We start from the raw sequence: 72,089 nt of genomic DNA, 5'->3' as shown, positions 1-72,089 counted from the left end.
CTGTGTATCTCAGCCAGCCTCTTGGATTGGCATGGCAAAGCTTGGGTGAGTACATTGCTGACATGTGCATCATAGCTTTGGAGTGTTTTCTGAAGTTCCTCAGCATGGGCTTTCTTCTGCTTTTTCCTCAAACCTAAGTGGAGGAGCTCTGTGGTATGACTGCGTCACTCAAGATAGGTCAGGTTCAACCATGGTGACAATTTTTCAGTGGTTTGAACAACAAAGGCTCATTTCTCTGCCATACTACACACCCTTCACAGGTTCACTAGGAGCTCTCTTTCCCATCACCCTACTCTTTAACCCAGGTTAACAGAGCAGCCACTATTGGAGACATTGTCCATTACTATGGTGGAGGAGAAAGGAGAGTGTGAAGAACACTGGACTTGAAGTTCCTGTCTGGATAGGGCACATGTCACCTTCACTCACATTCCTTTGGCCAAAGCAAGTCAAAGGACCACCATTATCTTCAAAGAGTGGAGGAAATATAATCCAGGCTTGTGCCCCCGCAAAAGAACTGGAAGAACGTGGTGGACCTCATTAATGACTTCCTCACTGAGCTCAGAGCCTTTGTCCTTATCCTTCTTGGCTCATGTTAGCCTCTTAGCTTTTATCCTTTGCTGCTCTTCTTGACTTGGAGCCCTACATTAGCTTGCTTGGACTTTCATAACTAAATATCACAGACTGGCTGACTCCACCTACAGACGTTTATCTTCTCATAGTTTTGGAGGTTGGAAGTCCAAGATCAAGGTGTTAGCAGGATTGGCATCTGAAGAGACCTCTCTCTTTGGGTTACCTTTTCTTTGTGTGCTCACACAGCCTTTCCTTGGTACCTGTGCACAGAGAGAGACAGAGAGGAATTGAGAGAGTCTAGAAGTTCAAGATCAAGGATTCAGTCTCTTCTGAGGTGTCTGTCCTTAATTTACACATGACTACCTTCTCTCTGTACCTTTACTTGGTCTTCCCTCTGTGTCTGCACGTGTCTGTTGTCTCTCTCTGTGAGTCCAGACTCCCCTTCTTATAAGGACACCAATCATATTGAATGAAGGCTCACCCTAATGACCTCATCTTACTTTAATCAGCCCTTTAAAGGCCCTATTTCCAAATACACCTACATTCCAAGCTACTGGGGGTTAGAACTTCAACATATGAATTTGGGGGACACAATTCAGCCCTAAACCATCCCTCACTCAGACTCATTATTCGTCCTACCCAGGTGGGGATCTGCTTTCCCCTCTCTGGTCCATGTTCTGTACAGGAGCTGTGAGATTGTTGTTGCACAGCGTGTAGGAGAACACCTACCAGCACCATTTGGTCTAGGCTGGTACTCACTGCCTGTAGGGCCAGCAAAGCACACAGGTCTCCATTCTCCCAGCATATTGAGAAGCCGATGGAACTCAGGTGGCTGGACACACTGGCTTCCCTTTTTACGAAGCAAGTGTGAGAGCAGTCTTGCATGAGAGGAATAAACATTGTGGCTTATGCATTAAGTAGTATGGGCTTTTGCACCAGATGTTTATAAGAGTGCTAGGAAATGCCAAGAACCTAGTAACTGGAATTGCTTGGAGAGAGGGAGAGCCCTGGTCCAACTAGACTAGACTATCCTCACTGCTTACTCCATAGCAATCAGTTAGAAACACACATCTAATTCCATTCTGCCACCCAAAACATGCCAATGGTTTCACATTGCTCATAAAAATCTCTAACCATGACCTTGACCAAAGGAAGGCCTTAATCATGATCTTCAAGGCCCTGCAAGGACTGGCCCCATCCACCTCTCCAGTCTCCTCCTGAATGTCTCGCCCCTTGCTCATCATGGTCCAGGCACATACTGCGCCCCTTCAATTTCCTTGAACACCTTGCATTTTCCTGCCTTGATGCCATCATGCACAGTGGTGCCTGGGCCTCGAATGCTCTTCATATTGCCAGTTCTTAGGCTTTCACTGTCACTTCCCTGTTGATTTTTAAACACTCTATTTATTAGATTCACAACACTAAGCACTATTATAATAATAATTATAGCTACACTCACACGTGCAGACACTTGCATGTTATATGATTTTTCTCTCCAATACTTGGTTCTCCACTATATTCCAGCATACAGTGGAACACCTGGCCCACGTGCTAAGCAATAAATAAGATAGGATTTGTGTGATATTTGAGATCTATGGAATCTTTTTTTTAACACCATAAAATGCCAGGCAAACATCAGTTGTTATTATTTCTATTAATCATCTGTGCCATACTTGCTTAAGACCATTTCCAGAATAGGAGGAGTCATGAGAAGAGGGGAAAACAGAAAGGTGAGGCCAATGTTATAGATTCTCTGCTGATGCAACCACTTGCTAAGTCCTGACTCTTCCCTGTGGATAGGTCAATGAGGTCGTGTTGCCTGATAGCTAAGACACTATGGCCACACAGCTTCCTCATGACCCAACTGAAGCCAGTGGCCAATCACCGCTGGCACTTGCCAGACAATGATGGCTGAAGGGAATCCACAGCTTTAGCAAGGGGCTGGAAGGAGAGGGAAGGAACAAAGATGTGTAGAGTGCCTGCCGGGTGTCATTACTTCATCCAATCCTCAGGCACAGGAGCTACGTATTATGTTGCCCATTTTACTGATGAGGATACCAAACAATGTTAAGCACTCTTACATTAGAACACTCGCCCAGGATGTGGTGGAGTTAAGACCTGACCCAGGTCTATAGAATGCGAAAGCCCATATTCTCCCCAGCACTTTCTGATGCCCACAATACCCACAATACCTAGTGACACTTTGGTTTAGAAAGCATGTTCACATACGTTGTCCAAATTCATTCTCAACATGGTCATTTCCCTAAGGGCCAGGGAAGGATCAAATCTCCGTGTCTACCCTCACTCCTGCCACCTGAGTGCTCAGAGGGTCATGATCCCCCTCCAGCCTGCAGCATCTCAGATGGCCCAGATCCCAGGAGTGGGGGCCTCATTTTCCCACCCACATCACCCTAACTGTGGTCTGGTTCCACCTCCACCCATTGAGGGTTTTCTCAAATGACCACTCAGAAGCCTCAGATCTTTCTCCAAGAGCCTTGCAAGATGCCTCTACTGGGAGAATGTTTGATGTCGGCTCAGTTGCATAACGTTGAAGGGAGCTTCTCTGTGGCAGATTCCCAACTGCCCTTAGACCACCCCCAGGTGCCACACCACACATTAGCCAGGTCCCCCAGACTTTTAGAGAAACAGGTGCTTCAGGTACTTCTTGAGATCAGTAAGGTTTCTTCATCTCAGACTCATGGCCAAGTTAGAGTCAGTCTGCTACCCAGAGAGAGAATGGAAAGGAGGGAAGGAGACCACAGTTCACTAGATTTCTTTTTTTTTTTAAGGTTTTATTTACTATTTGAGAAAGAGAGAGATAGCAAAAGAGAGAGCATGGGCAGGGGCAGAGGGAGAAGCAGGCTCCCCACTGAGCTGGGAGCCTAATGAGGGGCTCGATCCCAGCACCCTGGGATCATGAGCTCAGCCGAAGGCAGATGCTTAACTGACTGAGCCACCCAGGCGCCCCAGGAGATTTCTTTACTAGACTGAAGGAGGGCAAGTGCTTAAGAAGCAGAGCTGACATCTGCTTGCTGGATATTTGGAGGACATTCACTCATCTGCAGGGAGCTGTGCCAATGGCTTCCCCTTTTAGGTCAACACTGGCACAGAAATAATCATCTTTATTAAGGTTCATGAGAGTTCAGTGTTATCAAGCTATGGTCACAAAAAGTTTCTGGCAGTCACCCTGTCTTCTTCCTTTTTTCACTAGCAGTTTATTTTGTTTTCACAATATTCTCTCCTGGTGAAATCTTCAACTGCACTTGTAGACATAAATCAACTAGATAATTGAGGTTTAACAAAACAGGCTTTGGACCTTGCCAAATCAATCAATAACTGAGCCTCAAGGTGTACTTTGGAATCATTTGTCTGGGTCATTCTAGCAAAAACAACAAAATCCAAGCAGATTTCAAGAAAGTTAATAAAGAACTTGAAGTGGGTATATTCATGCAACACAGAGCCAAGCAAAACAAAAAATGAAATGAAATAAAGGCACGAGAACCCCAGCCCTAGCGAAAAAAACCATCTCAGGCTTCTGGTGGGTTGCTCCCCTATCCTTCCCACATCATTGTAATATCTACATTGTTTCAGACCCTCTTGGACTTGGCTCCCATTCCCTGCCATAAACTTGGTCTTTCTACTAGAAGACAAAATTTACTGTTCCCACCATCGGCCCTTGATGCTCCTTCAATGTAACTTTTACACATCCTCTGATTTTCCAAACCTTGGTATTTTCAGTAACTACCCCATCTGAACTAACTCCCTTCAAACCAAGAATCTCTGTGGATCACCTCTTCCATCCATGTGCCCTGATCAGATCACTGTGAAGCCACATTCCAGCCTTTTGGTTTACCACTTACCCATGATATGGAATGAATAAACCTGCTTAAAATATTATATAGACCTTAGATGCCAGAAGCTATGTGAGTGACCTATGGGGCACGGAAAGATCATGGTATATTCAAATCTAGTTCTTGGAACCTGATTCTCAGTCAAGAAGTACCTCTATTTATTCCCACTCAAGGCCCGCTGTAATTTCTGGACACTGGAATGGAAAACTCAGACTTTGCTAAGATATATGCATAACCTAAAGACCACAGAACATTTTGCCCCAAGCCAACCATGGCTGAATTAACCACATTGCCTCCCAAGAAAGCCCTAAGACAACCTCACACAGAACACATTTGAAAGCCTGGCACCACCATTCCGTGCCCCCTCTGCCTCAAGCCTGACCCAAGGCATTTTGCCAAGTGGTGTTCGAAGAGACATTCCATAAGCAGGATCATTTTGCATGGTCAACTCTGAGAAGGAAAGTTGGAAACTGTAGGAGCCACTTAGAAAAGCAGATCTAATTGGGAGACCTGAAATGTGGCCAGGTCAACTGGCTTCATACGCCATCCCTAAGGCTCAAGGATTTTGGCTTCACTCTCATCCAACTGGCATCAGCTCATAGAATACAGGCCACTTACCAGCATATCAAGGAACAGATTTACTCTCCCTGCCCCTTAAGAGGAACAGCTGCACCTGAACAAACTTGCAAGGTTAGGTTCTCATGCAGTTTCTGAAAACCTACCTCAGCCCCCACGCCTAACAAAGGCCAAAGATGAATCTAACCCAAGTTTTCTGGCCTCTGGCCCACTGCCCCATGTGACAACTCTTTGCACCTAGTTGACTAAACCTCATCAGTTAGCTGTCCCAACAGGGCCTGCTTCAGGACAGGAAAGAGAAGTTCTCACATATCTCTCATTGCATCTATGCTGGTTCCTTTTGCACCTGGGATCTCCTTGGGGGCCTCTTAATCGAAGTCTGACTAAGCCTGACCTTGCCTTGGTTTACGAGGGTAATGAAATCACAGCCCCAGGTGGGACGGCTGCAGGTGCACTTGCTCGACCATTCGGAGGCTTGTTATTTCTGTAATTTGTCACATGCTGTCTCCTGCTCGGGGTTGTACTTTACAACCTAATGAATGCGTTCTCTTATTAAGACAAATCTTGTCCATGCCAATCCAATTAAATCTATAAAATTAGCCTGGAAATTTTAGAGAAGTGGGCTGTGATATAGCTGTTTTTCTTTTCTTTTCTTTCTTTCTTTTTCTTTTTTTTTCCTATTGTAAGTTATTGGGCCAAGACTCATTGTGATTTGGGAAGCAAAAAAGGTGGTGGAAAGAACAACTAGTTAGATCTCAGAAGACCTACGTTTTAGTCCAGTTCTGCCATGTGATCTTGAGCAAATTCCTTGTCCTCATGGGTGTTGGTCCCTTGACAATAAAATTAATGGTTTGGGCACTTTTGTCGGGATAATACCTTTTCATTTATTTAGTTACCTGACTGCATTCCAGACATCTGTGTAAAAACTCTGCTGGTTGGATGCAATGTTGTCAATTGTGCAAATACAATCACTAGACTTCGGTGATTCACCCAAGACCAGACAGTGAAGATGGGGATATGGCTCCAAAACCCATTCATATACTTCCCAAATTGATAATCTATTCTCTTTATAGACTGAATCTTAGGGGGAATATCTGGAAGTAGCTGAGTTCATATCACATCACAAGACTGACTTCTATCAGTAGCTCAGTTACTAACTCAGAGGTCCTAGACCAGTTTATCATCTCATTGCCAACAACCATCCCAGCTAATCTTTCATTCTTACTCAGTTCTCAGAGAATTCAGGTTAACTCTTCTAAAACACAGACACAAGAAAAACTAAAATAGAGCAAATTTTGTTATCCTTTTATCTAAAGGGAGAGGTGAAAAATAATTCATTTCTCCGGACACAATAGGTAAATGCTGGTCCCAAACAAGAACCTCACACTATTGTTTATTGTATCCACCAAGCACTAGGCTTCACCAATTGAAGCAATTTATTCAATGAAAACTGTGATCATAAATAGATTGAGGTGGGAATGTGAATGGGTGCAGCCATGGTGGAGGATCATCAAAAAATTAAACATAGAACTACCATATGACCCAATAACCCCACTTCTGGGAATACATCCAAAGATTACAAAAACACTAATCCAAAAAGATACTTGCACTCCCACTTTCATAACAGCATTATTTACAATAGCTAACACATGGAAACAACCGAAGTGCCATCAATGGATATATGGATAAAAAAGTTATGAGAGATATATGTCTCACAAATTTTTTATATATATAGATATCTATATCTATATAATATTTATCACTATATATCTCACAACTTTTTTATCCATATATATGTATCTATATCTAATATATATATTTATATATTATTATTCAACCATAAAAATATAGGTCATCCTACCACTTTTGACAACATGGATAGACCTTGAAGGCATTATGCTAAGTGAAATAAGTCAGACAGAGGACAAATAATGTGTGATTCCACTTACATGGGGAATGTGAGACAAACAACCAAACTCATAGAAAAAGAGATCAGACTAGTAGTTACCAGATATAGATGGTGGGGGGACAGGGAATTGGAGAAAGGGGGTCAAAAGAAAATAATTTCCAACTATAAGATAAATCAGTACTAGGGCTGTAACATGTTACATGATGACTATAGGATAGGATATATAGGGAGGTTGTTGAGAGAGCAAATCCTAGGGGTTCTCATCAGGAGAATTTTTTTTCCTTTACTCTTCTTTCTTTCCTTTTTATTTTATCAACATGAGAAGATGGATGTTGGTTGAACCTGTTGTGGTAATCATTTCACAATATATATGTAAATCAAACCACCGTGCTGTATATCTTAAACTTATTCAGTGATGTGTGTCAATTATCTCTCAATAAAACTAGAAAAAAAACCCAATTGTTGATTAATTGAATCAAGAAGGTATATACTCTGAGCAAAAGACAGCCATGATTTTTTTAATATTTGCAGTTACATAGGAAATTATTCTTTCCTAATATATAAAATATAAATTCTTTAGTGTACATATAGTGCCACAGATTACTTTCCTTTCAAAAACTACGACCTATGATCACTTTCTTTTGTAAAATGTGGGTGGATAAATCTGATAAAGATAATCTTCCTATGGGACTTTAGATAATCAATATCTTGTATAAAGTCTGCATATCTGAATTAATAAACTGAAATACCAATAAAATGTCAACAAAGTCTCACCATGTACATAATAAAACCTTGCTAAATTGGGATATACTACTTTGGTCTCTGTGCAAATTAAACAGGACTGAAAAGGCATTTAGCTTTGTTTTACAGTTTGCTAACCAAAGGTGTAATATAAACAAAATTTCAGAGGGAAATGTTTAACCAACTTAAGAGACCTATTTTCAAGTATTATAATAGATTTCATTTACATAAAAATAATTAAATCCTGATTAAGAAAGAATCTTCTTTATTCATTAAATCAAGGGTGCATTGTTAGAATTTAGGATTATTATTACTGTATTTTTGTAAAGGCTTAAAACTGTATTTCTTTTGAATATCCTATAATTCTGATTATTCACTAATTTACATAGAGAACCTTCCAGGTCATCCAAAATAGTGATGTGGAATGATAATAGGTGGACCATATTTTGCAAAACTAATTTGACAATGAAAAATGTACTAATTGAAATTATTAGACTGTGCTGTTTCAGACTATTTCTGTTGACTTTTTCACCAAGGTAAACATACTTTCTAATGTTGAATAATATATTTATTCATTTACAAGTTGACACTCATCATTAATATTTTGATTTTAGGCATGAATTTTCACTCTTTAGATTTTCTTAAAATAACTCAGATGTGCTTATAAGGTAAGAAGGAGGGGCGCCTGGGTGGCTCAGTAGGTTAGGCATCTGCCTTCAGCTCAGGTCATGATTCCAGGGTCCTGGGATTGAGCCCTGTGTTGGGCTCCCTATTCAGGGAGGAGTCTGCTTCTCCCTCTCCCTCTGCCTGCCCCCCCCAACACACACACTCGTGCTCTCTCTCTCTCTCTCTCTCAAATAAATAAATAAAATAATTTTCTTAAAAAAGAAGGAAGAAAGGAAAAAAGGGAGGGAAAGAAGAGAGAGATGGAGGGAAGAAGGGAGTGAGGAAAGAAGAAAACAAAAGGAAAAAGAAAGAGTCAGCACATGGTGAACTTAGCCTATATTCTTAATGAAAAGTACATTTTCCTGGTGGGTTCCCAATAGCAAATTAAAATTCAATTCAATATCTAATAAAATTATGGAAGTCTTTGCTAATGTAGAGACAAAATCTTTCATTTTCAGAGAGATAAAACATGAATATTTCAGTAATTATTTGTTCAAGAATTTAATTCAAACAGTAAGTTATCATTACTTGGAGAAAAAGAAAACTATTCTTGGTAAGGCACTTGTCTTCTTACATAAAAAATTAATAAATAAAAAGAAAAACATCAAAATTTATTTCTTTACTATGGTGAAAAAATAAAACAGAGAAAAATGCACCAAAAAAAAAAAAAAATTCAGATCAGTGATATATAAAACCAGCACCCAGATCAAGAAATAGAATGTTACCAGCACCACAGAAGCCCCCCATATACCAGATCCCAATAAATGCCCAATTTGTATGTTCCCCAATGGTAACTAATATCTTTATCTTTTTTTTAAGTAACACTTGTGTTTCTTTATAGTTTACCACCCAAAGCATATTGTTGTTTGTTTTATGAACTTCATCTTAATGGCCTCATATAGTAGGAGCCTAGGTAGCTCAGTCGGTTGAGAATCTGCCCTCGGCTCAGGTCATGATCCCAGGGTCCTGGGATCGAGTCCCATGTAGGGCTCCCTGCGGAGCCCTCTCCCTCTGCCCCTCCCCCCACTCGTTCTCTCTCTCTCTCTCAAATAAGTAAATAAAATCTTTTTAAAAATGGGCTCATATAATATATATTCTTCTGTACTTAACTTCTTTAATAAAAATTATATTTATGTTTTTTATTCTTATTGTATGAAGCTGTATTTTGTTTATTTTCATTACTCTGTAATATTACGTTTTATGCATATATGGTATGTATAGAATTATACCAAGATTTACCACCCTACTGTTGATGAACATTGATTGGAGTCATTTGCACATTTGGGCTTTTATAATAATATTGCAATAAACATTTTTTTATGTGTCTCCTGTGTACCTAGGCATGCGTTTATATTCTAGAATGTATCTTGGAGTAGAATTGCTGAATTAGAGGATTTGCCTATCCTAACTCTAATAAATAGCGGTACAGTGTTTTCCAAAATGGTTATACCAACCTAACTCCTCCCAGCAATACATGAGAGTTCCACTTGCTCCATGTCCTTTCTAATACTTGGTTGTTATCTGCCTTCTACATGTTCACTGTTCTAGTGGCTGGGTAATGGTATCCTACGCTTTTAATGAGTGTTTTCCTGATAACTAATGATATTAGGAAGCTTTGCACACATTTACTGGCCATTCGGAAGTCTACAGTCCATCTGGAATTAATTTTTGTATATGCCCTAAGATAGGGATCACATTTCATTTCCTCCAGTATGGACATCTGATTACTTTGACAACATTCATTGAAAAGACCATCCTTTCTCCACTGTCCTGAAGTGCCATTTTTATCATGAATCATTTGCCATATACATATGGGTCTCCTTTTTATACCATTAATGATGTTGTCCGAACACTGATCTTTGTGCCTATATATTAATCTCTTAATTACCATATATTGCAATAATCCTCCCATTCATTTTTCTTCTTAAAGTGTGTTTTAGCCCTTTGAAAGAACTGGCTTGTCAAGTTACACTGAAAAACAAAACAAAATAAAACCTAGTAAGATTTTGAGTGTGATTGCCTTGATCTAGGATCAATGATCCACACAATTTAGGGACTATTAGAAGCTGAGCTATTGTGAAGACCTGGCAAATTCCAGTTCATCACTCTTTAAATTCTCTCCAAAGTGTCTCATTGTTGTGCAGAAATCCTGAACATCATGTTTGGGGTTTATTCCAACATATTTAATCTTTTAATACATATAGATTATGTCTTGTAATAATTATTTTTCATTTTCTGTTTGTTGCTATAATATAGAAATGTAATTTCTGTATTGACCTTCCATTTAGCAAATGCACTAAACTCATTATTAATCTTATTAAATCCTATCACTTGTCCCAGCAAGGTTGTCAAAACGCTAAGGAGCCTCCTAGCTGCTGTTCTGAGAGGGGTCTCAAATGATGAGCTCAGCTCTCTGGGCTTCAGCCCCTGAGGCTCTGGCCCTCACTGTCCTGTCAACTCCTTCAAGCAAACATTTTTTTAAAGAATTATGCAGCTTTTTTTCTTGCCCTCAGTAAAATGTTTGGCTTGAATTACCTAATCCTCCATTACTAAAATTAACCTCAAAATTTCTTTATTTGATAAAACATAATTCAAATGTAAATGCAGAAAGATTCTCCCCATTAAACTATTCTTAGAGTTAAAACTCTCCCTTAGGTCTAAAAACTTTATTAAATTAGGAGATGGGGTAGGGAAGAATGAAGAATATTGTCAAAACATTCTTTTAAAAGTAATTTCTATGACATTTGTAATTGGTTAAAAGGAAAAATCCCTTTATAAATAAAAGAAAATTATTTTTCCTCTTTTGTGACAAAGGCATTATTTTAATTAATAAAAACAAAACTATTGTGCTCATGAAAACAGTAAAAGTCAATCAATGAGTGACCATTTATTCTTATTTAAAGCTGCTATGCATATATTTAGGTGTAGGTGCCAATGATTCGATAGCTATGTTTTTGGTTTTGGTTTTGATTTTGGTTTGTTTGTCTATTTACCACCTTAGGCATGGAATTTGGCCTGCTTTTATTTCTTAAAAATATTTGTTTTTATTGCTTATAGTTACACCAAATGACACATTGCTATTATATTAACAGCAGAATAGTCCAATAATATGCATAAACACACTCAAGAGATTAAGAGGAATCCTGCCATATTTATTTTCCTTCATGGCTTGGGTCATTTAATTCAGATTTTCAATACCAAAAGGGCAATTCAATTTATGTGAATATTTCTGAGAAAGACAGTAATTACATAGCCAGATTTTACTGGAGAAAATTTGTAGAAAATTCAATATTACTAGCTTTATCTAGATACATCTTGAAATGTTCAAAACACAGCTGGACCCTTTAGATAAAGCAAAGGGAATAAACAGCTGTTTTTAAGGGACACTTCTTTATAAAGAAAATAAGAAATTTTCAAAAATCGTATTTTTGCCCTGTCCTACTATTATAGAATGTGCCAAAGCTCTGAAATTAATTTTCAAAAGAGTCATAAAATAAACATTGACAAATAGGAATCCAGTGGGCCTTTTTTTTAAGCCAAAGAAATGTTAATCAATGGCTTTAAGTGAAAGGAGCTGAAGAAATAAATATAAATTGCATTAGTAATAAATAAATAAATAAATAATAAATGTATTAGGAATAAATAAATAAATAAAGCAGGATCAATAATTAGGAGAAGGTAGAGGTATACAAGGACCGGGAATCCTGATGTGTCTGAAGAATGGCTATAGCCGGGAGTTGAACAAGACACCCAGCTAAAGGAAGTTTCAGGCAGGTAATGGGATCACTGAATCAGAGCTCACATGATGACCTGTGCCAAGATATGACAAGGGGTGGAGGATATAACCCTGGTGTTAAGGAGGTCAAAATAATGAGAGATCACGGTGTGACTTATCCACGTGGAAACTGAAATCCCCCAGAATCATGGCAGGGATGTGGGGAGAGAGAAATATTTGGAGTCAGGTGCCAAAATCTTTGATAAACAAGGAAGGACAACAACAGAGCCAGAAAACAAACAAAAACAGTAAAGCTAGGAAGAGGGTATAGCCTAAGCCCCAAGAAAGAGGGAGTTAAGGTTTCATCTGCATTTTTCCATAAAGGTGAAGAGTGATGGTCTAGAGGGGAAAGATATTTTCCCAATAAAATAAAACAAGTATCTCAAATCTAGACAATACTTCTCAAAGTGAGTACTACTCGAGGAAGTGCTATCTGGTCAAAAACAGTTTCTTCAACAGTAAGATGGTAGAAAAGACCCTTATTTAAACCACCTACTGACTTTAAAGAAAGCTACAAAATCTACCCAAAGACCAACAGCAACCAGGTCAATTGGACCAGGTTACCTCTTGTGTCAGCAATAATGCAAAAGAACAAATTTGTTGTCACCTCACATATTTGCTAAATTAGGTTTGCACATGTCTGTTAGAGTCAGAGATCTATAAGCAGAAGTTTTATCTATGGAAACAGGCTGTGTATCCAGATGGGCCCTCACAGGGCAGAACTGCCTTGGCAACATCACCCTTCTTTCAGCAATATTTATTAAATACTCATCACATGCCTGGCACTGGGCTAGGCTTCGGGGATCCAAATGTGTTGACATCTAGTGGTGTTGGGGGTAGTTCTTCACTTTGCTGGAAGTCAATATTTCCAGTACTTTTTCGGTCTCTCAGTAGGATATACCAACTTACCATGTAGTAATAAAAGGAAGGTTAATGAGCACAGAAGCAGAACAAAAAGAAGTGGGAGTAGTAAGGAGTCTTTCCTCTAACGCAGAAGTCAGCAAACTACGCCTCACCTGTCTTTGTACCAGCAATAAGATAAATGGATTCGCCTTCCAAAAAGAGTTGCTTGTTTCTGCCTCTTGGCCTGAGAAGCCTAAAATGCTTACTACTATCTTGATCTTATAGAATAATTTTACCTACCCCTGATCTACACCATAGCAAAACCTGATGAAATATACATGTTCCATCCCTCTTGATTTCAGTGTCCTGAACTTGGACAAGATTATATAAGGGTGTCAATAAATTCTGGATTTGGTGATTTCCTTCACTAGTGTACCAGAAACAAATTTTTGCTCCTTACCTGTCACCTAGTTATTCTTCAGCTATAATAATGTCATGAGCTGCCATTTTTCTTTGGCAATTTAGCCTTCATTATATTTCCAGGCCAACTCCATCAGGTTTTTTGAACTTATATATATATCCTGTTCTTTCAGAGGACTTCTGTAGATTCTGCCTCTCATGGATCACGAATACTATAGTCTAACTTAGGGATTGATGAATATTTTGTGTAAAGAGCTAAATAGTAAATATTTTTGGCTTTTCAGGCTTGACGATGTCTTTTGAAACCATTCAACTCTGCCCAAACTACTGAACTCTGTCACTGCAATGTGAAAGCAGATATAGAAAATTTGAAAATGAATGGGACAAGTGTGTTTCAGTAAAACTTTATTTATAGAGATAAGAGGTGAGTTGGATTAGGCCTGTGGGCCATAGTTTGTCAAACCCTGGTCTAATTTGTTCTTTTATATTGCAACTCAAATTTTATAAATATCTATTTATTTTCATTTGCTATTATATCCACTTTCAAAATGAAGGAAGGGTCTTACCTCTGAATAAACTATGTATTAGATAATCCAATCAATCAGCCAATATAATTTTGGGGAGAAAAACAACCCATCAAATTGGCAGATGTAAGTTGAACCCCAGAACTGCTTTGGAATTTGGAATTTGGAATTTTTCCAGTGACTACGGTAGCTTTAAATTTAATCCCAAAGAGTTAGGATGTTCAGTTATAGCTTTCAAGCAAGCAACTCCTCATACCGGTATTTCCTGCTAGACTCTGACTGTATCCGTCTTGAAAGGAAGTCCTTGAGACTAGTTCATGTGTTTGGCTTTTGGCTATTGTCTTTGAGTAGTGCTTCACCTTGCAAATCTGAGGATGCTACCTTTTACCTGGAAACCAGGGCTGGTCAGAATGTCCCTGAATGCTCTTCCTTTTGGGTAACAATTCTAAATGTTTAAACAAATGGGTCACCCGACTAAAAATGAGGTCAATAAAATCTTCTGAGGCACATTCCTTTTTGATGAATGAACTAAGGTGAAAACCATTTCAGAGTCTACTTCAGCAGAATAATGAATTCTGTGTTTCCAATCATTAAAGTTGAAATTATAACAGATAGCATTCTGCCCCACTGTTGATGAGATTTAACTCTTCAGAGGTCATAATAGATACACCCTATTAAATAATGCAAGCCAGACAACACTGACTTAATAGAAGTGAAATGTCGCTTTGGGTTTGAATTGATTTTCTTACTTGAGGACCTTTTAGGCTTGCAAATCAGAATTGCCTTGTATTAGCACGTCTGAAGGAGGTTGGCTTTCCCAGGGTTAGCTTAAAAAATGCAGATTGATGGGAAAGGTTTGTGTTGGGTCAGTATGGAATAGCCTTCTCCCGGGGGCTTGAATTATTCATGAGCATCCATGTGTTTTGTGTTTCTTGCTTAACACTGTGGAAGGTGGGGGCAGGAGGAGAATGTAACCAGCTGCACACAGAGATTCCTTCTTGAATAAGGTTAGCAGTTAGAGAAGGCTGGGGGTGGACAAGGGTGGAGCCTGGATCTAATTTTACAGGAATTTGAACCAATAAACCTTGAAACGAAACAACTGGCCAACAGCTGAGGATATCCAAGTTTTATGTTACCTATGGTCCACTTTTGACAAGCTGTGTGCTCTTCAAGCAAAGGCGAAAAAAAGCCATAAAACCCACTGCCTCTCTTCAGATTGTGCCTATAGTATAGCTATATGGGGCTGCCTCTGACTCTGCAGTGGGCTGGCTGCTGTAGATGGATATGTGCACAACTGGCATATGGACTTAAAACTCAAAAGATCTCCCCTTCCTCTTAGGTCTGTAGCTCTGAGTATGTCACCTAGTATTTCTGAGCACAGAAGCTGAACAAAAAGAAGTATGTCAGGTTCTACTTCTATAAAATGAAGCACTTCTGGCTTCTGAAGTGGTTTTCAAGTTTGGGGAGATACAGAGAAGAGGCTGAGCTTTCCACTTTTTCCAACCTGGTAGAATTGGTCTAGGTATTTTCCCTGATCCCATTCCCCCAAATATCAAGGCTGAGAAGTCAGGAAAAAGGCAAAGCTCACCCTTCCTTCAACTCCCCCCTCAACACTCCTTTTCCCAGCCCCTCCTCCTTCCACTCATGGTTTCCCAACTTTAGGTCTTAATCCAATTTCTCAGCTGACAAACTGGAAGTGTGCTTGTCTTCAGAGGAGACCCAGAGTGAACCAAAATGAAAAGGCTCTATTTTCAGGGGCCACCTCCTGACTTGAGAGGAATCCTGAGCATGTACACTATTTTTGAGAGCAGTGAGAGAAGGAGGGAATGAAGAGTGGTAAAAAATGAAGAGAAGGAAAGATTCTTAGATTAATGCTATCGTGTCGGACCTGGAGGGCTACCGCTAAAACTCGGGTTTTAATATGGAAGCAAAACCGGACACATAGGCTAACACCATCTGAGGGCCTGAAGCAAAGTTCCAGTACCTGTTGTTTCCTCACCAAATAAATGCTTGTAAGGAACCAGATGGAGCCCCTATAGCTAATAGTCACCTTATTAGCAGAGAAATGTATTCTTGTGTCAAGGAGGAGTTGTCCTTTGTCATCTGGGCTTTTATTTTGTTCTAAGCCCTGGACAATAACACAGTTATATATATGTTTTTCTGACAAAAACAAAAGATGCTACCTTTTACCACTTCTTACAGAGACGTGGTCCAAGAAAAATATCCATGGAAAAACCCTGCTTTGGCCTCAAAAATCTGTGACCTTAATGCTAAATGCAAAAAGGTGATTTTAAAACCAGAAAAGAAATGTCCAGAGTTCAATTCATTTTTTTTTCTTGCTGTTAATTAAGGAAGGCAATGAGTACAGTGACCTTAAAAGTGTAACATTCCTTGAAGCAGGGCAAGAAATAATGACTGCCCTCAAGATAGCCACTGAACGGACAGAGTATGCATTGATTATGCACGCAATTACCCAAAAGTTTGTTATTTTACAAAATTGAATTCTTTCCTGCTGAAGTCCAATGCTGAGTAATTAAATACAGACAGTACTTAATTTTGTCACAGAACAAATAGCAGAGGTTATGGAAAGTGTTACGACTCCATAGTCATTAATATTCCACTGGTGTTGGAATAGATTAGCAAGTGAAGAACACAGCAGGTTAGGATTATATGAATCTATTCAAACCCCACATAATGAATGTGAGGAGTGATTTGAATGTTTAATATCAGTCACTCAGCAGAAAAAGACAAATTCTCATGCTCATTCCCAAGGCTTTTTGAAAGGGCTGTTTATTTCGTAAATTTTCACTCACCCATTATAATCAGACCTACTGAAATAAATTGCTAATGATTGTCAAGCTAAATGAACTCAGTTTTTTTTATCTCTAGAAATTTCTAAACTTCCCAAGCTGTCACAAGAATTCATATTCTGTAGTTCTTTCAAAGACAAGGATTCTGAGCAGTCTGCCGCCAGGGGAGGGGGGTTGGGGGGGGGCTCAGATGTGCTTCCATTTTGTCCTAGTGGTGCCGACAATCTTCCATCCCTCTTGAAATCAATAACCAGATGTGTTTACTTTCACTTTCTAGTGGAGATGACTGAAGTGCCCAACCATTTTTGTTGCTCTTACACTGACTTTTTTAGGTAAAAGTAATCAAAGGAGGAGTTACACACAAATTAAAGGATGAAAGAGAAATTTCCCGATTCTAAGATGAAAGGGCAATATCTATCTGAGACCCTCGATGGTGGGGGCAGGGAATCAAACAATAAAAGGTGGGGAAAGAGATCAGCAGAAAATAGCAAGTTTAATCATGAGCTCTTGTGGAGAGGGAGAAAGGGAAATGGAATGTTAAAGAATCCAAGGACCAATGGGAGGAAGCTGCAACTATATGAAGACCCCATAGCATCTCACCTGCAATGTCAGGAGAGTCTTTCAAAGAATATGGTGGCGCCATACAAGGAACTCTATTCCTTATAAAGCCTCCCGTCTGCCACCAAGGGTTCCTAGCAGTTTCGAGGGGATGTCTGCCATGTGCTCAGGTCCATGTCCATCAGCATCCGTGGAACATCTCTGCTAGGTACCCTGCTACTGCCATCCGTTGAACACTACCAATGGTTGAATCTGCTACACTTGACCATGCTGCCACTGCTAAGAAATCCCTGCCATCTTCCTCCACATGTTCTAGAATTCCATCGGAGGTAGCTACAACTTCTGTCACCTCCCTCCCAATACCACTCCAGCGCATCAGACCCTTATGGTGCCTACACTGGGTAGAGGTCTAGGGGAAAATCGTTACCTTTCCCCTTCATATTCTGATATGACAATATTGGCTTACCTTGACTCACACATTTTTGGTGAAATAGCGTTGTCATTTTTTATTTTGAATGTTGTTGTTCTTCTTGTGGCTGAGCTGGACTCTAACTGAAGTGTTATTCATCACTCAGAACTAATATCATTCTGTTCCTCCCCTCCAACTATATGGTAGTGCCTGACTCCGACCTTCCTTGAAATAAGTTCCTAACTAGGAGACTCTCATGCAAACAGATTCCTGATGGACCTGCCTCACAAGCCCAACCGACCTGCCCAGCCAGACTCAGATGTAGAGACAATGTAGACCCAACCAGAGATCCCACTACAAATACCAGGAAAACATCCCCACATCCATTTGGCATGTTTACCTTTAAAAAACATATGTTCACATTATTCTTTCTTAATCCTCTTCCTTTAAAAAATAGCACAGAGTTGCAATCATGGGGACATTCTTCTTCTACCAACCTAGCCTCTTAGAATATTTCTGGACACCTGAGCAAATAGAATTGAGTGTCAAAGCAAGAATTAATCGGCAACCTTGGGCTTTTAAAATGCAGCTCATAGTCAGTTGTTAGATCATCATTCTATTGCTACTGAAGGAGATTTCTCTTTTTTTTTTCCTGCAGGGTATTAACATTAAAATCCTCATCCAATCTGGCCATAAAATGGCTAACAGCAAAGAGAGAAAAACTCTGAACTCCTGAGACATATTGTTGTTACCCTATCACCATACACATCCCACTGCATTATAATTTCTTTTTGACTCATCTTGGCTCCCCACCAGCTCAAGGCTCATGTCTGTCTCACTGATATGGTATCCTCAACACCTACCCAAACCTGACACACAGGATAGTCACAGTAAATATTTTGAATGACTTTAATATCTTCTGAGTTAGAGTTATAAGAATCTTATCTATTTTGTTTTGTCTCTACCCTCTTCCTTCTGTCCAAAACTTAGAAAAAAGTGGGTGTTAAATAAATAATTGATAATTGAATTTTGTTTTATTTCTCTGGATAAGACACAAGTTACGAAGGAAAAAAATGGCTTACTTTTCCATTGGATTGACAATATAAAGGTACTCATCACCTTACATAGGGAGCTACAGTTCCTCAACAAGATATACTTTCAGAATTTGAGAACAAGAAGATTAGTTACCAGAACTTCAATATTTAATATTAAGTCTGAAATATAAAATGCACAAGTTTTGCCATAATCAAAAAGATTGATAGTTACTGAGTATGTTAAGCTAGGACCAGGTTGTTGCTCAACACTTTATTGACAAAAATCAAAGTGATACACTAATCTAATTATGGGGTGCTTTCAGAAAAATATGACCGATTAGGATAAAGCTATAAAATTCATCAAGAAAAAAAAATCATCAAAGAGGAAATGTCCTTTGCAAATTAGCAGGATGGCTAACTTGCCAGGTGAATGTTCTGTCCACAGTATGAATCAGTCTCTGGAATCCAATTCCCCTGAGTAGCTTCTGCAAAGTGTATAGGTCACCAATGAAGGTGCCACTCCACCATGATTCCCAGAAACAGTGGTTGGCCCCTCCTCATATCTTTGCACAGTCAAAACTGTTGTCTACTCTTAGCAATGCCTGGTGCCTTTCTGTATCTCAAGAGTAAGACCTGAGGCCACATTCATCTCTGACACTTCAATTTCTTCATTAAAGAGTACTACTGGCACTCAAATTCTCCCCCTTATAACCCACATTTATGACACTGCATTAAATCTGTCCTCAGAAATTCTCTTCCTTGGCTCCATTAGTCAAGTGTGACTCTCTAATTCTGATTTCTTCCAATATTGAAATGAACGTCCTATCAGAGCAGCCTCTGCAAATGTCTCGCCCATATCTGTCAAACCTACCATTTCATTTGTCTTGGTGAGTTCTGAATCCCAGTTTTGAAATCTCTGGGGCTGCAGGTGCTGCTGCCTAGGGCCATCAGGGAACTGACATCCTACGGGAACACCCAAAACCCATGACTCACAGTTGGTGTATAAATTCCCCAGCCTGCTTGTCCTTAGACTGGGTTAATTTCACACCTTGTATTCTACACCACTTTCCAGACTTTGTTTTCAGAGTCGAATACTAGTTGCCCACTGTGGCAGCTGGCTTACGAGGGCACACGCCCCTCCCTGTGTCACTACCCAATGCTGCACAGCCCAGATGGACTACTTGTACTGAAATCTGCTCTCAGGGCTTCTAGGGAAATCCGAACGAAGACACACATAGGTATTAAAGTAAATTGAAAGTATTGCTTCAGGTATTTGGGTCTCTTTATGTTTTCTCTCTTCTTTTAAACATCCAGAGAATAGATGGATGAAGTATCAATATCTTGGCAGGTGTCTGCATGAATTGGATGTTATTACTTGGCTGCCTTCCCTGCAGAGTAAACAGCTCCATATGCCAGTGTGTAAAACTTTATAACCCTGTGGCTGTCTCATGCACACAGCAAAGTGTTCTGTATATATTCACATCACAGTGTGCTGCACAATTCAAGAAGCCCTCAGAAGAGCCATGGTTTGTGACTCACACAGCAAAGGTAGTCCTTAGAGTTCCCAAATAGTTGGGAAGACATACAAAGCAAAGAGAAATGTCCAGAAGTTAAAGGTAATGAAAGAAAACATCCTTTAATTTTGTGAAAATAACAATCCCGGGACCCTAAGTCATAGTTGATTTATAATTTATGCTTACAGAATTTATATATTTAGTCGAGATGGTATAGATCTGCATTGTCCAATATAGTACCACCCAAATACTAGCCACCTGTGGAGTTTGAGCCCTTGTACTATAACTGGTTTGAAATAAGATGAATTACAGCTAAATACGCATCTGGTTTTAAAGACTCAGTATGATAGGGACGCCTGAGTGGCTCAGTCAGTTAAGTGTTTGCCTTCGGCTTAGGTCATGATCCCAAGGTCCTGGGGATTGAGTCCCGCATCAGGCTCCTTGCTCAGCTGGGAGCCTGCTTCTCCCTCTGCCTGCAGCTCCCCCTGCTTGTGTTCCTGGTCACGCTCTCTCTCTCTCTGACAAATAAAGAAAATCTTAAAAAAATAAAATAAATAAAAAATAAAGACTCAGTATGATAAAAAAGATATCTGATTAGTGATTTTTTACATTAATTACATGTTCAAAGTATAATATTTTGAAAATGTTGGGGTAAATAAAATATATTATTATAATTAGTTTCACCTATTTACTTTTACTTTTTAATGTGGCTACTAAATAGCTTATAATTACCTATGTGGCTCACATTCTATTTCTAGTATACCATACTGGTCCAAATGAGGCTGAGATAGGGGCGCCTGGGTGGCTCAGCGTTAAGCGTCTGCCTTCGGCTCAGGTCATGATCCCAGGGTCCTGGGATCGAGCCCCGCATCGGGCTCCCTGCTCAGCGGGAAGCCTGCGTCTCCCTCTCCCACTCCCCCTGCTTGTGTTCCCTCTCTTGCTGTGTCTCTCTCTGTCAAATAAATAAAATCTTTAAAAAAAAAAAAATGAGGCTGAGATAACAGATAAACTCTGAATCCTTGGTAGTAAATATTACAAGAATAGTCACCTTCTTATTCATGGTTCATATCCAAAAATGACACCACATAATGCACAAAGAGAAATGTCCAGAAGTTAAAGGTAATGAAAGAAAACATCCTTTAATTTTGTGAAAATAACAGTGGGGGGAAGGGGCTGTACTCCTCACAGTCTCTCAGGGACCCAGGCTGTTGGAGGGACTGTCCTTTTGCTCACAGACATAAAGATGAGATTTTTCTCTTTTGCCCAGAAGGGAGAGAGAGTTCTGGGGGATCTTGCCCTAGTACGAAATGTTTTGGACCAGAAGAGACATACATCACTCCACTCACAGCCCACTGTCAGAACTTGTCATAAGACGCCAACTGCAGAGGAGATCAGGGAAATGTCACCCTCTCATGAGCCAGAAGATGAGTCAGAGTGGATATGAAGAAACACCAGAAGGGTCTCCCACAACACACGTAGCTTGGTGATGTCTGAATTTCCAACATCGTTCACTCCAGTCTAGAGTACAGCAGCATGTAGATGGCAAGATGGATGGTGCTCTCGGTCACTTACACCTTGATGAGAACGACCTGTTGCATGGCCAGGTAAGGAAAAGAACTCGAGACTGAGGAACTGGGCACAGAACCGATACATTAGAAGTACAGAAAACAAACCTGCCTTGCTGTCTAATTTCTCCTAGCAGTGGCCTGTGCTTTGATGTATATCTCAGGTGAATAAAGTAAGATCAAATGTCACCTAAGGAAGGCCAGACAGCTGCTCAGAAAGAACATGCAAAATGAACTCACCAAGGTCCAGAATCTAATGATCAGGGAGGCTTTGTAGGAACACCGAGAGCAGGTCTTTCTCTCAGGAACAAGGTCATATTTTTTTAATGATTTTATTTATTTATTTGACAGAGAGAGAGAGAGCACAAGCAGGTGGAGTGGCAGGCAGAGGGAGAGGGAGAAACAGGCTTCCTGCCAAGCAGAGAGCCCGACAGAGGGCTCGATCCCAGGACCCCGGGATCATGACCTGAGCTGAAGGCAGATGCTTCACTGACTGAGCCACCCAGGCGCCCCAGAAACAAGGTCATATTTAAAGAGAGTTCCAGAGGCACATGGGTGGCTCAGTCAGTTGAGAGTCCAACTCTTGATTTGGCTCAGGTCATGATCTCAGGGTGGTGGGATCGTGCCCCAAATCGGGCTTTGTGCTCAGCACAGAGTCTGCTTGTCCCTCTCCCTCTGCTCTTCCCCCTGCTTGTGCTCACTCTCTCTCTCTCTCTCTCTAGTTCTAAAATAAATAAATAAAATCTTTAAAAGATACATCTTTAAAAATAAATACATAAAATAAACAGAATTCCAACATATTAATTTAAGATGGAAACACTGCCATTCTCAGATGATAAGACTCACAAACTCATTCCCTTATTATAAGGAGAAAATATGAAACGGAAAATCATTGTTAGTCAGTACATAGGAAACTCAAGCAGAGAACATCAGCTTCTCTCAACAATTGCTTCTCAGGTAAGGAGGCTTGAGGGAGCCCCACATTTTGTAGGAATAATGCGGCCAAAACAAGCATGATGCATCAGTCTGCTTAACCAAGAACAGCTATCTATCAGTGCAGACCTACAATGCTGCCCACGACCTGGTACTCTTTATTTTATGCTTCTGTGACTGTGAACCATGTATTTTCCATGAGCTTTCTCCAAACAGAGGAAGCACAAGTAATGAGATTTCAGATGGCTGAGTTTCTTTGGCATCCATTCCACACTACCTCTCTGAGATAACTTCCAGAAAGCCTTAATTACAGTTTTAGATGTTCCCACATCCTTTCAGCACATATTCACTCATAGTATTGCACATCTTCTCGCTTAGGATGTGCAGATTTTTGCAAGCGTAATTCTCAGACAGCTCCCTCATTCTCACATTTATTCATCCTCCAGAATACTTCTTTGTGGCCCCCATGAAATAAAATGCTATCTGATTTGGATTAGTGCAGCGACTTTATTTTCTACGGCAAATTATGCTTCATTGGGCATAAAGTTTTGCTACTCAAACTGGAAAAGGAGAGTTGAAAATTAGTCTCAATAATTCTAGGCGATAGGAAAGATCTAATCAAGCCAAAGATCAGCCTTTTACTTAATAATAATAATAAAGATGGCTTTGCCTTTCAAGGCTTTTATTCAAATGCTAATTCATTTTCATGGAATATAGAACAAATTTATCAAATGTTTCATCAGAAACATCTGTCATTCATACATCTACAAGCATTTAAAAACAAACAAAAAGAATTTAAATTAAAAAAAATTTAAAAACATGTATAGAGACAAATCTGCTACTAGGGAGAAACTTTCAACACGATACTGAGAGCAGGTCAGCATAATCCTCCATTGCATTGGCTCTGGGTATGTTTGGAAAGACAGTTATACAAAGGACAAGTAGGGTCAATACAATTTATGTTTATAGGTAAAACAGATGGTTAATTACACTGCATGGTTCCAAAAATGATAAATAGCCTTCCTAAAAACCAAATACACCCTTGGCTGAAGTACAACCATATCTGATATTCCATTCTTGTAATATTTGTGGAAGATTACAGTTGAAGGTATCTTAGGGGTCTAATTCCACATTCAACTTTTTGAGTTAAGCATTGCCTTTTATAGGCTTTCCAATCTAAAACTGCAAATGATACCAAGACCGGTAGCAAATCAAGACAATAGTTTTCTAATGTCAATTAGTGAACACCTAGGACCAAAAAAACTAAGTTGCATAAAGTTACTAATGCCTCAGGAAAGACACAGCCAATGCAATCCAGAAGGGGAAACAAGAACAATGAGGAGTCATGAAAAGGTTTTGGATAGGCTTTATAATTTTATTAAGTGTTTGTCCTAAGCAAAATATAACTACAGATAAGTTTTAAGACCCTTAAGAGAGAAGTTATACTTTTATACTTCTTTATGTTCCCCTTAGCCTCTCATAGTATGCTATAAAAATGGGAGAAAAAATAAAAATAAAGTTGTTCATTCAACAATTACCACCTTTTTATAGTGCCAACTATATGTTAGTTGCTGTACCAGTTTATAAATGTATATCACAAACAAAAAAGATTTTCTGCCTTCAAAGGGTTTATGGTCTATGAGAGATGATGGACTCTGAAAAACAAACTGAGGGTTCTAGAGGGGACGGGGTGGGAGGATGGGTTAGCCTGGTGATGGGTATTAAAGAGGGCACGTTCTGCATGCAGCACTGGGTGTTATACACAAACAATGAATCATGGAACACTACATCAAAAGCTAATGATGTAATGTATGGTGATTAACATAACAATAAAAAAAATTTTTAAAAAGGGTTTATGGTATAGGGTTTCCAAACAATAAAATATGGCATTAGAATTCACTATAGAGGGGCCTGGGTGGCTCAATTGGTTAAGCATCTGCCTTCAGCTTAGGTCATGATCCAGGAGTCCCAGGATCAAGCTCCACATCAGGCTCCCTGCTCAGCAGGGAGGCTGCTTCTCCCTCTGTCCCTTCTCCTGCTCATGCTGGCTCTCTCTGTCTCTCTCAAATAAATAAATGAAATCTTTAAAAAAAAAAAAAGAATTCACTGTAGATACAAGAGCAAAATACAAAAATCAGGTATATTTCTATACACTGGCAATAAATAATCTAAAAATAAAGAAAAAATTCGATTCACAATATTATCAAAAACAATAAAATACTTAGGAATAAATTTATCCAAAGAAGCATAGAATTCATACTCTGAAAATTATAAAACATCATTGGAAGAAGTTAAAGATCTAAATAAATAGAAAGATGCCCCATGTTCATGAATCAAATGACTTAGATTGACCAAATGACCAAGATGGCAATACTACTCAGATTTATCTACAAATTGGTGGCACCTGGGTGGCTCAGTCGTTAAGCATCTGCCTTCGGCTCAGGTCATGATCCCGGAGTCCTGGGATCGAGCCCCGCATCGGGCTCCCTGCTCTGCGGGAAGCCTGCTTCTCCCTCTCCCACTCCCCCTGCTTGTGTTCTCTCTCTCGCTGTGTATCTCTCTCTGTCAAATAAATAAACAAAATCTTTAAAAAAAAAAAAAAAAAGATTTATCTACAAATTCACCATAATCCCTATCACAGATGGCTTCTTTGCAAAAATTGACAAGCTAATACTAAAACTAACTCAGAAATTTAAAGTATACAAAATGGCCAAAACAATCTTGAAAAAGAAAAACAAAGTTGGAGGACTCACACTTCCTGATTTCAGAACTTACTACAAAGCCACAGGAATCAAGCAAGTATGGTGCTGGCACAAAGTAGACGTATAAATCAAAGGAACAGAACTGAAAGTCCATAAATAAAACCTCTCATTTATAGTCAATATATTTTTGACAAGTTTGGCTATTTAATGAGGTAAAGAAGAGCTAGATATCTACATGCGAAAGAATGGTGTTGAACCCCTAACTCACACCTCCCCCCATAGAAAAATTAATACAAAATGGATCATAGATATAAATGTCATACCTAAAAACATAGGACTCTTAGAAGAAAACATAGGAGCAAATCTTCATGATCTTGGCTTAGGTAACGAATTCTTAGAAAGGACACCAAAAGGCCAAGCAACCACAATAACTACATATATATTATAAATTATAAAATTTAGAATTTAAAGCATATAAAATCATATGTTTATATATATTTATGTATAACTATGTATGTTACATACTAACATAATATATATGAACATATATTTTATATGTAAAATAATGGATTTCATCCTATTTTTAAAAATTATACTTTAATGAACACCATGAGAAAGTAAAAATACAACCTACAAAATGGGAGAATATATGTAAGAATATATTTGCAAATTTTATATCTGATAAGGGATTTGTACCTAGAATATATAAAGAACTCCTACAACTCAACAACAGAAAGACAAATACTGTACTAAAAATGGGTAAAAATTTGAATAACCATTTCTCCAAACAAGATATACACATGGCCAATAAACATACAAAAAAGATGCTTAATGTCACTAGCCATTAAAGCAATGCAAATACAGGGATGCCTGGGTGGCTCAGTCGGTTAAATGTGTGACTTCAGCTCAAGGTCATGATCCAGGGTCCTGGGATCGAGCCCCAGGTCAGGCTCTGCACTGAGCAGAGAATCTGCTTGAGGATTTGATCTCTCCCTCTCCATCTGCCCCTCCCCCCCTCTCTCTTTCTAAAGTAAATAAATAAATCTTAAAAAAAATAAAGAAGCAGTCTGAGAGATTTCCAAAAGTGAACTTTCTACCATCCTCAGTGATGTGTTACCTTCCCAACATCAGTATATTACAATGTACATGGAGTATTGCCAGTCAAGGAAGGTCACCCAGCTTTAGAGCCCAGAGCTTCTGTTGAAGCTTCACTGTGTAGGCATGATTTACTGAATCATGGTCCACATGGTTGTAGTCAATTTCCAGGCCTTCTTCCTTGCCCAAAGTTTGGGCTGATGATATCAGGTAATTCAAAGCTCCAATCCTCTTCTCACTTGGTTGGTCCTTCTGGCATGACCAAGTGTCATCTCCTTAGCATAACTTAGCATCTCCCTTAGCATAAACTACCATATGTGATCCAAGTGACCTACCTTGATTAACAAAGATACTCTTACCCTTGGGGGAATTAAAAGAGATTCGAAATTACCTGCCAGAATTCCCAGGACAAAATTTAGACTTCTCTTTAGGAGAGGACAAATTTCTTACTACACAGAATAGCATCTCAATAAAGCTGCTGTTGAAAGAAAGAAAGAAAGAAAGAAAGAAAGAAAGAAAGAAAGAAAGAAAGAAAGAAAGAAAGAAAGAGAAAGAAAGAAAGAAAGAAAGAAAGAAAGAAAGAAAGAAAGAAAGAAAGAAAGAAAAGAGGCATTGAATTGCAATCCATGACAGATACAGCCTATAAAATGAATATAGAAATTTAATTCATATTAAATAATTTTAGCAAGATTCCTAAAACGGTAATATATGTATATTACTGCTAATAAAATAGCACCCAAATTAAGGAAATTTTAAATGACTGGCAATAAAAAAAATTACTGTGGAAGTGCTGTTATGGGATAAACAAAGACAACTGTGGAACAAGAGATGCGCGTGCAAGAGATGCGCGTGCTGCAGGAAGAATATCAAGAAAGGCTACTAGCAAAGCAATGGCTTCAGGAAGTTTCCATGGGGTCAAGTGGTAAATTGTCAACAATAATCACAGCAAAGTAATGGAATCCTTGAAGATGCTATAACCAGACTAGACCTCAAAGTCAAGAAATATAGTGGAAAATATAACTTACTTCTGGGGTCTGGAGTGATGAGCTAGAGCAGTGTAAATGTCCACACCTTCCAGAGGATTTGCCCCAGAGTCTAGGTAGGACCATCTCCTCAGCTAAAGATCAAGTGGCCCCAGATCGTCAAAGAAAAGAGAATGCAAAGGGCATAGCTCAGAGTTAACATGAAACCTACATTCACAATGAATCCCTTTGGAACAATTATCTGGCCCCAAAGGCATTGATTTTTTTAAAAAGATTTTATTTATTTATTTGAGAGAGAGAGGGTGCGGGAGAGGGACAAGCAGACTCTGCGCCAAGCAGAGAGCCCAACACGAGGCTCCATCTCACGACCCTGAGATCATGCCTGAGCCAAAATTAAGCATCAGAGGCTTAACCGACTAAGCCACCCATGCATCCCTCAAAGGCATTGATTTTAATCCTTGTTTCTCCTCACAAATAAGCTATGTGTGGAGAATCCTATGGACTGTGGCTCAGAGTAGACTTTTCTCAAGGACAGAACTCTGAAGACAGATTCCAGTTAGGAATTTGGGAGCCATGTCAACCTCAGGCATGGCCAGGAACCAAAAGGAGCTGAGGAACACCTGGGCCCAGTGGCATCAATACCTTTCACCTACTTCTAAATGGAATTCACATCTACTTGAGAAGTCTTGTTTGGTTTTACAAGTTAATATCCAGAGGCGAATTAGTTTCTAACAGAACCCTATTTTTAATGGAATGACAAAGCATGGGTTGTAATTTTTTCTAAAAATCTTATCTGAATAAATTTGTTATAATAAAATTCACTTACTGATTTATCATTTCACTCATCCAAAATATACCTTCAAACACCTACTGATCATGTATTTATCCATACAACAGGTATTTGTGTACTTACTAAGATCAAGCATCATTTTAGTCCCTAGTGATTCAGAAATAAACAAATCAAATAGAGCTTTGCATTCAGAGATCTTATATCTTAGAAGGAACACAGGTAATAAATACAGAAAAATACACATAAGAACATAGATATGTATGTAAGAAAGATAATTCATATAGTGGCAAGTGCACGAAAGAAAAAAAAGAAGGAAATAAGATTAAGAATGCATGCAGAGGAGCACATCTCTAGTTTTGATGTGTGAGATCAGAGAATGTCTTGCTAAGACAGTGACATTTGGATGACATTTTGCATGGAAGACAGCCAGACAAAATCTGGAGGAAGAGAGATTCAGGCAGAGAAAACTTCAAGTATAACAGGCCAGGAGTAGAAATATGTTGGGGATTTTGAAAAACAGAAAAGGAGATGGCATGGGAAATAGACATCAATCCACAAAGCACCTCATAGGCCACAGGGAGTGGGGTTGATTGGATCTAAAAGTTGTACCCTGGGCCATGTGGATGACACAGTCACTCTGTCTTCCCACCTGAGTTTTCCAGTCTGGACCATGAGGCACAAACACTAAACACATAGCCACAAAAGTAAAGATCAAACTACAGATTGGGACACACTGCAGAGAAAGACTTTGGCCCACTGTGGGGTTTTATAATCAGAGAGCCTGATTTAATGGGGGCCAGGGAGGGCTTCTTGGAGAAAATAACTTTTAAGGTGAAATTTGAAGGGGAGTTGTATAAGTATAGCCAGTTATATTAAATCTATTATTTTAAGCATATGTGAATAAATAAAGAGATGGAGAAAGAAATGAGACAGAGAGGGAGATGATAGATATATTCATAGGATTCATTCACTTTAATTAAAATTATAAAATAGTGACCCTAATGAGGCTTCTGATGAAAAGAATGACAAATTTTCAGTCAAACAGAATGTATCCCATCAGACATGAAAATTTTATTATCTTTGCAAAGACAGATTATTCACTATACAGGACTTCATAATATTTGAAATTAGGAACGTGGCATTAAAGTTCACGAATTGATTACTGTAATTACAGTTCATTTGATCTTGATTGCTTTTGTAGGGACTCCTGATTAAATCTGTCTGCCCTTGTGATTCCTACCGCGTGTTTCTCGCAAAGCTAAAAATTCCGGGGGATAATAATTCAGTGTTTCCCTTTCAACCCTTTCTTTCTTCCCACACCATATGGTGACAGTTGTTTCAATCATAAATATACATTTTTGAAAACTCTGACTTGTTACAGTCCTCTATGGTTTACAGAGATTTTCACTCACAGTATTCGGAGCTTGAAACAACTTGGGGAAGACAAGCATTAACTAACTCTCATTACAGATGAGGAGATTGAAGAGCACCAAGGTGAAGTGAACTAGCATAACCCATATAACCCCTTCTGTGTTATTTTCTCTTCTTCAAATTGCCAGAGAGCTCTAGAATGTGAGACCGGCATGAGTAGGTAGCCATCCATGCATTCTTCTTCACCAACTGGGAGATGCATGCTAGAGTTATTTCACTTCTTTAGCAAAGGACAGCAGAGAGGATATAATGAAGCAGAAAAACAGAGGACAAGTTCCCATTGAAATGCATCTTTTGTTCACATACACACACACACACACACACACACACACACACACACACACACACCCCTTTCTGAGCTCTCAGCCTACATCTTAGACCTAGGATCCTGATAGCAAAAGAATAGTCAGTATCTACTCCCTGAGGCAAGGAAAGAGGCGGGAGAGTGGGGAGACTTTATCTTCCACAGACATTAACCTCTGAAGAAGACTTCCGTAGATCTAGAGCCCCAGCCCTTTACAAAATGATTTGGCCAAGAGCATTCAGTTGGTTGAGTGGGCTTAACAGAATTCCCAGGAAACCAAGGCCACCAGTGAGGGGGTACTGGATGGGATCTGCTATTTTGGAACATTTGGCCATGGGAAGCTAAAGCCTGGGACTCCAGGAGGCTGGGAATGTAGGGACAAATCCAGAAAAGGTAACAGTGAACATTAATCGGGCACCAGAGACCTGTCAAAAGGGTTGGCATCTCGGAAGAGAAACTTCCATCCCAGACAAGACCATTGGATGAAAACTCAGTCCAAGGGAGACTGCTGACCTGGTAGAACACAGTGATTGGCTGAAAGAAGCACAGCCATTGGCTGACACTCAAAGATAAAGTGAAGGCCAAGGAACTCCCCCAAAGGACCAGCTCCAAGCCTTCTATCAATAGATGCTTGAGAGAGAGGGAGGAAATAAGAGTCCCCTTAAAATTCATGTGTTGAAGTCCTAAGCCCAGGACCTTAGAATGTGACTGTATTTGGAGGCAAGGCCTTTAAAGATGTGATTAAATCAAAATGAGGTCATAGGGGTGGGCCTTCATCCAATAGGCTGGTGTCTTTATAAGAAGAGGATATTTGGACACAGATAGATAGGAGGGAAGACCATGTGAAGACACATCAGGAGGATGGCCCTCTACAAGCCAAGGAGAGAGGCCTCAGGAGAAACCAGCCCTGCCCACACTTTGATATCTGACTCAAAGCCTCCAGAACTGTGAGAACAGAAATGTCTGTTGTCTCAGCTACCCAGTCCGTAGCACTTTGTAAAGCAGTCTCAGACAACTAATACGGGTATGTCTGTGTTTTCTTCTAAGCCCTCACTTCTCTGCGGGGAAGAGAGGATGTCATCATAACGCATCCAAGCCTGATGACATTGACAGGGAAAGTGAGGGAGTGAGGTCTGTGGGGAGGAGGGGATGTCAGCAGACCTACCTGGGGGGAGATAAGAAAGAGAGCTTCTGGAGAATGAGGAAGGGGATGCTATTTTCCTCTGTTCCTACAAATGAGCTTCCCAGTGAAAAAGGCCTTTCCCTCCTCCTCCACAACAGTACACACAGAGGACCACCCCACCTTCAGAGTGAAACATCTCCTTGGAATTGATGGAATAAAAGAGTCAGGGTGTTCGAGCCTTTACAAAAATCCTTGACACAGATTGAGAAGAATCTAGAAGAAAATCAAGATGTATGGGTGATTCTTTTCAATAGTTTCACTCTTGACATTCTGCTATCTTTTTTCTTTTGTATTCAGAATTGCAGCCACTGTGGTTATACAGTTCCCGACTTGCTTTGGTTATACTTTACTTTTTTTTTTATTTAAGATTTTATTCATTTCTGAGAGGTGGGGCAGGTGAAGAGAGAGCTTACCTGTGGAGTTCCCGGCTGCTCTCTTCTGCCCGATGTCCATCAGCTGGCTGTACCCTGAGACCCGTGAACTCCAGCACGCCCGCCCACCTGAGCTTTTGTGGGATGGGTTGTGGACATTTCAGGGTCTCCCGTGTTCCCCGGGAAGAGTGCACGTAAGGACCACACCCAGTCTCCAACTTCAGTGGGGTGTCCCCTGTCCCCTGGGACAGACAGTGCAGCACGTGTACGGGCCATAGGTCAGAGGTGCCTACTTATCCCCACCTGACAGCACTTCTCTGCTCTGGCTCCGTGAGAACCAAAGCTTGGAACATCAGCATCTGAGTCAGTGATGCACCTGTCACAGGACGTCAGCATTCAGAGAAAGCAGCAGAGATATGTCTTGCAAGAAGTTGCTGTCCCCAAGGTCCAAGAAGTTGCTGCCTGTGTTCTCCTCTAGGATTTTGATGTGAGACAGGAATCAATCATCTTTCTTTCCTGATTGTATTCGAGCCCTCCCTCTTTCTCGGAGATCGAAGAAAAGAATAGCAACAACTCTCTGAACAGAAAAGCGACCACTTTCTGGAAGGTAGGACATGCGGAGAAGTGAATCTGAGGCGATATTCGGGAGGATAGACGGCGGGGGAGGGGCCTCCGTCGGCCGCTTCTGGCAAGTGATAGAGCCGCGGAGCACAAAATCGGAACTTTTAGAAGTCAGCTCCGCTGAGGGACTCCACACAGGGTCCGGTGCCAGAGACAGAAACGCACGGTCACAGGCCGGGTGAGCACGGAGTGTGGCCGGAGACTGGGGAGACGGGAGTGACTGACTGCTTTTCTCTGGGGGCTCACTGAGGAGTGGGCCCCAAGTTCTCCGCTCCTCTGGGGTGGAGATTGGGAGGCCGCCATTTACACTCTCCGCCTCCAAGGCTGCACGGAAAGCTTGCAGGGAACAAAAGCTCCCGAGAGCAAACCCGAGCAGATTACTTAGCCCGGACCGGCAAGGGCGGGGCAATTCCGCCTCTAGCAAAGACATTTGGGAACCACAGCAACAGGCCCCTCCCCCGGAAGATCAGCGAGAACAGCCAGCCAAGACCAAGTTTACGATCAATGAGAACGGCAGAACTCCAGCGCTAGGGGAATACTGCATATAGAATTCATGGCTTTTTTACCATGATTCTTTAGTCTTTCAAAGTTAATTTTAACTCTTTTTTTTTTAATTTTTCTTTTTCCCTTTTTCAACCAACATCTTATCAATCCCTTTTTTAAAAAACATTTTTATTTTTCATTTTTAGAGTCATATTCTATCCCTTCACAGTAGTTACCCTTATTTTTGGCATATATATATATATATATATATATATAAGTTGTTCTCTCTTTAAAATTTTGAGATACAGTTTCTTCTAACAGATCAAAATATACCCTAAATCTCTAGTACATGGCTTTGTTCTAGTCTCCTGCCTGATCACATTCTCTCCCTTGTTTTTTTCTTTTTTTTTAAATCCTCCTCTTTCTTTTTTCAAACAACTTCTTAGCTTATCAATTCCTTTTATATAATTTTTTATAATTTTCATCTTTACAGTCATATTCCATCCCTTCAACGTATCAACCCTTATTTTTGTACATATATAACTTTTTCTTTCTTTAAAATTTTGGGAAGCACATTCTTCTAACAGACCAAAATACACCCAAAATCTAGTGTGTGGCACTGATCTATGCACCAGCCTGATCATATTTGATCATATTCTGTTTTTTTTGTTTTGATCTGTTTTTGTTTGTTTTTATCTTTTTCTTTTTTCTTTCTTTCCCTTTCTTTTCCCCTGGGTTCAGGTCTTTTCTGATTTGTTTAGAGTATATTTTCTGGGGACGTTGTTACCCTGTTAGCATTTTGTTCTCTCATTCATCTATTCTCCTCTGGACAAAATGACAAGGTGGAAAAAATCACCTCAACAAAAAGAACAAGAGGTAGTACCGACTGCCAGGGACCTACTCAATATGGACATTAGTATGATGTTGGACCTAGAGTTCAGAGTCATGATTTTAAAGATACTAGCTGGGCTTGAAAAAAGCATGGAAGTTATTAGAGAAACCCTTTCTGGAGAAATAAAAGAACTAAAATCTAACCAAGTCGAAATCAAAAAGGCTACTAATGAGGTGCAATCAAAAATGGGGGCGCTAACTGCTAGGATAAATGAGGCGGAAGAAAGAATCAGTGAGATAGAAGACCAAATGATGGAAAATAAAGAAGCTGAGAAAAAGAGAGATAAACAACTACTGGATCATGAGGGCAGAATTTGAGAGATAAGCGATACCATAAGATGAAACAACATTAGAATAATTGGGATCCCAGAAGAAGAAGAAAGAGGGAGAGGGGCAGAAGGTATAATGGAGCAAATTATAGCAGAGAACTTCGCTAATTTGGGGAAGGAAACAGGCATCAAAATCCAGGAGGCACAGAGAACCCCTCTCAAAATCAATAAAAATAGGTCAACACCCCGACATCTAATAGTAAAACTACGAGTCTCAGAGACAAAGAGAAAATCCTGAAAGCAGCTCGGGAGAAGAGATATGTAACCTACAATGGTAGAAACATTAGATTGGCAACAGACCTATCCACAGAGACCTGGCAGGCCAGAAAGGACTGGCAGGATATATTCAGAGCACTAAACGAGAAAAATATGCAGCCAAGAATACTATATCCAGCTAGGCTGTCATTGAAAATAGAAGGAGAGATAAAAAGCTTCCAGGACAAACAAAAACTAAACAAATTTGCAAACATGAAACCAGCCCTACAAGAAATATTGAAAGGGGTTCTCTAAGCAAAGAGAGAACCTAAAAGTAGCATAGACCAGAAAGGAACACAGACAATATACAGTAACAGTCACCTTACAGGCAATACAGTGGCACTAAATTCCTATCTTTCAATAGTTACCCTGAATGTAAATGGGCTAAATGCCCCAATCAAAAGACACAGGCTATCAGATTGGATAAAAAAACAAGACCCATCGATATGCTGTCTGCAAGAGACTCATTTTAGACCAAAAGACATCCCCAGATTGAAAATGAGGGGGTGGAAAACCATTTACCATGCTAATGGACACCAAAAGAAAGCTGGGGTGGCAATCCTTATATCAGACAAATTAGATTTCAAACCAAAGACTGTAATAAGAGATGAGGAAGGACACTATATCCTACTTAAAGGGTCTACCCAACAAGAAGATCTAACAATTGTAAATATCTATGCCCCTAATATGGGAGCAGCCAATTATATAAGGCAATTAATAACAAAAGCAAAGAAACACATTGACAACAATACAATAATAGTGGGGGACTTTAACACCCCCTCACTGAAATGGACAGATCGTCTAAGCAAAAGATCAACAAGGAAATAAAAACTTCAAATGATACACTGGACCAAATGGACTTCGCAGACATATTCAGAACATTCCATCCCAAAGCAACAGAATACACATTTTTCTCTAGTGCCCATGGAACATTCTCCAGAATAGATCCCATCCTAGGTCATAAATCAAGTCTCAACCAGTACCAAAAGATTAGGATCATTCCCTGCATATTTTCAGACCACAGTGCTTTGAAACTAGAACTCAATCACAAGAGGAAAGTCAGAAAGAACTCAAATACATGGAGGCTAAAGAGCATCCTACTAAAGAATGAATGGATCAACCAGGAAATTAAAAAAGAACCTAAAAAATTCATGGAAACCAATGAAAATGAAAACACAACTATTCAAAATCTTTGGGATGCAGCAAAGGCAGTCCTAAGAGGAAAGTATATAGCAATACAAGCCTTTCTCAAGAAACAAGAAAGGTCTCAAATACACAACCTAACCCTACACCTAAAGGAGCTGGAGAAAAAACAGCAAATAGAGCCTAAACCCAGCAGGAGAAGAGAAATAATAAAGATCAGAGCAGAAATCAATGAAATAGAAACCAAAAGAACAGTAGAACAGATCAACAAACTAGGAACTGGTTCTTTGAAAGAATTAACAAGATTGATAAACCCCTGGCCAGACTTATCAAAAAGAAAAGAGAAAGGACCCAAATCAACAAAATCATGAATGAAAGAGGAGAGATCACAACCAACACCAAAGAAATACAAACAATTATAAGAACATATTATGAGCAACTCTATGCCAGCAAATTAAATAACCTGGAAGAAATGGATGCATTCCTAGAGATGTATCAACTACCAAACCTGAACCAGGAAGAAATAGAAAACCTCAACAGACCTATAACCACTAAGGAAATTGAAGCAGTCATCAAAAATCTCCCAACAAACAAAAGCCCAGGGCCAGATGGCTTCCCAGGGGAATTCTACCAAACATTTAAAGAAGAATTAATACCTATTCTTCTGAAACTGTTCCAAAAAAATAGAAATGGAAGGAAAACTTCCAAACTCGTTTTAGGAGGCCACCATTACCTTGATCCCCAAACCAGACAAAGACCTCATCAAAAAGGAGAATTACAGACCAATATCCTTGATGAACATGAATGCAAAAATTCTCACCAAAATACTAGCCAATAGGATCCAACAGTACATTAAAAGGATTATTCACCACGACCAAGTGGGATTTATCCCTGGGCTGCAAGGTTGGTTCAACATCTGCAAATCAATCAACATAATACAATACATTAACAAAAGAAAGAACAAGAATCATATGATCCTCTCAATAGATGCAGAAAAAGCATTTGACAAAGTACAGCATCCTTTCTGGATCAAAACTCTTCAGAGTATAGGGATAGAGGGTACATACCTCAATATCATAAAAGCCATCTATGAAAAACCTACAGCGAATATCATTCTCAATGGGGAAAAACTGAGAGCTTTCCCCCTAAGGTCAGGAACGTGGCAGGGATGTCCACTATCACCACTGCTATTCAACATAGTATTAGAAGTCCTAGCCACAGTAATCAGAGAACAAAAAGAAATCAAAGGCATCCAAATCGGCAAAGAAGAAGTCAAGCTCTCACTCTTTGCAGATGATATGATACTTTATGTGGAAAACCCAAAAGACTCCACCCCAAAACTGCTAGAACTCATACAGGAATTCAGTCAAGTGGCAGGATATAAAATCAATGCACAGAAGTCAGTGGCATTCCTATACACCAACAACAAGACAGGAGAAAGAGAAATTAAGGAGTCGATCCCATTTACAGTTGCACCCAAAACCATAAGATACCTAGGCATAAATCTAACCAAAGACGCAAAGGATCTGTACTCAGAAAACTATAAAATACTCATGAAAGAAACTGAGGAAGACACAAAGAAATGGAAAAATGTTCCATGCTCATGGATTGGAAGAACAAATATTGTGAAGACGTCAATGCTACCTAGAGCAATCTACACATTCAATGCAATCCCCATCAAAATACCATCCACTTTTTTCAAAGAAATGGAACAAATAATCCTAAAATTTGTATGGAACCAGAAAAGACCCCCCATAGCCAGAGGAATGTTGAAAAAGAAAAGCAAAGCTGGCGGCATCACAATTCCGGACTTCCAGCTCTACTACAAAGCTGTCATCATCAAGACAGTATGGTACTGGCACAAAAACAGACACATAGATCAATGGAACAGAATAGAGAGCCCAGAAATGGACCCTCAACTCTATGGTCAACTAATCTTTGACAAAGCAGGAAAGAATGTCCAATGGAAAAAAGACAGTCTCTTCAACAAATGGTGTTGGGAAAATTGGACAGCCACATGCAGAAGAATGAAACTGGACCATTTCCTTACACCACACACAAAAATAGACTCAAAATGGTTGGAAGACCTCAATGTGAGACGGGAGTCCATCAAAATCCTAAAGGAGAACAGAGGCAGCAACCTCTTCGACCTCAGCCTCAGCAACTTCTTCCTAGAAACATTGCCAAAGGCAAGGGAAGCGAGGGCAAAAATGAACAATTGGGACTTCATCGAGATCAAAAGCTTTTCCACAGCAAAAGAAACAGTCAACAAAACCAAAAGACAACCGACAGAATGGGAGAAAACATTTGCAAATGACATATCAGATAAAGGACTAGTATCCAAAATCTATAAAGAACTTCTTAAACTCAACACCCAAAGAACAAAGAATCCAATCAAGAAATGGGCCGAAGACATGAACAGACATTTTTCCAAAGAAGACATCCAAATGGCCAACAGACACATGAAAAAGTGCTCAACATCGCTCAGCATCAGGGAAATCCAAATCAAAACCTCAATGAGATACCACCTCACACCAGTCAGAACGGCTAAAATTAACAAGTCAGGAAATGACAGATGTTGGCGGGGATGTGGAGAAAGGGGAACCCTCCTACACTGTTGGTGGGAATGCAAGCTGGTGCAACCACTCTGGAGAACAGTATGGGGGTTCCTCAAAAAGTTGAAAATAGAGCTACCATATGATCCAGCAATTGCACTACTGGGTATTTACCCCAAAGATACAAATGTAGGGATCCAAAGGGGTAAGTGCACCCCGATGTTTATAGCAGCAATGTCCACAATAGCCAAACTGTGGAAAGAGCCAAGATGTCCATGGACAGATGAATGGATAAAGAAGAGGTGGTATATATATACAATGGAATATTATGCAGCCATCAAAAGGAGAGTTCTTGCCATTTGCAATGACGTGGATGGAACTGGAGGGTGTAATCTGAGCGAAATAAGTCAATCAGAGAAAGACATGTATCATATGACCTCACTGATATGAAGAATTGTTAATCTCAGGGAACAAACTGAGGGTTGCTGGAGTGGGGGGGTGGGTGGGAGGGATGGGGTGGCTGGGTGATAGACATTGGGGAGGGTATGTGCTACGGTGAGCATTGTGAATTGTGCAGGACTGTTGAATCACAGATCTGTACCTCGGAAACAAAAAGTGCAATATATGTTAAAAAAAAAAAAGAAGAAGAAGATAGCAGGAGGGGAAGAATGAAGGGGGGGAAATCAGAGGGAGAGATGAACCATGAGAGACGATGGACTCTGAAAAACAGAGGGTTCTAGAGGGGAGGGGGTGGGAGGATGGGTTAACCTGGTGATGGGTATTAAAGAGAGCATGTTCTGCATGGAGCACTGGGTGTTATGCACAAACAATGAATTATGGAACACTATATCAAAAACTAATGATGTAATGTATGGTGATTAACGTAACAATAAAAAATTTAAACAAAAAAAGATTTTATTCATTTCTTTTATTTGAGAGATAGAGAGAATGAGAAGTAAAGGGAGAGGGACAAGCAGACTCCACGTTAAGCACAGAGCCTAACACAGGGCTCCATCCTAGGGCCCCGAGATCATGACTTGAGCCAAAACCAAGAGTCCAACGCTCAACTGACTGAGCCACTGAGGCCCCCGTATACTTTACTTTTTAAAAAAGCAAAGAAAGCATTCAAGTGAGACATGGTGAGTGCACGGCGCAGAACCCAGGCTGTGGTGCATTGCAGCAACACTAAAGTCAAAAACACCCCCATGCTCAGTGCTCCACTTGGAGCAAACATCAGGGTGAGTGGCCAGATGGGGTCCTTGTCTCCAAGTCTCCCTAAAGACATCCTCAGCCAAGCAGGCAGGCAGGCAGCCGCAGAGGGGTACTTCCCCTCTAGGAAGGTAGGAGTCCTTCTCATGCCCTTGACCAGATGATCTTAATCATTTTGAAACAGAAATCAGCAAGTTCTATCACTTGGAGATTTAATCATCTTTTCTCTACTCAAATCTGATAATGAATGATTTCAGGTTATTAATTTTTCATTCCAGAATGAGCACATGAAGGCTACCTAGTATGGAGTTCTATTGCCTTTGAAAAATTCCATTCATGCCTTGGGTCTGTGTTGTGAATGGACTGTACATTCTCCTGATCAACACACTGAATTGCACTGAATCTTACTGACAAGGGTTTAAGGTGAGGTCATACTAGTATGCACCTAAATCTGTTCACTGCAGTATTGCCAAGGCTATCCTGGCTTCAACCAGAGGCGAAGAGCGTGGGGCACTACAGAGCCTTTCTAACCAGAACCTGCTGCAAGTCCCTCATATCTAACATCTGTCCATCTGCCACTACTGTGGCATTTCCCCCTGCCTCTGCCTCAATTCAGGATTTGTCCTCTTTCACTTGGATGATACCATTAGCCTTCATCTTCCTCTTCCAGCTCATCTATGTGCATTTGACCACACCAAAATACCTTCACTTCTTTGGATGTACCTCCGTAGAGTTCTGTTTATTGTTTGCCCTTGGCCAGGAATGCACTCCTGTATTTGCTCCACTAGTCTGACTTCTACTCTTCCTTCAAGAAGCAGTCCAGGGGTGCCTGGGTGGCTCAGTCTGTTGAGCAACTGACTCTTGATTTTGGCTCAGGTCATGATCTCAGAGTCGTAGGATTGAACCCCATGTTGGGCTCCATGCTTACCCTGGAGTCTACTTGTCCCTTTCCTTCTGCTCCTCCCCCTGCTCTCTCTCTCTTTCTCTCTATCTCTCTTATTCACTCTCTCAAATAAATAAAATTAAAAAAAAAAAAAGAAACAGTCCAAAGGTCATGTTCCTTGAGAAACCATCCTACCTTCCCACAGGCATCACTGCCTCTTTTGGACTGGACTATTCCTTATACAGAATGATTCAAAAAAGAATTGGACACTTCTAAAAACATATTACTCAATAATTAGGTTATATATAAGAATATACAGTATACATGAACACCTGGATGGCTCAGCCAGTTAAGCATCTGCCTTCGGCTCAGGTCATGATTCCAAAGTCCTGGGATCAAGTCCTGCATTGGGATCTCTGCTCAGCAGGGAGTCTGCTTCTCCCTCTGCCCTTCACCCTGCTCATTCTCTCTCTCTCTCTCTCTCTCTTGCTCTCTCTGTCTCTCTCCCAAATAAATAAATAAAATTTTTTAAAAAAGAACATAGTACACACCAAATTTTGATTACCCTGATATTTGTCAATTTTCTTAATGATGATAGCACTCAGTTGCCTCAGGAGTGGTGTTAGATCAGACAAGAGGGTCCCCTGTTGTGTGGTCTGTTCCTTAGAGGGATCCACATATTACAAACACATCAAAAAATGTATTTATTAAAAAATACATATGCATGTCTGTCACTTTGGATCTGGTGTATAGTATTTGCATAGAAAGACTCACAACCCTAATTAGCTTGCTTATATGCCTATCACCATTTGGGCCCAGAAGAATGCTTTTCCACATCGCTTGCCCTGTGCCCAGACAAGAAGAACTGCATTCAAATTCTGTAGAGTTTTTGGGTTATGTCACTTCTTAAGTTAGAGATGGGCTGCTTTGGAGTGTAGAGAAGATTTGACAAGCAAGAAGCCTGGGTAAGAGGAAAGACAAAACAAAAACAACTTGTTTCATCTGTCTCCCCAGATAGAAATACAATGGGACCTGCGGTGCCTGAGTGGCTCAGTTGGTTAAACATCTGACTCTTGATTTTGGTTTGGGTCATGATCGCAGGGTCATGAGATTGAGCACAGCATTGGGCTCCACACTCAGTGGGGAGTCTGCTTGAGATTCTCTCTCCCTCTCCCTCTGTCCCTCCCCCCACAATCTATTTATCTCTTCCTCTCTCTCTCAAAATAAATAAATAAAATATTTTTTAAAAAGAAACACAATGAACCCTAATGAAATGAATGAAATGCATTCTCTTTTGCCAATAGTGTTGAGCATCCAATTTCTTGCTTCTTTTTGGTTTTAATTTTTTATTTCAGAGATTTTTATGAATTAATGCAGCATACACAATAACTGTGTAAATTTGCAGAGGAACATTTTGCACAATAAAACAGTTGTTTATGTAAACATCACTGGCTCTTCAAAACAACACTCAAACATACGACAATGAAGTTCAGTTGTTTGATACTTCGTTGACTTTGAGTCAAATAAAAACATACCTGTACACGTATTTTATCACAGTGAAGGCATATTTGTCAAATTTGTTAGTGTGATATACAACTTTCCCATAAGTTGATACATGAATTGTGGGATTTCACTTATTCTCTTGCCCTAAGTGTTTAGAGAAGACTCTACCTTGATTCACAGATACCCTGCACCACCAACTTCTTGTGGAGAAAGATCAGGATTCTCAAGTCTGGACCATTTGCTCTTCACCGCCCTGAGGACATGAACAAACACTTCATGATGCTGTTGATTATGGTATGCTATAAAAGACCTCTGATACGCTAGGAAAGACAAATTAGCGTTCCATATTAATGTGCATAATTTCATTATGAGCAGTGTGCAATGAGCGTTTATAATACTATACAAATAGGCAAGATTGCGTCCTTGGTTGTGACAACATGTTCACATAAAACCCGCTTCCAGAGTGGTAATCTTTGAGAGCGTTCAATTCTTCCCAAATCTCCTGTGTGTGGCTCTCACTAGTTCTTCTTGCAATTATGCATTTACATAGCTGGATTCACTCCTAGAAGACAGGAACCAGATCATACTCTTCTTGGACATGCAAAACCGATTGTGTGTGCCTGTTTTTAAAGGAATTTCTGACTATTTTCAACCCCACCCGACCAAAGAATGGAAACATTTGTCAAAGGAAGTTTCCTGAAGCTAATCAAGGCCTCTTCGGCAATCCAAAACTGCTCCCTATTTGTTTTCATGTTATGGTTGGTGCTCCATAAATGCACATGAAATGAAGAAAGCATGACTTAGGAGGAGCTCCTTACTCTTGCAGACACAGCGTTGCTACGAGTGATGTGTTTCCCACCTCGGCCTCGGTTACTCTTGATCATATCAAGGTCTTCTTTTTTAATAGCATCTTATCATTTCCATTTCTTTAGTTAAATGTTTACTTCTTTACTGTTTTTCTTTTTCAGTAGAATCTAAACTCCTCAGAAGTTGAGACCTATGCTCTTACTCACTATAGTATCTTCAGCATCTGGAAGACAGTAGGTGCTAAATATATGTGTGCTGCATAGTTGAATATGTAAACGTGCATCTATATTATCAACAACTGAGATTCTTAGGTGTTTTTTTTTCCCTCCCCCTAGTACTTTCTCCTTTATTCACACAACAGCAAAGTAGTATATACTTGTTTTCAAACAATCCAAAAGGATAGTTGAGAAGGACTCCTCAGTTAACCAATTCTTGATGGTGATTGAGGGACTGACATTTTTGGTTTTTTCACTTTTATTTCGGTCCTGAATCCCTCTGGATTCTAATGCACACTGTACACTTACAGGTGCTTCTGAAGCAGGTGCTGGAACAGCTCTTGGTGTGATACCATAAAGCCTCCTTTCCACCAAGATTACAAGGTTTTTTTTCACTCAGATTTCACTTGCTTGGGATAAATCTTGTAAACAATGAAATCTGACTTTCTGATCCTGGTGCCCAGAGCATTTGAAGAGCTATCAAAGGGACACGGCCAGTGTCTTGCGTACTACAGTAAGCCCTTGATAGCCGCCATTAATGGGTTGTATGATGGGGAAAGTCATCTAAAGATAAAAATAGGTAGGCTGGCAGGAATCAACTCAGTCGACTTAATTTCACACATGTACAGCCATTGATGCATCCGCAATGAGATTAGGCAATGCCTTTGTTGTTGACAAACTTATTAAAACTTTTCTAAAATAACGAATCTCTGGAGTTTGTGCCACTAAGTAGAAGAAGGAAGAACAAATATTAGTTGATTGTAAAGGAGCCCTCTTGTTTAAAAAAGCTCACCTATGGAGAAGACAAATGGCAGATAGAAGTGTGTCCAGAAGAAGGATTTACTGTTTTAAAATAGTTGGAGGTATAGATAAGCAAAACAGTCTGAAAGCTGTTGTCAGACCCTTTCTCTTTTCTGCCTTCACAGCTGTCTTATATTTGTCACAGACTCTCTATTAAACCGTAATATATTTTTCCTGAACAATGTTTAGGCTTTAGCAGATCACTTGGAGCATTTCTTTGAAATAAGCAAGGCCCACTTAGGCAGGAAGCACTGTATAAAAATAGCCCTGTTAGATACCACCTGTGATTCCAATGATATGTCAAAGCCAAGATGCAGAGAGACCAAGGTCAAAAACACCCTGTGACCACAAGCAGAATATACTCCTGCTTCTAGGCAAAACAAAAGGTCGGGGGAGCCCATGGTGGGTGAATCCGTCAGATTTCTGGGAACTGATGTCTTATCACAAGTTTGGTTGTACAGGAGATGGAAACAAAAGACAGGACTTATTGGGCGTATTTAAGATGCATCCCAAATGCAGTTCTCAGAATTCTGTTCAAGGAGAGAATGATTATATGGAACCAGGATGCATGGGGGATGGGAAAAGACAAGGGTTGAGGCTGAGAGCACTTCCATCTTGTCACAAGTGGGCAGGTGCACATCTAAGAGTTCACAGCCATTTCTGCACTGATACTGTGAAATGTGTGCTTTTCTCTGATATAGTAGAAGAAAAAGTAGGTCCTGAAAAGTATAGTAATTTTAGTGTTTTAATACTGGAATGCTTGAATAGGGTGTATTTGTGAATTTAATCCTAAGTGTTTGTTACATGCCCCTCATTAAGCCAAAGGAAATTGCAAGCAGATACAGCAGGGGTGTAGGGAAAGTTCTCCCATTTGTGACAGGCCTGCTTTTACCAATGCCTGAATTCCGAGTTAGCTGAGATTATCTCTGTGTCCAATGGGAAAGGTACTGTGAATTCTGAATGTTGCATTATCTTGCTTTATAACTGTGTTGCCTGATAACAGAAAGAGGGCTTTGGGCCATAATTAATAGCCATTCTTACAGATCTTTTAACTCTGCAATCTCCGAGGAGCTTACTTTCCATTAACATTTCCAGAAATAGCTTACTTTACATTATTAAAATGCTGCAAGAGATAGTTTCCAAATTATTCTTAAGCTAATTATTAAAAAGATGATTACTCAAAAAGCTTTCCCCACTTTAAATTGTATCTTTAGGTGCCTTGTAGTAAATATGAAGATAGAACCATAGCCATTGGAAGAATCTCTGCTTGTGATATAGCCAATTCCATTAACTCAATCTCTAGCGCGCTTTAAAATGTGTTTTCATTACAAGTTATGGTGCTAAATACCAGGGGAAAAGATATGCAAATCAGCAATATTAACTATGCCAGTTAAGACGAGCCAAACTAACCTAATGAAGGGGATATAGCTACTATAAAGCTATGTTTTGCTTTTTTTTAAAGGTTAATTAAGCTGCCTAATTATCCCAGACTGAGCATATTATTCTCCTGGAAAAGCAAGCATAATTAACTTAGAGAGTCTTCCCCCACAAGCAAACACAAGTAAATAGAAAAACTCCAATCCAAAGTGCTTTGCTTCCACTTAGTTTGAAATCCAAAAGGTGGCTCGATGTGCACGTAAATAGGAGCAGATGTACATGCACAAACACACACACACTCACACGCATCCATCTATCGTGATATGGAAGAGCTAACGGTAAATAAGTATCTATAACTTATTACCTGTATAAAATATGCTTCTCAAGAAGATGAAATGGAAAGTATTCTTAAGGAAGATTGTTATTAGATATTTGCTGCTTTGGGCTGCCTAGCAGTAATCCCCTTTTCTGTTGGTAATGTTGAATTTTCCTTCTGGAAAAGTTGAATTACCTGTTGCACCTACAGTGCAATTCAACCTCTCTCTTGCCCAATCTTATATCCCTCACTCCCTCACAGGTAATATTCCTTAGCAAACTATCCAATAAACCATCTGCACATAGATGTTCATTTCAAAGTCTCCGAGAAGACTTTCCCAGGGGATCCGATATATGACATTGTTGCCAGGATGGGTCCTAGGAAGCAGAAACTAAAATGGGGTTTTTGGAGTTATAGAGCTTGCCTGCTGGCTGGTAATAAGGGTAACATCGCTGGGGGTTGGGCTGGAACTAGTAGTGTCTCTGTTTGTTGTCACGAGATGACTGTTAAAACCTTCATTGCAGGTGAGCCAGGATAGAATGCAGGCAGAAGCAAATGTACTGGTGTCCATGGTAAATGTAAGGTTGGTACGGTATCACAGGTGTTTGAGGATTTCTGAGAGATAGCAATTATAAACACAATGAAATTTGATGATTATTGCTGGGGCTCTTGATGAACCTGAGAAAGACAAGAAAAAGCTGATGGTGATTACTAATTTAAGACAAAGAATGAAAGATAGAAGACCTCCTTGGCAGCATATAAAAAAATGCACCACTCCTGTAGCCAGGTGGCAGAAAAGGCTGAGGATCAGGCTCAAGAATTAACTATAATTACAGTGGAGCTCCAATGAGGGTTGAAATTCCTTTCATTCATAGTAACTGAAATTGACACATTCTGAGTATAGGTTTACCCTTCTGACTGCAGGGTCTAGTAGCTCCAATACATGATGATTTAAAAAATTTTTTGATCTACTGATTCAGGATCCTCCTCAACATTTCATGAGACCAAAGGTCTGACTTTACAGCAAAGGAGGTGAGGCAGGGATGCCTGGGTGGCTCAGTCAGTTAAGCGTTTGCCTTCGGCTCAGGTCATGATCCTAGGGTCCTGAGATCTAGTCCTGCATCAGGCTCCCTGCTCAGTGGGGAGCCTGCTTCTCCCTCTACCTGCCGCTCCTTCTGCTTGCTCTCTCTCTCTCTCTGACAAATAAATAAAATTTAAAAAAAAGGGGGGGGTGAAACAGTTGACATGAAATCATAGGATCCGTCCATCTTATACCACACCACTGAGAAACTGCAGGCATAATAGAGCCATGGGACAACCCTCTGAAGACACAACTGAGATGCTGGCTTGAAGATGATACACTCAAAGATGGGTACCACCCTCCAAGACCTCGTATACGCCCTACATCCATGGTATGGTTCTGTGCTCCAATAGGCAGAATATATAAGTCTGAGAACTAAGGAGTAAAAGTAGGAGCAAATCCACTTCCTTTCATTGCCAGTGAGCCACTTGAGGAGTTTTTCTCTCTCATCCACACAAATATAGCTCTTGAGTCTAGAAGATCTGATTCCCACAGGGAGGATGCTTCTACCAGGAGATACAGTGAGAGTCCCTTTCAACAGTAAGCTCTGGCTGCTGCCCTATCACTTCAGGTTCCTTGTGCTGAGAGACCAGATTACAAGGAAAGTTCATTATGCTAAAGGAATAATTGACCCTGATCTTCAGGAGGATGTTGGACTATTGTTACACAATGGAGGGAGGAGGAAGTATGCTGGAAACCTAGTTGATCCACTGGAGTTTTTAATGATCTCCTGTCCAACTGTAACGCTAAATGGGCAAGAGAAGCATTCATGGCCTGTGAAGAACATAGTGATCATGGCTCAGAACCCTCAGGGATGAGTGTCTGGGTCACCTCATCAGGGAGGCCATGATAGAGGAGATTCTAGAAGAGAACAAGGGGGGGGTCACAATGGACCATACAGGAGGAAGATGAGGAGCATTAGTTGTAGCCCCAAGCACCATCGTAGCCATGGGGGTTGTAATTTGTGCCATTAATGTTACTCTCAGAAATTTCCCCACAAAAGGAGATCAACCAGAATCCTAGAGAAGCTGTTCCCAGATAAGCTGAACTTACATACAGCAAATGGATCCAAGCAGTGGAGGTGGACTGTAGTTGTTGCTGGGGTGTAGCACCAGGATACCCTCATTAAGACGAGTTACACTTTCTCCCAGCTGCCAAGGTACATTTCCTAATGTCAGCTGAAGTGTGAATTCTCCAGGAATTACTCTCAGCCAATGAGAGCTTGCTCATTCAAAATTATGCCCCATCTCAAGTATAGACTTCACCCAACAACTACTTACTGTTGGGGTATAATATACAACTAGTTATTGTAGGGATCACTCCGGCTTCAGAGTGCCATCAACAATCACAAGACCATGCGAAGCAAGAACACCTTTCTGACATTTGCACATTTCATTCAACATGGTACTCTCCAAGTGAGGACTCCCTCTAAAGTATATGGGCTATCATAAAATAAATTTGATTTTCCCATATTTAATGAAATGATCTGCCACAGGATACATACCTTTAAGTGAGCTTCCATGTTCTATGAAGAAATATTTATAAGCTATGCCAATATAAGGCTAGAGCAATCTATTTCCCTGGAAGGGGGTTTTATAGAGGCCTTATCTTCATCTGTTTGTATCCATGCAAACTTTGGCAATTAAAGAAAAAAGAGGAGGAGAAGGGAGAAGAGGGAGAAGTGAGGGATAAAAGAGGAGGAGAAGAAGGAAAATATCAAGATCCTAAATTTAGCAGTATATAAGAAGGCTATTCAAAATGACCTGTTCTCATTTGCTATTAATATATCCCTTTCAACAATCTGTCATACAATCCCTCACACTCCACCCCTACAGTCCTTGGCTTCCTAATAAGTTACAAGGAGTAGATAAACACTGAAGTTAATTCTAATGCCCCAGGTTCTCCATTATCTACCTCTAATCAGGAGAACTATGTGACTCTTGTCCCTGCCTGTTAGGAGCCTGAAATAGTCTTATTGGTTAAGGGTCACTGCTTTCTAACTGTAAACACGACATTGGCTTTGGGTCCTGGGATGTTTGCAAAGATACAAATGTTAACACAGCTCAACAAGCCTAGAAAAGGATTTGAGGGAAGTCAGAGCAGTGGGGTGAACTCTGAGACTTGGTTTCTTCACCTGACAGAAGAGTTGATTCTACTGGGCTTTCTATCTGTTCCTTTCCAGAAGGACTTCATTCACCAAGGTGACATGGATCATCCCAGAGAGAGGTGTTCATTCCTCCTAGCCAGGGTACAAAAGCTCTGTTCCTTTCTAGTCTCTACCTTGAGCCAGCAAGGTGCCATTCTCAGCATTTTTGCCACCTCTCACATGGACCTGGAAGTATTAACAATTTTCGAAGGTCAACACTCAGCCCCTCTTCTTTCCTCGGCAGAGTGCCATTTTCAATTTGGGAGAATTTTCTCCTTCATGTGGAGCAGCTTGCTCTCTGCTTCTTGTCTCCTTCGAGACCACCTCCCTGGCCCTAATTCTTTGCCTCAGTAAACTAGGAACTACATCAGAAATTAAACAAATTGCAATGGCCATTTCCACTGCCAGAGGTCGGAAACTGCTCAAGGCCAAAGGTTACAGGGGCGTTTGAGGCCAAGAAAAAGCAATTTACTTCTCACAACATTTTATCAAGGAGACAAGTAGAGTCACCCCATTAAAACAAGTCACCTCTTACATTTCCCCTTATCAAGTAGATTCCCTGAGTGGGGAGAGTGAACAATGCCCTCCTGCTCAAATGAAGTGGACGCAGCCTTACTTTATACCAGCGGTTCCCACACAAATTAAAACACAAATCATGGCCCCACCCCCTGAGGTTCTGATGCACTCGCTTGGGGTGGGGTTTAAAGATTTGTGTTTCTAACAGGCTCCAGGTGATGCTGCCCCTGCTGGTCCAGGGCCCCCACTTTGGGGACTGCTAGTCCCTACCATACTGAGTCCCTGCCATGGGGGTTGGGACGGCAGGTGACCCCAACCCAATGGCTCATCAGTAAGTCTGCATGGGATAGAGATTTTGATTTAAATAGACCACAGAGGTGAAAATCAATGAGCCAATTTCAAAAGGAGGCACTGGTGGCAAAGAAAACCTTCAATTAGCACATCTGCAACAGAGATCTTTGTCTGAATATTCCTTTTTCCTTTTGGCTTCAATAATCTTATCAGCCAGGCACCGGAAGTCCAGCCAGTGAAAGGCTTGAAATTGTTTTTATTCACCCTGAAAACTAAATGCCGGTTCAGAGGAGAATTCAATTGATTTGCAAACAGTGTTTGCTCCTTTCCCTGTCACCCCACAGACAGCCAATTAATGACATTAAAGATTAATTAACGGGAAAGCTTTGCCCTACATGCCAAAGAGATGATTAAACTGGGACTTCTATGTTTCTTCCCAGAGAGGAAAATAACCCTCAATAATGAAAGGTTCAGAGGCAGCTTTTGTCCTGGGTACGGGGTCCATCCAGGGCTGGATGAGAAAGGTTGCTTAAAGAGCCAAGTGGGTGGGCTCCAGCTGCAGCTTAACCCCCCCGGGGGGCACCAACCTGTGTGCATCAGCATGTGAGCCAGCAAGTAACTCCACCTTACCAGGTGAGCAGGAGTCATAACATGGCCCCCCGTGTGCCTTCCCTCCAGATGGAGCAGCCGCAACCCCCACCTGGCTCTCCATTCCTGCCCCTTCCCAGCCCTCAGGATCACATCCATTTCCCTAGAACATCCTCTGAATCTAAAACCATCTTTTCTCACATGACCGTGCAGAGGCTGTTCATCCTTCTCTCAAAGAAGCAGGTAGCAAAGGTCAGGTTTGATCATTCTAAAAATGTGTAACTAAACAGAAATGATGCTGAGATCCGGAGAAGGGCACGAACTCACCAGAACACTCTGGAGCTCTACCAGTAGCCCACACTGGAGAGCATTTCCCTGTTCATAGTGTGTCTTTCATTTGCATTTTATCTCATTAAATACTCCCCACAGCGTTGAGAGGTGGCCTTTATTGTGTTTTTTCACACCTGAGGAAACTGAGCCAATGTGGTGTGCAGTGTCTAGAGCAAGGGGGTGTCAAAGGTCCCCCCCCCCACCAAGGATGCTGATGTATCCATAGCTGTGGGCTTCTCTCACCGACAAGGCTAAATAAGGGGCTTGGCTCTACCACCTAGAATGACTAAAGCAGTTAGTCGTGAAAATCTGACACCAAGAGAAAATATGAAATGACATAACTTCTAACTTTAAGCTGCCAACCAATTAAACAATACACATTATGCAAAGGCTCTTGCATTAGTAATGACACCATATGGTACAGCTCCAATCTAGGACACTTTTGAGAATGACAGGGGACAAACAGAACACTGGTCACCTCATGACTAGTAAACTGCTTTAAAAATGAATTCCTATGATTATCGACTTTCAGGTAGTAGTCGTGAGCATAGCTACTGTGGCTACCCTTGAGACACATAATGTAATAGTTAAAATGTATGATGCGTTTAGCCAAGATGGATTCCCAATATATTCTTGCCTAGAAAGGACCTTTTTTTTTTAATTATTGGGGAAAAAAAAAAGGAAAAGCTATATAATCATAAGGGAAGGAGACAATAATTCCATTTGAAGCACTGAAGAAAATTTTATGGAGGACGTGATGTTTAAGTTTAACTATGAAAGACCAGTAGGCAATCTATAGTAAGATAAAGAAAAAGAGCATTTTGAGGCTGAGGGAATTGCTTGCACAAATAATAAAGCGAGGCAATATTATGGAAGTAGAAAATGCCATGTTATGCATGGAGAACAGTGAGTAGTCCTGACTTTAAGGGCAATTTTTATGTTTTTTTGATTTAATTATTTTTCTCTCCAAGAGGAAATGAGCACAGATTACACGGTAAGTTTATTAACACACAATGTTATCTTCTTTAGCATGGGCAAGTCTCCCAAGAGGTTAAATATTTATGAAGTTGCATTTTCTTTCAGATAAAAGATAAAATTCGCTTTAAGTAATATTCAATATAAGAATTATAATGCTGATTAAAAAGACTCTTGGTTACCATGCTGGATAACATTTGATGTAATTATCACCAAAGTTCCCGAGTCAGCAGAAGACCCTGCGAATAAGTAAAAGCCTAGAATTGGAAATGGCTCAGACGTGATAACAACAGAGCTGGGAACAATGAAAGAGCAAATATATCTATTCAAATCAACAGATCACAATGCCTTTCTTGTGCAGTTAAGTGTTAAAGTTGCCATATTTAATTCCCTGCTCAAGTTCATGGGCCGGTAGATAGTCATGATGAGATAAGCAGCCTGGGTTTCAATGCCTTTGTGATTGCCTGATGTTAAGAAAGCATCCCAGAAGTGCTGACTTCACAGGAGCAAAAAAAGAACTTAGGAGAATCTTGTTCACTTAATATATTCACTTAATGCATAGTGAACGAATACAGAAATTAATGAATCAAACACAGGCAGAAGGAGATCGTAGATTGTGAGGCTCTGAGTAGCAAGAAGAGTGGAGATGATCACTGTAAAAGTAAGAGCGGAAATAATTCAATTTTGCAATAGCAAGAAGAGCAGTGAAACCATATACTATTCATTCATTCTACAAATTTTTCTTGTACACACTATGTGCCAAGAGGTTCCCGGGATCTAACAATAAATAAAGCTCCTGACCTCTTGGAAAAAGACAATAAAAATACATACATCAATCAATTTCAGCAGCGATAAATACTATGAGGAAAAACAGCAGGCTAGGAGTACAGAGTGGCAGCCGTGCTAATTTAGGTGAGAGAAAGTTTCTCTTATATTTCAATCATTTTCCAGTTTACAAAACACTTCCATAGACTTGGTTATTTCATTTAACTCTGACATCAGTCTGTAATTTAGATATGATTCCCACTTTTGCAGATGACAGGACCTAAAGAAATTGACTGAATCGCCCCACAAGGGGTGGTCATAGATAAGAAAGGTAACATTTGTTCACCTGGGCATCAAACACCTGTCAAATGTTATCTTCTATACTCCTTATTTGATGTTTGATGTTTCTGCTTCTCTTAAAAATCCCTACCGTAGGTTTGAAGTTGTTGTTCAAGGTAAAAAGTCAGTGAATGGCAGGCAGAGTTAAGCACAGTGTGGTGGAATCCAAATTCTGTTCCCACCCTACTGCATGGGGCTTTCTTCCTCATGGGTCAGGATCTTTAAAAAATAGATATATATATGCAGGTTGCCTATTCCTTCCCCAGGGGAGAAGAAGGATAGTATAAGTAGGTGGTTGGGGAGTAGAATAGAGCAGTGTTATATATTTGTAAATTCTTTATAACATGATAATCACCTTATTTTCATATTCTTCCTTTGTTGAGAACTACTAAATGTTCACTAAAAAATCAGGTTAGAGTCTAAATTCCCAGTACTATGAGTGTTTACATTTACCCAGTCTGGTTTCTATAATATAAATGATAAAGAGGTTTGTTCTTCTTGCTAAGTTCTATAATATCAGGGTCTCTTTCCTAATCACCATGGGTTCTTTGTATCTGTCTTCTTCATTGAAATGCCATTCCTACTGAAATAACTTTCCTGTCCTTCCTTTAAAAAAAAGACTTTATTTATTTGGGGCTGGGGGAGAGAAAGCAAATGAGGGGAGAAGAAAGGGAGGGAGAGGGACAAGCAGACTCTGTGCTGAGTATGGAGCCTGACCCAGGGCTTGATCCCAGGACCCTGAGATCATGACCGGAGCAGAAGCCAAGAATCAGAAGCTCAAGCAACTGAGCCATCCAGGTGCCCCGTCCTTCCTTTCTATAGGAAGGGATGATGGGGGTGGGGGAGGGGGGGGCGAGTAGGGGAAGACAACACACAAAAGAAAACCAAATATCCCTGCTACTCAGAATGAGTTGATACATCTGAATTACAAAATACACCAGATACACAAGATAACATGTCTAACAGAAACCACCAATGAAAATGAACGAATTCAAAGTGACACCAATGTTGTAAAACCATCTGCCAAAGAGTTTAAAATAAGTTAATTTTAGTTTGCTCCCAGAGACAAATGAAGGGATAATATCCATTAGCAAACAAATTACTAAACAAACACAGAGATTATATAAAGTCATTATCAATCTTTGAATAAAAGATACAGTAATTAAACTAAAAACCAAAACCAAAAACAAACAAAACAAGAACACCTCCGGAGACAAGACAACTACTAAAAAGGCCATAATCATGTCCAAAAGAACTCTTGTTCTGTTGTTGCCAAAGTGCTTCTGACAACTGCTAAATGTATCATTCAGCATGAGCCTTTGTTCTTTAACGACTACAAATTGAGGAGACAAACAACCTAACGGGAGAGTAAAAACCACAAGCAAACTGACAATTGAAAGAGAAAACCCAAATCATCAGTAAATATTTAAAAACTTGCTTAATCTCACTCTTCCAGAGGAAATGCAATTTGAAACACTAACAGGACCTTGTTTCCCACAAATCAGAGCAGAAAAGTTGAAACATCTAATAGAAACAGGTATTGGTGAGGATGTGACACTGGGAAGCGCCACTGTCTACAGGGACGTAGCAAGCTGATGGAGTGTCTATACCAGACTGATGGAGTATAAATTGGTGCATCTGTTTGGAGAGCACTTGGAAATATCTAGAAAAATTGAAGGTCCAGATACTTTTCAATCCAACATTTCCATTTCTAGATATCTACCCTGGAAAAAGCTCATGTAAACATAAGGAGAATTTTCAATACAGCATCAGTTATAATAACAAGCAAAAGTTTAAAGCACAGCAATTAGTTATTAGAAAGAAAAAAGATAAACAATAAATCATGCTATGTTTATTCATTACAGTATATATAGAAGTTAAAATTTAAATGAATGAAAGTTTTGTATATCAGCATGGATATATCTCAAAACATTATACGGAGATGAGCTAACAAGTCACAAAAGGGTATGCCCCACATGATACCACTTATAAAAACTTAAAAGCGTACAAAATAATATGATATGCCTTTATGGATACATACGTGAGTGGTAAAAATATCAACACCTATTTGAAGGAAGTTCAGGATCATGGATACCTCTGGAAAGGAGTAAAAAATAGGTTTAATATGGAAACATGAGATTTTAAGTGTCTCTGTGATATTTTATTTCTTCAAAACAACTGGTGGGAGACAAATAGAATAATGGAAGAAAAGAGAATTCCCCCAAACCAGAACAGCTTTAGATGGTCACCAGACTTAGGACAGAGGAGACGTTTCAGTGCTATGGGACTAGGGTTGTCTTTTCTCTACAAGATATGTACTGCATGAATTGATAGCTATATGGGACCAAGTGAATCTTGAACTCCACATGATACTAGAAACAACATCAACTCTAGATATATTGTAGGCCTAAATGTAAAACAAAAATAATAGAACTTTAAGAGGAAGACGTAGGAAAATATGCTTATGACCGTATGGTAGGTAAATATTCCTAAATATGATATCAAAAAAAACTCTAATCATAGAAAACATGACACATTGGACTAAGAATTTATGTTTATAACACGCTCTCATGAGAGTGAAAAGGCAAGCCACAGAAACAGTACTGGAATGTACCCATTTGCATATATCAAAATGCACGTGTGTATATACAAAGGACTCCTATCCAGAAAATAAAAAGAACTACAATAAAACAATTTTTTAAAAGACAGATGACCTCACAGAAGAAAAAGGGGGAGGACAATGAAACTTAACAGGTGATTCACAAACGACAATATCCAAGTGGCCAAAAAAAACAAAAGTAGAAAGGACTCATGTTTATTAATCATCAGGGAAACACCAACTAAAACCACAAGGCAATAGTATTTCATACACACCCAAATGGCTACAACAAAATAGAGACCGTACCAAGTGTTGCCGATGATGTGAGGGGGCAGGAACTTTCATACACTGCTGATGAGAATGCAAATCAGTTCACTTTGGAAACTCTTTAGTAGGATTGATTCAAGCTAACTCCTCCAGGACCTACGAATTCCACTCCTAGGTATATTCTTAGCCGTTCACTGAAAGACACATCCAGGAATATTCACGGCTACTTTATTCATGACAGCCCCAATGGAAGAAACCCAGATGTGCATCCACAGCAGGATGTTAGATCAATCTTACATATCTGTGCGGTTGCGTTGCATACAGCAATGAGAAGGCGCTACCCACAGGCCCTCAAGGACACACCGGGACAGAGATGAATCTCACAAACATAATGAGCAGAAGAAGTCACGTAGAAAACAGTTCCTCCTCTACGAGTCTAATTATACCAAGTTCAAACACTGGGAAAACTAATCTTTTGTGCCACAAGTCAGTCCAGGATGTAGCCAGGAAGCTGCTGGGAGGGGAGGGGCCCCAGTGAGTGCTACACTGGTCCTCTGAAAGGCTCTCTCTTGGTCTGGGTGTGGATTACACGGATGAGTTCACTTTGTGAAAATTTCACAAGTTGATTTCTTGTCAAAAAGTTTTCAAAGTCTTCAGAAAAGCAAAGACAAGGGTAAAGCTTGTGGAAACAAAAGAAGGAATGCAGGCTGGATCCCGTGAGGACCGAAACAAAGAGAAAGGGCCAGCAGCCTTGGGAAAAGGGCAGGAAACTTGTACCTTTCTCCTAGGCCCCGTCATCCACAGCCATGAGGATGCTGGCTCCAGCTCTTGGAGCGCCCGGCAGACGGAAAGAACACTTTAAGTTCATCATGAGAACTAAAAGATTTTAAGGTGCATGTGTCTCTAAAGTACACTCCATCTTTGTATCTGATGCGGGCAAAGTGTATACGGTGGAAGCTCTTCTCAGGCTCTTCACTAAGGCCTGTGGTTTTTTCTTTCTTCTTTTTTTTTTTAAAGATTTTTATTTATTTATTTGACAGAGAGAGAGAGAACAAGTAGGCAGAGAGGCAGGCAGAGGGAACGGGAGAAGCAGACTCCCCATTGAGCAGGGAGCCCGATGCGGGGCTCGATCCCAGGACCCTGGGATCGTGACCTGAGCCGAAGGCAGCGGCCCAACCGACTGAGCCACCCAGGTGCCCCAGGCCTGTGGTTTTTTCTATTGATATTGAAATGTGGCCTTGGCTCTGTTTGGCTCTTAAAGGAGCTGTTTTAATTTGCTCAGAGGCAAAATGGAACACTCTCCAGGCTGAGTTGTTAAAGCTCTGTTTGGGATGAACCAGAGAAGCCTATTCTCTGTGCAGTTCTCCAAAGCTGATCCTCTGCCACATGGTTCTGTTTGTATGTCGGTTTAAGCAAAGCACTAAATCCAAAGCTCTTTCTGCAACTTCTTTGCTCTCTTTGCAAAGGATCCTGAAACACTCTACTGGACCCCCAGGTCCACTGCAAGGGATTTGAAAAACCATAGTGTAGATCAACCACAGTATTTTACAGATTCAGACACTTACTTGCTATTACACCAAACACCTACTGGATGGCTGCTGTGCTGGATTATCTCCCACGGGCCTGGCTGAGGAGAGATTTGGGTAGAAAACTCCGTGGCATACAGGAAGGGGGCCACAGCATCCTTCCCAGAAGGGTTGTTTCCAGTACCACTGCCCTACTTCTCCTCCACGCCTCTGAAATTCAGGGTACCTGCTTAAGTGACTTAAAATTATTAGGCACAAAGGAAAAGTTCAGGAAAAGACTCCTCATCTAGTTGCCGAAATGACAAAGATTTGGACAAGATAGGAGTAAGATGTGGCAGGGAGGATTTTTTTTCTTCTTTCACAACTGGGAGAAGGTAGGAAAAAAAAAAAAACAAACCTGTTTTTCTACCATTCTTCACTTCCAAAATACAGGTCAGATCTGCATGATTGGCACCAGGAAAAAATCAAAGAGACATATGGTCCTTTCAAACGAAAGATAAATAGGAAGGCCATAATATTAAATGTTCACTCTCTTAGACTTAACTTTCTCCAAACAAGACAAATGTGGTTTCCAATCAACAGCCAAGTTCCTGCAAGGCAGACTCACGTGTTATACTAGATAATTAGAATGTCAGAGATGCTCTGGGCAGGAAGGACATTGTCACCTTGGAGGACCATCCTATCACAGAACATTCTCTCCATAGTACACTGGACAAGTGATCATGCCATTGTTGAACAAAATTTCTTTCACAGAAGTTCTCTATTCAATTAAGCCAAAATGTCCCTCCCTGTAATTTTTGTCCTCATTCTGAAATTTTGCCTTTGGGAGAAGCATATTACAAGTGTAATTCCTATCTACTTTGACAGTTCTTTAAGGATTTAAAAACCACAAGTGTATTACCTACCCCTAGCCTTCTCTTGTCAAAATTAGAACCTGATCCCTATGATTATGTTTCACTTGCCAGTCAGTATAATCTTTTTTCAATGACCAGTTAAGTGATAAGACCTAACCTTTATTTTTGGATTATAAAATTAGTAAATGTTCACTGTAAAAATAATCTTAAAATCCACATAAACATGAAGACATAATAAAAATCGCCAGTAGCTCTATTACTCTAAAAAAGCTACTATTTTGTTATGTATTTCTTTGAACAAGTTTCTATGCATATTTGTAAGTAGAACCTGCATATTTTAAATGGGCCCATATCATACATGTTGTCTCCAACCTTAAAAGTTCACTTTTTACATAATGGACATTTTTTCTTTTCTTTTTTTTTTTTTAATTAACCCATCTTTAACTGGAGTTGGGGTTTTTTTTTTGTTTTTGTTTTTGTTTTTTTAGTTTTTAATTTTATTATGTTATGTTAGTCACCATACAATACATCATTAGTTTTTGATGTGGTGATCCACTATCCATTGTTTTCATATAACACCCAGTGCTCCATGCAGTACGTGCCCTCCTTAATACCCATCACCGGGCTAACGAATCCCCCCTTCCCCCTCCCCTCTAGAACCCTGTTTGTTTCTCAGAGTCCGTAGTCTCTCATGGTTCATCTCTCCCTCCAATTCCCCCCGCCCATTTTTCCCTTCCTTCTCCTAATGTCCTCCATGCTATTCCTTATGTTCTACAAATAAGTGAAACCATATGATAATTGACTTTCTCTGCTTGACTTATCTCACTTAGCATAATCTCCTCCAGTCCCATCCATGTTGATGTAAAAGTTGGGTATTCATCCTTTCTGATGGCTGAGTAATATTCCATTGTATATACGGACCACATCTTCTTTATCCATTCATCTGTCGAAGGGCATCTCAGCTCTTTCCACAGTTTGGCTATTGCGGACATTGCTGCTATGAACATTGGGGTGCATATGGCCCTTCTTTTCACTACATCTGTGTCTCTGGGGTAAATACCCAGTAGTGCAATTGCTGGGTCATAGGGTAGCTCTATTTTTAAATTTTTGAGGAACCTCCACACTGTTTTCTAAAGTGGCTGTACCAACTTGCATTCCCACCAACAGTGTAAGAGGGTTCCCCTTTCTCCACAACCTCTCCAACATTTGTTGTTTCTTTCCCTGTCCATTTTTGCCGTTCTAACTGGTGTAAGGTGGTATCTCAGTGTGGTTTTGATTTGGATTTCCCTGATGGCTAATGATGATGAGCATTTTTTCATGTGTCTGTTAGCCATTTGTATGTCTTCTTCAGAGAAGTGTCTGTTCATCTCTTCTGCCCACTTTTTGACTTGATTATTTGTTTTTTGGGTGTTGAGTTTGAGAAGTTCTTTATAGATTTTGGATACCAGACCTTTATCTGTAGTGTCATTTGCAAATATCTTCTCCCATTCTGTGGGTTGCCTCTTTGTTTTGTTGACTGTTTCCTTTGCTGTGCAGAAGCTTTTTATCTTGATGAAGTCCCAAAAGTTCATTTTTGCTTTTGTTTCACTAGCTTTTGGAGATGTATCTTGAAAGAAGTTGCTGTGGCCGATGTCAAAGAGGTTACTGCCTATGTTCTCCTCTAGGATTTTGATGGATTCCTGTCTCACATTGAGGTCTTTCATCCACTTTGAGTTTATCTTTGTGAATGGTGTTAGAGAATGGTCAAGTTGCATTCTTCTGCATGTGGCTGTCCAATTTTTCCAGCACCATTTATTGAAGAGACTGTCTTTTTTTCATTGCATGTTTTTTCCTGCTTTGTCAAAGATTATTTGACCATAGAGTTGAGGGTCCATATCTGGGTTCTCTATTCTGTTCCATTGGTCTGTAGGTCTGTTTTTGTGCCCGTACCGTGATGTCTTGGTGATCACTGATTTGTAATATAGCTTGAAATCGGGCAACGTGATGCCCCCAGCTTTGTTTTTCTTTTTCAACATCTCCTTGGCAATTCGGGGTCTTTTCTGATTCCATACAAATTTTAGGATTGTTTGTTCCAGCACTTTGAAAAATGTCATTGGAATTTTGATCGGGATGGCATTGAAGGTACAGATTGCTCTGGGTAGCATAGACATTTTAACAATGTTTATTCTTCCGATCCATGAGCATGGAATATTTTTCCATCTTTTTGTGTCTTCTTCAATTTCTTTCATGAGTGTTTTGTAGTTCCTAGAGTATAGATCCTTTACCTCTTTGGTTAGGTTTATTCCGAGGTATCTTATGGTTTTTGGTGCTATTGTAAATGGAATCGTTTCTTTAATTTCTCTTTCTACAGTTGCGTTGTTGGTGTATAAGAAAGCAACTGATTTCTGTGCATTGATTTTGTATCCTGCCACATTACTGAATTGCTGGATGAGTTCTAGTAATTTGGGGGTGGAGTCTTTTGGGTTTTCCACATAAAGTATCATGTCGTCTGCAAAAAGAGAGAGTTTGACTTCTTCTTTGCCAATTTGAATACCTTTTATTTCTTTTTGTTGTGTGATTGCTGTTGCTAGGACTTCTAGTACTATGTTGAACAACAGTGGTGAGAATGGGCACCCTTGACGTGTTCCTGACCTTAAGGGAAAGGCTCTCAGCTTTTCCCCATTGAGGATGATATTCGCTGTGGGTTTTTCATAGATGGATTTTATGAGCTTGAGGAATGTTCCCTCTATCCCTATACTCTGGAGAGTTTTAATCAGGAAAGGATGTTGTATTTTGTCAAATGCTTTTTCTGCATCAATTGAGAGGACCATATGGTTCTTCTCCCTCCTCTTATTAATGTGTTCTATCACATTGATTGATTTGCGAATGTTGAACCACCTTGCATCCCGGGGATAAATCCCACTTGGTCGTGGTGGATGATCCTTTTAATGTATTGTTGGATCCTATTAGCTAGGATTTTGTTGAGGATTTTGGAATCCATATTCATCAGGGATATCGGTCTGAAATTTTCCTTTTTGATGGGGTCTTTGCCTGGTTTGGGGATTAAGGTAATGCTGGCCTCATAGAATGAGTTTGGAAGTTTTCCTTCTGTTTCTATTTTTTGAAACAGCTTCAGTAGAATAGGTATTCTTTCTTCTTTGAATGTTTGGTAGAATTCCCCAGGGAATCCATCAGGCCCTGGACTCTTGTTTTTTGGGATGTTTTTGATCACTGCTTCAATCTCATTACTGGTTATTGGCCTATTCAGGTTGTCAATTTCTTCCTGTTTCAGTCTTGGCAGCTTATAGGTTTCCAGGAAGGCCTCCATTTCATCCAGATTGCTCAGTTTATTGGCATATAGTTGTTGATAATAATTTCTAATAATTGTTTCTATTTCCTTGGTGTTAGTTGTGATCTCTCCCCTTTCATTCATAATTTTATTAATTTGGGTCTTTTCTCTCTTCTTTTGGATAAGTCTGGCCAGTGGTTTATCAATCTTATTAATTCTTTCAAAGAACCAACTTCTAGTTTCGTTGATCTGATCTACTGTGTTTCTGGTTTCTAATTCATTGATTTCTGCTCTAATTTTAATTATTTCTCTTCTAATGCATGGCTTAGGCGTCGTTTGTTGCTTTTTCTCTAGTTCTTTAAGGTGTAGAGTTAGCTGGTGAATTCGGGATTTTTCTATTTTTTTGAGTGAAGCTTGGATGGCTATGTATTTCCCCCTTAGGACCGCCTTTGCAGTATCCCATAGGTTTTGGACTGATGTGTTTTCATTCTCATTGATTTCCATGAATTGTTTAAGTTCTTCTTTGATTTCTTGGTTGACCCAAACATTCTTGAGCACAGTGGTCTTTAGCTTCCAAGTGTTTGAATTTCTGCCAAATTTTTTTTTGTGATTGAGTTCCAGTTTTAGAGCATTGTGGTCTGAGAATATGCAGGGAATAATCTCAATCTTTTGGTATCGGTTGAGACCTGATTTGTGACCCAGTATGTGGTCTATTCTGGAGAAAATTCCATGTGCACTCGAGAAGAATGAATATTCTGTTGTTTTAGGGTGGAATGTTCTGTAAATATCTATGAGGTCCATCTGGTCCAATGTATCATTCAACATCAACGTGCTCTTGTTTCTTTGTTGATTTTCTGCTTAGATGATCTGTCCATTGCTGAGAGTGGAGTATTGAGGTCTCCTACAATTAACGTATTGTTATCAATATGACTCTTTATTTTGGTTAACAGTTGGCTTATGTATATGGCTGCTCCCATGTTGGGGGCATAGATATTTACAACTGTTAGATCTTCTTGTTGGATAGACCCTTTAAGAATGATATAGTGTCCTTCTGTGTCTCTTATTACAGACTTTAGTTTAAAATCTAATTTGTCTGATATAAGAATTGCTACCCCAGCTTTCTTTTGAGGTCTGCTGGCATGGAAGATAGATCTCCATCCCTTCACTTTCAGTCTGGATGTATCTTTAGGTTCAAAATGAGTCTCTTGTAGACAGCATATGGATGGGTCCTGTCTTTTTATCCAATCTGCAACCCTGTGCCGTTTTATGGGCGCGATTAGGCCATTCACGTTGAGAGTGATTATTGAAAGATATGAATTAATTGTCACCATGTTGCCTGTGAAGACGTTGTTTTTATGGATTGTCCCTGTAAATTTCTGTTGTAGATCACTCTTGGGGTCTTTCTCCTTTTATAGAACCCCCCCTTAATATTTCTTGCAGGGCCGGCTTAGTGGTCACATATTCTTTCAGCTTCTGCCGGTCGTGGAAGCTCTGCATCTCTCCAACCATTCTAAATGAAAGCCTTGCCGGATAAAGTATTCTTGGCTGCATGTTCTTCTCATTTAGTACCCTGAATATGTCTTGCCAGGCCTTTCTGGCTTGCCAGGTCTCTGTGGATAGGTCTGACATTATTCTGATGTTCCTCCCTCTGTACATAAGGCATCTCTTCCCCCTAACTGCCCTTAAGATAGTTTCCTTGGTTCTAAGATTTGCAAGTTTTACTATTACATGCCGGGGTGTTGGCCTGTTTTCCTTGATCTTAGGAGGGGTCTTCTCTGCCTCTAGGACGCGAATGTTTGTTTCATTCCCCAGATTAGGGAAGTTCTCAGCTACAATTTGCTCAAATACATCTTCTAGCCCTCTCTCTCTCTCCACTCCCTCCGGGATTCCAATTATTCTGACATTGGAACACCTCATGGTGTCACTTGTTTCTCTGATTCTATTTTCATGGATTCTGAGTTGTTTTTCCCTGGCCTCCTCTTTTCCCTTTTTATCTATTATACTGTCTTCCAGATCGCTTATTCTCTCTTCTGTCTCAGTTACCCTAGCTGTTAGATTATCTAGATTGGATTGGATCTCATTGATAGCATTTTTAAGTTCTGCCAATTCACATTTCATTTCTGCCCTTAGAGACTCTGTGTTGCCATTAATTGATTTCTCCATTCTAGCCATTGTCTTCACAATTGCTAGCCTGAATTCCATCTCTGACATCTTGGTTATATCTGCATCCATTTGTAAATCTGCAGCATAAATCATAATCTCTGAGTCTTTTCTGTTCTGGGGGCTCCTCCTCCTAGTCATTCTGTTGATGGGTGTTTGAGGGAATGTATAGAGTCCAAATTATTGACCAGAACCCGAGCAAGATGCACCTGTTTTCTCGGGACCTTAGGGTTGCTGGCCTCTTGTTTTCCCAGCCTGTCTTCTGGGGGAGGGGCCTGCCGCGCTGTTACTCAGGTAACCCTGTTTGGGCGGAGTTGCCCTGCGCCCCTGTGGCGGGGGATGGGCTCAGTGGGAATCAGTCTTTGGGGCTTTTGTTCTCTGGCACCTTTCCCTGGCGGCTTTCCGCGTCTCTTCCACGAGTCAGAGCAGAAGAGACCGTTTCCAACCCTCTGCCTCAGAGCAGAGAGACCGCAGTCTGTTCTTCAATGAGCTCTCCAGGCCACACCGTCTCTGTTTCTGTCCGTGCTGCTATAAACTGCAGCGGCCTGGGTTGTGCGCCCCTCCCCCCCCCCCGCAGCGCTCCTAGTCCTGCCTCCAGGTCGGGGCACGTCTCTGCCCTTTGTGCTTCTAAAACCTCCAGCCGCTCCTAGTTCGCGCGCGCGTGACTCCGCCGCTTGGGGTCCTGTCCCGGGGACTGCAGTTCGCGTGCGTGCGACTCCGCTGCTCAGGGTTTCCACCCCAGGGGGTTGCAGTTCACCAGTGGGACCCGGCGCACCGGGTTTCCATCTTGGAGGCTGCAGTTCGCGTGCACGCGACCTTCGCTCCGGTTTCTGTCGGGGGGGCTGCGGTTGGCGTGCGCGCGACCCCGCCGCACTGGTTTTCCACCCCGGGGGGCTGCCCTAAAGTCCTTTCCCGCCGCTACCGGTCCGCGAGTCTGTGCCCCGTCCGCAGCGCGCGAGGCTGTCACCCCCCGGCGGTGTAGGATCCCCACGGCCAGGCTCCCTCCCGCCGCCGTTTATCCTCCGATATCTGCCCGCAGGATCACGGCTCTCCGCTTCCTACCTCAAAACCAACCGCCTGCGATATTCTGTTTGTAGAGATCCAGATCTTCTTACATCTCAGGCTGGTTTCGTGGGTGCTCAGAGTGGTCTGGTAGTTATCCAGCTCAATTCCGGGGACCAGTTGAAATAGGGTCCCCTACTCCTCCGCCATCTTTCCCCCTTCCATAATGAACATTTTTTTTTATCAAAAGTGGTACATTGGATAGACTTCAGTTCTGGAAAAAGATGACATAAGACTCAGTTTTCCTTGTTCTCAGTTCATCTTAATACCCTGGAAATTATTCAGCAGACAATGATAAAAGGACTTTGAAAACTGGAAAGAAGAAGGTGGACTGGCTTGCGATCCTAAGAATGAGGAACAAAAAGGTGGTGAGTTCACTAGGTTATAGTCTTATCTCCCAAATACCCCAGTGTGGGCTCCGGAGAGACCACAACCCAGAACCACACAGACAAAGAGAAAAACAAACAAACAAACTGGTAAAGAGAAGCCCTTCTCCATTTCTCTCTAAACCAGCAAGTGGTCTGACCCATGTGAACCAGAGCGGAGAATCCCAGGCCATCCTAATTCCCACCCACAACCAGGCACTGGCGAGCAGATGACGGCAGCATCACCATAGAAGCCTGTGTCTCCCTGATCTCCACCCAGAGACATAGGACACAGGACACTCAGATCCAGTGGTTTCTGCCTTCCCCCCTTCTAAACAGAAGGTGGCCCAGTGACTCGGGTAATTCAGGTAAATGCCTTTCCCCCCCTGCACATGTCACCAGCTGGGATTGAATTAGAAGATCCATCAGTGCCAGGAAAAGAAGGAGGAGGAGGAGGAAGGAGAGGAGAAGAGGGAGGAAGGAGAGGAGGAGAAGGAGGAGGGAGAGGAGGAGGAAGGGGGGGGAGGAGGAGTGAGAGGAGGGGAGAGGAGGAATGAGAGGAAGGGGAAAGTGGGAGGGGTGAGGAGGACCAGGGGAGAAGGAAGATGAGGAGGAGACAACATTGCAAGGGTTCTGAACCCTAACATGTCACTGGAAATAAAGCTCATAAAAATAGGGTTAGAACTTAAAATAATAAACCTGAACAAAGCTACTGCTGGCTAAAATGGACTATTTAAATAGGATCCAGCATCTCCTAACATAATAACCAAAGTGTCCAGAATAAAACAAAGCATTACCTGTGCAAGAAACCAAGAAAATGACAACGTGAATTAAAGAAGACGATCAATGGATACCAACACTGAGATGAATCAGGTGTTAGGATTATCTAAGGATTTTAAAGCAGCTGTCATAAAAATGTTTTAACAATCAATTATAAATTCTCCTGGAAAAAATAAAGGAAAATATAGCCAATCTCAGCAAAGACATGAAAACTGTAAAAAGGAATCAAATATGGAAAGATATAACTAAAAAAATAAAATAAACAAAATTTAAAATGATCTGGATGGACTTACTAATAGAGTAAAGATAACAGAAGATAGAATCAGTGAGCTTGCAAACAGATCAATAGAATGTACTCAATCTGAACAGAGGGCAAAAACAGACTGAAAAAAATGGACAGAGCCTCAGGGATCTCTGGGACAATAACAAAGAAAAAAAATCAAATATTTGTATCAGTGGAATTCCAGGAGGAGGAGTGTGGGATTGGAAAAACACTTAAAAAAAATCATGACTTCAAATGTTTCAAAATTGCCAGAGGACATAAACGTACAGATTTGAGAAGCTAAATGAACTTCACATAGGATAAATTCACATGAATAAATTCACGTGAAGACACAACATAATTAAATTTCTTAAAACTAAAGACAAAGAAAAAAATCTTAAAAATAACCAGACAGAAGAGACACATATGCATAATGAAACAGCAATTCAAATGACGGTGGATTTCTCCCCTGAAACCATGGAGGTCACATGATGTGGCACCACATTCTTGCAGATGTGGAAAGAAAAGTAACTGTCAACCCCGAATTCTGTATCTGGCAACACTATCCTTCAGGAACAAAGGGGGAAGAAAGACATTCTCAGATGAAGGAAAAGTAAGAGAATTGGTTGGTGGTCCACCTACCCTTCAAGAATGGCTCAAAGAAGCTCTCCAACAGAAAGTTAACAATTACGTAAGCAGTCTGGAGCCACCATAAATAAAAGAGGGATAACAGAATGGGTGAAAATAAAAGTAAACATAAAAGGCTATCCTCATCTCATGAATCCTTTTAATCACATTTTATTTTTATATTATTTATATTATAACAAGATGAGATATATGCTCAATGTACATAGAGAAAATACTTCAGACAATTTTATTTTAAAAGTAGGGAAGTAAAGGGATCTAAATGGAATATATGGTATATATATATATATGCAGAGATATGTGGTAATACCTAGAGCAATTAGTAAGAAAAGTATGGAAAGTGGTATGTTCACAAATACACAGGTAAATCGAATCTAAATATTTTTAAGTAGCCCACATGAAAGCATGCAAAAAATACAGAGGAACAGGGACACCTGGGTGGCTCAGTCAGTTAAGCGTCTGACTTGATTTCAGCTCTCATCATGATCTCATGGGTGGTGGGATTGAGCTTCCCATCAGGCTACACACTCAGCAGGGAGTTTACTTGAGATGCTCTCTCTCTCTCTGCCCCTCTGCTCACTTGCATGCTCTCTCTCTCTAAAATAAATAAATCTTTTGTGGTATATATATACAATGGAATATTATGCAGCCATCAAAAGGAATGAGATCTTGCCATTTGCAACGACGTGGATGGAACTGGAGGGTATTATGCTGAGCAAAATAAGTCAAACAGAGAAAGACATGTATCATATGACCTCACTGATATGAGGAATTCTTAATCTCAGGAAACAAACTGAGGGTTGCTGGAGTGGGGGGTGGGGTGGGAGGGATGGGGTGACTGGGTGATGGACACTGGGGAGGGTATGTGTTCTGGTAAGCGCTGTGAATTGTGCAAGACTGTTGAATCTCAGATCTGTACCTCTGAAACAAATAATGCAATATATGTTAAGAAAGAAAAAAAGAAGAAGAAGAATGTAGCAGGAGGGGAAGAATGAAGGGGGGGAAATCGGAGGGGGAGAAGAACCATGAGAGACGATGGACTCTGAAAAACAAACTGAGGGTTCTAGAGGGGAGGGGGGTGGGAGGATGGGTTAGCCTGGTGATGGGTATTGAGGAGGGCACGTTCTGCATGGAGCACTGGGTGTTATGCACAAACAATGAATCATGGAACACTACATCTAAAACTAATGATGTAATGTATGGGGATTAACATAACAATAAAAAAATCTAAAGTTCAGAAACAAAAAAAAAAACAAAACAAAAAATAAAATAAAATAAATAAATCTTTAAAAAAAATACAGAGGAACAGAAAACCAAAGGAACAAAAAGAATACAAATAATAACATGGCAGATCTGAGCCCTAACATATCTATACTTACTTTAAATGGGGAGAAGCTGTTCCAATTTCAAAAGGGAGAAAGTGTATTCTGATTAGCTTCATGGTGATTCTGGGCAAAAACTTTATAATTACCTAAGTACATGTCAAGTCAACTCAGTGGAGACAGAGAGCAGTGCATTTGATGGGGTGTGATGGCATAGCCCATTTTGTGAAAACCTACAGCAAGTAAGTATCAAGTTAGTAATTATTAATAACTGTATTTTGGTTATATAAAAATATATAGTAGGAATTAACTAGTTATAAAACTCACTAACTCCAAAGTACTTTACATATTTACCTAGTATCTGTACAGGTAAATTAGTAACTAGTGTATGTAACATTTTTAACATAAAAACTTTCATGTTTACTCTTTTGAGCCTCACATCAAAACTATAAACTAGGTGTTTATAGTCCTCAACTGAAATTTAAAGAAATCTCTACCTAAGATCACGCTGCCAGCAAGTTACAGTCCCGAGACCCCCACCAACATCTTCTAACCCAACATGCCATCATTATTCTACCATACCATGCACTTACCCCAGAGGTTCCAGGAAATATAGTAACTCTCAGAATTTCTTGCAAGACTCAAAAGACATGAGAAATCCCAGGATATAGAGTTTGTGGTGTTATAAACAATAACCCCGCAGGTGTAATTAAGCCATAGCTGGAGAATAAAACCTTCCAGTTTTGGAGAAGGACTTTCTTAATATCTTAAGTGCAATGGAGGGGCTTTCACTAGGTCTTCAAAGAGGACTTTTTTCCACTTCTGAGTATCTGAAAAAAAAATGGAAACACCAGTTCAAAAAGATATATTCACCCCTATGTTCATTGCAGCATTATTTACAATAGCCAAGATATGGGAGCAACTCAAGTGTCCATCAATAGATGAATGGATAAAGAAGATGTGGCATATATATACCGTGGAATGTTGCTCAGCCATGAAAAAGAATAAGATCTTGCCATTTGCAGCAACATGAATGGACCTTCAGGGCATGATGCTAAATGAGCTAGGTCGGACAGCAAAAGACAAATACCATAGTATTTCACTTCTATGTGGGATCTAAACAACAAAACAAACTGTTGGTACCAAAGTGGGGAAGGATTGGGGGGGCAGGTAAATTATGTGAAGAGGATTAAGAGGTACAAATTTCAAGTTATAAAATAAGTCATGAAAATGTAGTGTAGAGCAGAGGGAATATAGTCAACAAGATTGTAATAACCTTGTATGGTGACAGATGGTAACTAGATTTATCATGAGGATCATTTCATAATGTATGCAAATATTGAATCACTATGATGTATACCTGAAACTAATAAGATACTGTATGTCAGGAGTACTTTAATAAAAAATTTGAAAATTTAACACACATGTATTGAACGTCTGCATGTTAGGAACTGTGCAGGACATTGTGTGGAAGGACAGAATCCCTTCCCCCAGGAAGAATGGAAAAGACAGAATAAATGCATAGGTTGCTGTAATAGTATCAGTCAGGAGATTCAGTCAGGGAAGCAGAGCAACTCTGTGTGCTGTAGGGTAGGGACTGGTTACAGGACTTTGACATTCACAATTGTGGAGTTGCTGAGGGAAATGAAGATGTGGTAGGGGAGCAGGAGAGTCAGAGGAAAGGTCACTAACCAGCGTGCCTGACGCACTGGTGTGAGTGGACAATTCAGAACAGGAACAGGTGTTTGGGGGCCAGCAAAGGGGGAGCTTCTGGAGAAGGTCTGGGGAGCCGTGACCTCTGCAGATCCACCACCAAGTGTCTGGTGGGAAGCCTGGCATGGCCACTGGTCAGCAGCATCAGCAATCAGGAAGATGAACTGGATGCAGAGCAGTAGCGAGCAAGGATAAGCCGGGACCTGCAGATCACCCTGGCCCCCTCAGCATCATTCTGATAGCTCTATTTAACCAGGTGAAGACATTCAGAGAATACCAGCAGCTGCTTTCCTTCTACTTCCAATATATTATAAGTTCCTCTTTGGGCCAACTTGAACTCGGAACGAAACAGCAAAGGAGATTCTGGGAAATGTTGATCCCAGAGTCACTATGTTAACAATAAAAATCTAGTACAACAAGTTAGACCAACAGTGTGCTAGAGCAGGGGTGCAAATAACACATAATAGGAGGAGCGAGAGGGGAGAGGCAGGGGCTCAGGAGCCAGGTTTGGGGAAACTCTCGGACTCCACATTTCTTATCTCTTGTCTTTATTAAAATACTTTGCTCTAGTGAGAAGAATGTTAGATCTTTGTTACAGCACTTACTGTGTGATGCTGGTAAGTTACTTAACTTCTATGAGACTCAGCTGTGAATGGAGAATAATAAAACATACCTCAAAGAATCACAAAAATCACATGAGAAATCATAAGCAAAGGCTCCTGATACACAGCAGCTACTCGACAAACACCACCTTCTCCCCCACTTTACCTTCCACCTCTTGTTTTTCCGCTTCAGAGGCTGACAGTCAATCTTTGGCCGTGGGTCAACTCTGGTCTCCACCAATGACCCTGGTGGATACATAGAATCTTGCTAAATGCTCTAATAATTCTTAAATACACCATGCCCTCTGAATTTCCTTTTTATTTTATTTTTTTAAGATTTTATATTTATTTGAGAGAGAGAGAGTGAGCAGGCGGAGGAGCAGAGGGAGAGAGGATCTCCAGCAGACTCCGTGCTGAGCATGGAAGCCTGACATGGGGCTAGATCTCAGGACCCTGAGATCATGACCTGAGCTGAAACTAAGAGTAGGAGGCTTAACCAACTGAGCCATCCAGGCACCCCTCTGAATTTCCTTTTTAAATAATGGAAACTATGTTTTAAAACATTCCAACCTTCCATTTCTAAAATAATATCTAAAATGTATTAAGCCCTTAGAGGGTGCCAAGATCTGTAGAATACATATGATTATAAAATGCAAGACCTTAAATGTTCCATTCCAGGTATCTTTGTCAAGCAACGATTTCCCCCATTTCTTTCCACATGACCCCTTTGTTCATCACTGAAGTTTTCATTTTTACACTGAGTCTTTGGGAACTCCCCTCCACCTAGTCTTGAGCTATTCAAGATGTCTGGCGAAAAGATTTCCAAGTGTAGGTGTACATAATTAGGATCAGGTGTGTTGTCCTCTTTACTCACCCCTCTTTCCATCTGTTTAGTTCCTTGCTTGTCATCTATCATACCAGATAATTGATTCCAGATTGAAACAGTTTTCTTCTGCATCTCCCCAACCATAGGCTGAAACTGAGAAACTAGCTCTCACTGGCTTTCTCTCTCTCTCTCTCTCTTTCTCTCTCTCTCTCTCTCTCTCTCTCTCTCTCTCTCTCTCTCTCTATATATATATATATATATATATATATATATATCCCATTTTATATTATGACCATTATACCCCTTTGGGATAAATCAACTATAATCAAAAATAGGATTTTTTAAAAATGTCAATGGGGAACTTGGGACCAAGGGAGCACATGATGGGAAATATTAGCACATATGCAGCAGGCCAGTTGGAGAATATTGCCTAGCACCACTCAGCCAAGTTGAAGGGAATTGATGAAGGGATTCCAACTGGCCAGATTTCTCCTGGAATCCATAAAAATTCAAAATGACATTTTATGCATGAGCAGAGTAATCCACAAGTCAGAGCAAAGAATGGATTTGCAAGTGCAGTTTTTTTGTGGCTGAGGAGTTAATGCTCTCAGAACAATTGTGTAACTCTGGGTTGGTTGTGGTGGAAGAAATAAAATGCACAAAGCACTTAGAAGAAGAGGATGAGCCAAGGGAGCTTTTCAAAGCCCATACCCCACATTTGACACTAAAAATGGAGCTCATACTACCACCCTGATGCAGCAGAGGTTTCAGAGAATTACATGAGTCAATGAATCTAAGAATATTTTAAAATAATAAAACACTCCAAACTCTAAGGCATTTTTAGTAGCACAAGATTTAGGTTATTTACTTATTATTTAAATTATTATTCGATCACTAGTCCTTACTGTCTTTGGAAATGTCAACATCAAGTAGCATTTATTTAAACATTGCCTTTTGCATCTCTCCATTATTAAGCTAAAGTCAGGTTTCATATAGGTCTAGTTTCTTCTCTCTAAGATAATACAATCTAAACTGAATCCACTAATGCAGATAAACATGTAATTAGGATCGGTAACTGTACAAAGAACTGTGGTTACACAACTAATGAAGTATTTTCAGATGTGTTTCCATTTTAATACTATGTTCTGAACCAAAGCAACTTGCCAAGTGCCTGCCCTCCACTCTCTCCGCCCCACCTCACCCCCATCAGACCCTCAGCCCAAAACATGCATGAGGAAATATCATACAGATGAGTTGGCAGTAAGCAGCTTAGCTTCTGGGCCCTGCTATATTGTGCTAACATTTTTTTAAGCTGCTACATGGCTAAGGAGAGGGTGAAGATAAGCAAAGTAAAACAAATTTAGGTTTCCACTGATGTTTTATTGGCCCAAATCAGCCAATACATTATTTCTCATGACTGCTCCTATTATGGCCCTGCACCTTTTATACTTATGCAAACAAGTGTACAAGTGCCATATTGCCTCCAAACGGTTGGCCAATTGCCCGTGTTCTGCCTTTTTGCAAAATTGGGTTTGGCTGGTCTCATAATTGAAGGGCAGTCATTTCTAGAAGCCCCTCAAAAGTCCTTGCTGCTGAGGAAGAAGGGTTCCATATACAGAGTCCAATAGTTCAGTTGGATAAAGAAGCATTTTGTGCTCTACCCTAACCAACCAGTGTTGTCTTTAAAAAATCATAGCATGACAGCTTGTGCCTTAATAGTCTCTGCTTGTTTTAAGAAAGGTTCGAGGTATTTCAGCAGCATGCTAAACCCTTCTTGACTTGAGTCTTACTATGCTACCTATGTCATCTCTCCCTATTCTCCACTCTAAGCTGTGGCCCTATTAAACCCGAAATTCATTGGT

The sequence above is a fragment of the Halichoerus grypus genome, chromosome 8 (genome assembly GCF_964656455.1).
Source record: "Halichoerus grypus chromosome 8, mHalGry1.hap1.1, whole genome shotgun sequence".
NCBI lineage: Eukaryota > Metazoa > Chordata > Mammalia > Carnivora > Phocidae > Halichoerus > Halichoerus grypus.
Note: the sequence above shows the minus strand (reverse complement) of the source record.